General features: G+C 51.6%; 4 protein-coding genes across 5 annotated transcripts; 1 reads left to right on the plus strand and 3 right to left on the minus strand.

The window, feature by feature from the left end:
- Positions 1-4,443: 4,443 nt before the first annotated feature.
- pcna (proliferating cell nuclear antigen) lies at positions 4,444-7,298 on the minus strand. Its single transcript, XM_086173819.1, has 6 exons — positions 6,918-7,298; positions 5,872-5,969; positions 5,528-5,595; positions 5,252-5,446; positions 4,979-5,102; positions 4,444-4,813 (listed from the first exon to the last, which is right to left on the minus strand). The coding sequence occupies exons 1-6, from the start codon at positions 7,136-7,138 to the stop codon at positions 4,737-4,739; spliced, it is 783 nt and encodes a 260-aa protein (XP_086029945.1). The 5' UTR covers positions 7,139-7,298; the 3' UTR covers positions 4,444-4,736.
- Positions 7,299-8,215: 917 nt separating this feature from the next.
- LOC147218164 (putative aminopeptidase W07G4.4) lies at positions 8,216-13,088 on the minus strand. Its single transcript, XM_086173815.1, has 16 exons — positions 12,934-13,088; positions 12,417-12,458; positions 12,118-12,208; positions 11,871-12,019; positions 11,661-11,769; positions 11,076-11,203; positions 10,888-10,987; positions 10,745-10,820; positions 10,577-10,662; positions 9,948-10,052; positions 9,789-9,864; positions 9,557-9,675; positions 9,387-9,470; positions 9,239-9,296; positions 8,619-8,800; positions 8,216-8,540 (listed from the first exon to the last, which is right to left on the minus strand). Exons 1-16 carry the CDS (start codon positions 12,942-12,944, stop codon positions 8,403-8,405), a joined length of 1,554 nt encoding a protein of 517 aa, XP_086029941.1. The 5' UTR covers positions 12,945-13,088; the 3' UTR covers positions 8,216-8,402.
- Positions 13,089-14,010: 922 nt separating this feature from the next.
- Positions 14,011-19,943, plus strand: fahd2a (fumarylacetoacetate hydrolase domain containing 2A). Of its 2 annotated transcripts, none has more exons than XM_086173817.1 (8): positions 14,011-14,170; positions 16,280-16,533; positions 16,621-16,837; positions 17,465-17,524; positions 17,599-17,761; positions 19,161-19,269; positions 19,511-19,598; positions 19,801-19,943. In XM_086173817.1, exons 2-8 carry the CDS (start codon positions 16,280-16,282, stop codon positions 19,861-19,863), a joined length of 954 nt encoding a protein of 317 aa, XP_086029943.1. In that variant the 5' UTR covers positions 14,011-14,170; the 3' UTR covers positions 19,864-19,943. The 2 variants fall into 2 exon arrangements, with proteins under 2 accessions (XP_086029943.1, XP_086029944.1); XM_086173818.1 differs by lacking the exon at positions 14,011-14,170 and adding an exon at positions 14,434-14,908.
- Positions 19,944-20,560: 617 nt separating this feature from the next.
- Positions 20,561-46,203, minus strand: gpat2 (glycerol-3-phosphate acyltransferase 2, mitochondrial). Its single transcript, XM_086173820.1, is given in 22 exon segments — positions 20,561-21,436; positions 23,454-23,509; positions 23,845-23,913; positions 25,163-25,283; positions 27,976-28,095; positions 29,272-29,349; positions 29,763-29,935; positions 34,239-34,342; positions 34,428-34,588; positions 34,769-34,839; positions 34,951-35,069; positions 36,500-36,597; positions 37,538-37,636; positions 38,047-38,226; positions 40,214-40,313; positions 40,455-40,588; positions 41,587-41,686; positions 42,666-42,788; positions 43,118-43,228; positions 43,334-43,401; positions 43,926-44,033; positions 45,942-46,203. Coding segments are annotated over 22 exon segments (2,553 nt in total). The 5' UTR covers positions 46,185-46,203; the 3' UTR covers positions 20,561-21,319.
- Between the last annotated feature and the right edge of the window lie 23,863 nt (positions 46,204-70,066).

Here is a 70,066-nt window from a genome sequence, read left to right on the forward strand (position 1 = left end):
TTCAGCAGGTCCAGAGAATCCGAGGAGATTCCCTGAGACCTGCTCCCTCAGCTCGCACCATCTCGCAGCTGATTGGCTGCAGAATAACAAGTGTCTAATCAATGTGCATGTGGAACACACACACACACACACACACACACACACACACACACACACACACACACACACACACACACAGGAGCCCACAACAGCTGTAGAATAATTCATCCCTGAGAAGGATTTCATGTTTCTATGGAGAAGGAAGTCTATTTTTAGCCGAGCTATAAATAGAAGCGCAGCTCCTGGGCGGCTGCACGCCGAGCCAAGCCGGCAGCCATTACTGAGGAACATCTCTTCATCTTCACACGTCTCCAAGGAGACCTCCTGCAATAAAAAACAACAAAAAACAATCTTCTCTGTTCTGCGTGTGTGTGTCAGGTGTGTGTGTGTGTGTCAGGTGTGTGTGTGCGCCCTTCACCGGTGAAGGTACCCGCCTCGCTGGCTGGAGCTGCTGAGGTGCTTGAAGCCGAGGAGCGTGAAGAAGGTGAAGAGCGAGAGAAGAACGTCCCGGATGTTCTGAAGGACGCACACACAGAAGGTGGACAGGAGGTCCACCTGCAGACGAGGCCGGGGAGGAACTTTGTCGTCGTGGAAACTGTTGCTTAGCAGCGAACCGCGGTATCCTGGACGGAGGCAGATATCTGCTGCTGACAGGAGGAAGACCTCCGCACGCCGGCCAGGAGGCCCACCTGGACCTTCTCCGGGCGCCCGGTGGAGCTGCGGCAGAGCGAGAAGGGGACCTCCACCTCCAAGAGTGAGAGCGTGTGTGTGAGAGTGTGTGTGTGTGTGAGTGTGTGTGACCAGAGAATGGGTCCCACAGCCAAACATCTACCCTGGTGACCCGGCGGGGAGGTCATCCCTGCAGGGGAGGTGTGGAGACATCTCTGAGGGCTTCCCTTTCTCTGGAGAGGAGAAAGAGGAGGCCAGCTGAGGGGTTCTTCAGACGTCAAGGGGTTCTTCAGACGTCAAGGGGTTCTTCAGACGTCAAGGGGTTCTTCAGACGTCAGGGGTTCTTCAGACACGTCGGAGGAGCCACGGTCGTCCTCCGGCTGAATGATTTAGAACCAGGGTGGAAGGAGATGCGTGTCGGAGCTCAGCTCATGAAAACTTCATGTTACACTGAATATTCAGCAGTTCACAGATGGACGAGAAGGAAAGGAAAGACCTCCTGCCAGAACTCCTTCTGCTCCACCCCGGAGGCCCTGAGGACCAGCAGAGGTTCAGCACTGGAGCTGTCTGGGGCTGCAGGAGATGTTCCTGGGACGTGGGGGAGAAGGTCGTTGTTTTTATGGAGCTCTTCTAAAATGACTTCTCCAAACCAGGAGCCTTAAGGAGGAGCTTTAAAAAGACACAGGATGAAGACGAAGCTCCATGTTTGTTATTTGCCTTCAGGGTTTTGGATCTGAGTCCCATTCGTGGACTCCTCCTTTCTCCGTTCTCCTCCTCCTCCTCCTTCTCCTCCTTCACTTCCCTCCCTTTCTCCTTCTCCTCCTCCTTCTTCTTCTCCTTCTCTTTCTCCTCCTCCTCCTTCTCCTTCTCCTCCTCCTTCTCCTCCTCCTCCTCCTTCTCCTCCTCCTTCTCCTCCTCCTCCTCCTCCTCCTCCTCCTCCTCCTCCTCCTCCTCCTCCTCCTTCTTCTTCTCCTTGTCCTCGTCCTCCTGCCCCTGGGAGCACCAGAGCAGGAGAAGAAGAGCCCCATGAAGATGGTAATTCCTGCGAGGATGATTCGGGCAGACGGAGCTGTGGTTTTGAGCCACGCTGGGAAAAATCAAAGCTGGGGGGGAATCATGAGTCCATGGCAGCTGTGTGTGTGTGTGTGTGTGTGTGTGTGTGTGTGTGTGTGTGTGTGTGTGTGTACCCGGCGCCATGGTTACGCTGCATGAAATGGTGGAGCAGAGGCCCCTCGCCATGTGACGCCACGCCGCCGCCATCAATAATCCATGCTACATGGAGAAGGGGGGGGTTACATAAGACGGTCAGCCGGGCGGTGGGACGGACCTCCAGGAGCGGAGAAGAACCTGCAGAGCCTCCGCCTCGGGACACTCTGAAACCACCCGGATTCACAGCTTCTGTCCGTGCCTCCATGAAACCTCCATGAAAGACCTCGCCGTCCTCCATCTCTGAGTTCAGCGTCTCCGACGGAGAGATTTCATCCGAGCTCCTTCTCTGCTCCCCTGGAGGAGGACGGTCACACCAACCCAGAGGAGGAGGAGGAGGAAGGGGTTGGACTTTCAAAGCAGCAGGAGCTCAGTGACCTTCTCATCCACGCCTGCCGGACACCCGCCGGTTCCCCGTCCCTCGGTGACCCCGGGCTTCTGGACGAGGTCGTCCGTCGTCACGGAAACGCAGCTCTCGGGCCGGCGGACGGGAGGCGAGAAGGTTCTGGCGGCGAAGACCTCCTCGCCGGCCTCCTGCTCGCGGAGATCGAGAGGTGACCGGCGGGCGAAGGAGCTGACACACCAGAAGAACCGCTTTCTTCTCCGCACCAGACTCGCTGCGTCAAAGCAAACGGTCACCATGGAGATCCGGCCACGTGACCTCATCGTCTCCACGGCAGCAGACCCTTCTTCTACCGAACAGCAGAGCACTTTATCAGCACCAACAGATTGACTCTCTGCGGAGCTCCTGGCGGAAACCTTCTCCTCCACCCTCTTATTTCACACCCTCTGTAGAACCTGGGTCTCCTCAGTGGAGGAAGCCTCCTCCTCCAGCCCTGAACCTCAGGTGACTGCATCGCCGCATCCTGACACTCAGAGCCGCTTCCTGTTCCCTCGAGAGTCAAACCCGTCACGAAGACCTCGGGACAACTCCTGGAGGCACCTGGTGAGAGGAAGATCACGACGACTCTCCTGGAAAGAGATTCAGAAATAACGTTCCCCGTGTTCCCTCGGCACCCATGACAGCCAGTGAAATTGAAATCCGGTTGCAGCCTTTTCAGGGATCACAGGGGCAGACGACCTTCTCGGGTTCGAATCTGCCTGGAGACCAGCCTGGAGTGGATGGATGGAGGAGAAGAAGTGATGCAGGTTCTCGTCGACTCGGTCTCTCCAGTAACGGCAGCCAGAAGGTACCTGAGGCGTGGAGTTCCTCCAGGTTCATGTCTGGTCCCGCTTCTCTTTTTTGACGCCTCCGTTCAGGAAACATCTGGACACGAACGAAGGTCTCCGTGGTGACGGCGATGCTCATCCAGCGGCCTCCTGATCTCACCGCTTTTCACTCCGAGCCCAAGGTGTCCTGAAGAGAAGGAGCCTCGGATGGGACGCTTACGGCTTCTCTGCCAGAAAAATCATCCTGTCATCTGGGTGTGTGTGTGTGTGTGTGTGTGTGTGTGTGTGTGTGTGTGTGTGTGTGTGTGTGTGTGTGTGAGTGTGTGTGTGAGAGACCTTAAAATAGCTGAACAGCGTCCTTGAGATCTTCACAGTGCACCCGGCCGAGAAGCAAGAGGCCACATCCCGCATCCATCTGAAGATCTCCCTGGTCTGAGGCTCAGAGGGCTTTGGAGGATCTTATCTAACATCTGACCACCTTCACTCAGCTGCATTTACTCTTCACTTGATCTTCTGCTGTGGAAGCTTGGTGTTTCTGAGGGCGAGATCACCACAAAGAGGCTGTTTGTCTTTCAGGACCAGCGATTCCTGGCTCCTGATAGTTCACCGCAGACGCCGAGCCACGTTTACATAACTTGATGTAAATCTATGCTAAGGATCTTCTCGCGAGGCTCCCTGAAGGAAGCGTGATTGTCTGTAGGACCGAGCAAACATCACGGCGTTGCCCTGAATACTGAGGCGCTCTGCTCTGGAGGAGAGTCCTCGCCGCCAGATGTGGACGTGGGGCAGATTAGAGCTTTTTGTGAGGATTAAATGTCTGCTGCCGCTCGCTGACATCAGGACGACCTCTGATGTCATTTAACGGGAACAGAGAATTCCAGAAAGTCGCCAGAGGCCGGCTTCTGGCCCGCCACCGTGCACGCGCCGACCCCGAGCACGTTCAGTGGTCTATTTGTTGGCAGGTTCAGCAGATGATTTATTGGTTTCCACCTGAGACCTGCTGGCACTGGAGCGCCACCTGGTGGACACACTGGGAACCCACAGCCCCCCGACTGAGCAGCACACAAGAACGAGTCCAGTGCTTCACACTAAACATCATGGTCAAGTGACCTTCAGGTCTGGTCACACAGAAACATCTGGCTGCACAGCTTTCCCTCCTCGAAAATGATTGCTCACAAACAGGTACTTAGATATTCACCTGCATCCCGAGGTCCTTCTGGTTACTTCAGATTCCTGGAGGAGCGAAGCCCAGAGGTCTAACGGACCTTCACCCCCTGACAGGAGATACCGGCCAGACGCACCATAAACCTCATCACCAGTTTCAAGAAACGGAAAATCCCCCCAAGAACAGGCTCTGGAGAAAACTTGGATCATTTATTTTGGACTGAGAGTCGGAATACAAAAACAAGCAGCGTTGAGGGACTGCGGAGCCACCAAGTATTTACAAAAGTGTATCTACAAAGGATCTGGATGCTGGAAACCAAAACGGGGCCGAGAGGAGGAAGCGGGACTTGTGACGGCAGATGGAGGGAGCGCCGGCGTGGACAGTCTGGACCCGGCGGACAAACATCAGACTCTCCGGAGCTTCTCTGACCAGCCTGAAGACCAGCTCCTCCACCTCCGCCGTTCTCTCCCTTCCTGGAGGAACTTCGTTAAGAAGTTTCCTCGTCGATCTTTGGCGCCAGGTAGTATTTGACGTGTCCCATGTCCGCAATCTTGTACTCCACCACTGAAAGACAAGAGATCAACAGGTCACCAGGAGGCCTGGAAACTCCTGAGCGCTTCAATCCAGATGATTTCAAACAGATCCTCTTCAGACCCTGGAGGTCGACCTAGAAGGCACCGTGGACTTTCCACTCCTTCAAGGAGAGCGGGTTTAGACGAAGGCTCGTACCCAGGGGGATGTCAGCGGACATGCTGAGGGTGACGGTCTTGGAGAGCGGCGTGGCCTTGGTGAACAGGTTCAGGTAGCTGAGGGCGAAGATCAGCTGGACCGGCTCGTTCATCTCCACGGTCACCTGGAACAGACCGGCAGAGGAGTCAGCAAACCTCACAGGCAGACATTTCAACGGTCAAAATATTTCCCCGTTTTTACTTTTTAAGTACTAGCTAGCGACGGCCAGCTGTGAAAGCGTCGGGTTTCGGGTCGGAGACCGGAGACACTCACCGCTTCCTCCTCCTTGTCAACGTTGCTGGTCTGGGACAGCTTGATGTTTCCGGTTCCCAGCTCCCCCGAGGCGGAGAACTTGACCCCGTCTTTGGCGCAGGAGATCATGACGGCGTCGCCGAACTGAGAAAGGTCGCGGCAGATGCGGGCAAACTCCCCTGAGGGCATCTTCACCACGCAGCTGTACTCCTGCTCCTGCAAAGGTGGAGCGGGAGAAGGTCAGGAACACCCTGCTACATGTTAGACACGCAGGACGGGAGGTGATCGGCTGCTTACTGGAATCCCCAGCTGCTCCACATCCAGGTCCATCAAGTTCATCTCGTAATCTGAGACTTTCTCTTGTTCTACAGGAGAAAGCAATGTTAAATCTCAAAATCTTTGTACTTAAGACACTTTATAGCCTTGACTTGTTACTTTGACACTTTATAGTTTTATTTGTGTTACTTTTTCTCCCCCCTTTTTTATACTGTTTATACAATTTTCTACTATTATTTATTATGGTTATGTTGTACTTGAAATCTTGTACAACAATTTCCTTCAGGATAAATGAAGTTGTTCTCATTCTTATAACAGAGCTTGGTTTCCTGACGCAAAGTTCTGCTTCAAACCATCAAACTCACCGAGGGACTCGAACAGGAGGGCCAGTGTGTCGGCGTCGTCCTCCGCCCGCAGGGTGATGATGTCCTCGTTTCCAGCACACTTCAGGATTTTGGACATGCTGGACAAAGAATCAAAGAATAGTGGTTAGAAACATTAGGCTGAAAATGAAGGAAGAGAAAATCCTTGTTTCCAGGCACCGTTCTGCTTCTTCAAGTCAAAGGTCTAATAATCAAGGAGATGGAGTAAATTTAGCTTAATGGCTAGATTTACTCCGTGGAGGCTCGCAGATAATCAAATCTAGGTCAAATCGTTTACAAGTACTTATAGAAAAAACATAAATAAAAATATCACATTTCAAAAGGGAATTAAAACTCATCATGAAAAAATGGTGATATTATAAGTTTCTAGAATCAATTCTATTGTGGAGAGTGACTGATCGATCGATCGATCGATCCATCCGTCGGAATACTTGGATTACTCCAAGTAACGCAGCGTCAAATCAAAGCGAACTGCGGTCGTTAAACTGGTAAAGTTAACGGGTTTGAGTCAACTGCGTCCGGCGGAAACCGCGAGAAGGGAGGCGGAACCGGAAATGGATATTCCCGGGTTTAAGTCAGATTCCCGCCAACTCCGCCGGCAGCGAATTTGGCGCTCAAGTGACGTCACCGCCCCTGCCAAAGCGCGCCACACGGGCCACTTCGACAAAATCGCGCATTTGTGGTTTGAGGAGCGAAACTTTGTCCGGAACACGAAACACGCCGGGAAAAGCTCGGCGGTGGAGCCGCCGCCCCGCCGGGGACAAGCCCGGGCAGCTCCGCCAAGATGGCGGCGCTCTTTGAGGGCCCACAACCGCGAACACTCTCCGAGGCAGGCGGACCGCCCGGTTCCAGACCGTTAAACAATGACCCACCACAGGAGGCCCAACTTTATCTACTTTCACGTCACTTTAGTTGATAGTTTAACGTCAAATCGGACGAAAGCTGCCCGTCCGGCTAAGCTAGCAGCGAGCGGCTTCACAAGCTAACCCGCCAGAAGAAACCCGCTCAGTGTGTGTGTGTGGGCACACCTGCCGAGGTTGACCCCCATGGCGAGGTTCCTGTCACAGCGGTACGAGTCGAAGCCGTCGCTGCGGAGGGTGAGCTGGACCAGGGAGACGTGAGAGGAGTCCATGCTCTGCAGCGAGATGCCCGACGAGCTGACGTCCCAGCAGGCTTCCGTGATCAGGTCCTTCAGAGCCTCCAGCACCTTCTTCAGGATGGAGCCCTGCGCCAGGCGAGCCTCGAACATGCTGCCGTCTACGGTTCGACGTGAAGCGCGGAAGAAAAACAAACGGCGGTCAGGTCTGAGCGCAGCTCCCAGGAGGCGGCGGGCTTTGTGTCGGCTGCCGGCGGGTGGACGGACACCTGCTCCTCCTGCGGACTGAGACGTTTGAGCCGTTAGCGCGCCAACATCACATTATAATGACTCCGTGTCTTGACGTCACTTCCTTTGTGGCGTCACTTCCCGCTTTCAGCCAATAGAACCGTCGAACCAGGTCGGCCATGTTGAAGAGGTCCAAAAAGTAGCAGTTATAAAAGACGTGAAAAACAACAAGTCGTCGGAGTTCAGCTTCTTGCAGCGAATACACAACTTTGGCAGGAACATATTACATCCAATGAAGCATTACCGCTTCCAGGTTTCTCACCTCATGGTGTCGAGTACTTTCTCCAAACCTTCACTGTCTTTTTCTTTTAAATGTAAAGGTATCACCCTGACCCTTTTATTGATTTGATATTCCTCCGCATCCTCTCCCTCCCTCCATCCATCCATCAACCTCCTCCCCCTCTAACTTCAGGATCCTTTGTCCGTTTTTGCGGCCTTTGCCACGGGACCCGACTTTATTGTCCCGGTGTGTTCAGATTTCAGTCGGGTAAAACGTCACAACGGTCGGGAACTGATCAAGCAATTCTGTCTCCATGACGTCCAGCATCTGCTGCCCCTCTGATGGACACGTTTCTGAGGCTCTCCGTCCCTGGCGCCAGAATGCGAACGTCAACTCATCAGAATCCACCCGAACCAAAGTTCGCCCTCCCTGATTTCATTTAGATCTCTGCCAGGTAAAAATACTTCTGTCTGCCGTCTTCTCCACCGACCACGGGACATCCGAGGTTGCCTCAGGCTGTCAGACCTTCGCTTGCCACTGTGAGATCCAGGAGGAAGTTTAAGAACTTCCACCAGCCTTCTCGCTCCGGCAGCTGACCTTCAGTGTATTTCGGACAGGAGGAGGTCCTTGGATTCTGTGAATATTCATCTTCCAAACGGCCAAAATAAATATACATTTCTGAATGGTTGTCACCTGCAAACCCAAGAACAAGAACCATAGAGGAGAAGAGCAACTGCTGAAGCTTTATTGATGTGTGATCTGCCAGCCTCCGTGCAGCTTCCAGCCGAGGCTCCTGGCGTGAGCGGCTGGACGGGACCATCGAACAAAACACACCTCCGGCAACACGCCAGCGATTTTGCGTGGATTCAGCTGCTCGAACGGCTCATGCCGTGACAGGCGAGCATCCGCTCAAAGGCTACCGGAGAGGATGTAATTGGTTGCCATGGCGACGATGGGGGCTCCCGTCGGCACGCCGGGGAAAGGGCCGCTGGAGCCGGCGATGTCGATGTGGGAGTACGGCAGGGGAGCGGACGAGTCCACGCCGTGCTGGAACGCAAGCGGGGAAAAATCGGTCAGGGGATCCATTCTGGTCAAAATGCATGAGAACGATCGCCGTCTGACAACCTTGTGAAGCCCAGAGGCCATGATGAGGAACGCCGCCGGGGTTTGGTGTCCGCGAGGGGTCGCAGAGGACGGCAGGTTGTTGCACTGCAGGATGTCCTCGTACTCGGATTTACCCTTGTGGAACTCGTAGTCCTCCCTCCTGATGGTGGACACCTCGAACAGGTCGCCCAGAGCCTCCCCCGCTGCAAACATCCGGGACGCCGTTAGCACGGGAAAACACATCGGCTAGAATAGAATATCTGATGAAACCTACGGAAAATGCATATTCAAGACAACTTACTTCAAAATAAAAATGGGTTGGGTGGCTCTCTATCGCCCCCTGTGGTCATTAGTGGAAATGCACACAAACTCCAAATGCAGTACTTTAGTCGATCTAAAGTGTGTCTGTGTGTGTGTGTTGAATCATTTAACATAAATGAATACGAAAGGACCTGAAAATTGTCAAAATCAGTGAAGCGCAATTAGAATATTTTCCCGACAGCGTTCACGCCGTCTGGGCTCCCGTGGAGTAAATCTTTAACCCCCGTCTTCGACCTCGAACTTTGAGCCGCAGGTTTGTGGAAACTCCTTGAGCTCGGCGGCTTGAGGGGAGATTGTTAAAGACAGAGGAATCTAGTCACCTTTCTGCCACTGAGCGGCGTTCCCGTTGCGACGAGCGGGTCCGTTGTCCATGATGATCTGCAGAAGCAGAGTCAGATATCAGAGGTGAACACGGCGGACGTCCGGCGTCCGCTGAGCGCCGGGCGCAGCGTGCAGAGCGAGACTCACAGAGTACTCTGGTCCCATGGCTCTGATGGCGTGGCCGGTCAGAGTAGCGATGGTGAAGAGCTGAGGGGCGACCTCGCCCAGGGCCTGGGGAGAGCCGGTGCACGGCGGGTCCGTCAGCGCCGGGGCCGCTAAGGTCCGGCCGGGAGAGACCCGGGCGGCGGAGCACTGACCTTCTCCTTCATCTCGCAGAGAATGTCCACCATCACCATGCGTCCTTCGGCGTCGGTGTTCCCGACCCGGACCCGGCGACCGGCCCTGGACACCACCAGCTCGTCGGCCACGTAGCAGTCTGAGCGAGCGCGACACAAAGTCAGGTGAGGCTGGAGGTTCTGACCCGTGAAACCTCTACGCACTTTGCCGCTTCATTCCGATCGTCAGTCGCGTCTTCGCCGTGATCCTCACCTGCTCCCACGCTGTTCCTCACCATGGCCATGGCGCCGACCACCTTCAGATTTTTGGGCTTCAGTTTGGCCACGACCTGAGGGGCAGAGCGGAGGACCAGAGCCCAGCGTGAGCGTGGCTTCCGCCGACTCCCGGCCTCGCTTCTTCACGGTTCCTTACCTGGAAGAAGCCGGCGACGGCGGCGGCTCCACATTTGTCGCGGTGCATCCCGGCCATGAACCCCCCCGCCTTGATGTCGGCTCCGCCCGTGTCGTAGGTGATGCCCTGGAAATGCAGAGCAGCGGTCGGCGACGCCGACGAAGGTCAACGTCTGCTGAGACCTTCGCAACGGGTCGCCGGGTCGGAAGGGAGGCTCCACGTAAACTTTGCAAGCTCATAAATAGCCCCGAAAGACGGAGATGTTTTGAAGCTCGCCGAGACCCTTTCATTCGACCTGGACACACAGGACGTGGACGACCTTTACATGATCGGAGACGTATTTCGATACTAAGCGGAGGGGTTTGGGCAGTTTTGGCAGAACTGCTCTATTGGCAGTTCACTCCGTGGCCACTGGAGGGCGCCGCGGGCCGGCGGAGGGTCACCTGTGAACGGAGGCTCCGCAGAGAACATCGAGATACCAGGAAAGCCCATTCTGAAAAAGGTGTGTCTCGGCGCATCGTGACCACGAAAGGTCTTCACTTTAGAATCGGCCTGGAACCTCTCCCTGGCGAACATCTGCCTCATCCTCAGACCTCCCGGAGGTCTGGATCAAGTCTGATGTTGTGATCCGGGAGACGTAGCCGGCTGACCTTCCCCACCAACATCAGCGTCTTCTGGACGGGCCCTTCTCCGCAGTACTCCAGCTTCACGACTCTGGCCTGGTGGCGAGGGACGCCTGCCAGAAGAAGGAAGGGGAGGCACTTTGTGAGGAAACCATCAGGAAGAACCTCCGACGTGAACGGCGGGTCATCTCGTACTGTTAGCGCAGCGGTTTACGGCAGCCAGGCAGGGATACTCCTTCTCCAGGACCTTGGGGTCGCTCAGCACCTCCACCTGAGGAGATGCACATGTAAACACTGCGCTCAGTAAACACTGAGGAGCGCACGGTTCCTCCTCTCACCTTCACAACGCTGTCCTTGAAGAGCTCCTGGACGTACTCGGCCACGCGAGGAGCCGCCATGCGTTCGGGATCGGAGCCGCCGATGTCGCGGCAGGCCAGCCTGTGGAGGAGACGGGGAGAAGATGAGGAGAGGATGGTTAGAAGACGGTTAGAAGACGAGGATGGCGGGGAGACGACGCGGAACCTACCTTCCACTCTCCAGGGCGTCGGCCAGCTCCACCAGCCTGGACCCCTGGTCCTCCTTGGCCACCCACAGCCCCAGAACACACACCTTGTAGTCGGAGCTCTTGATGTTGAACTCTCGGACCTCCAGGGGCTTCGGGGGAACCAGAGAAGACGTGAGCTGACGTTTACCGACGCACAGAGACAATTCTTTTCAAATCTGGCCGTGAGCGAAGGGAAACACCACCGTGGGTTCAGGAGCCCGTTTCCATGGAGACCAATCACATGTGACGCACACGCACACACACACACACACACACACACACACACACACACACACACACGCACACACACACACACACACAGAGTGTCGGGGTCAGGACGGAAACGTGCACGTTCCTGACGTGAACCGACCTTCAGACAGACTCGTATTTGCACACACAGATGTTCAACTGCTCCTCTGAACCAGAGGAAAGTTCCAGTACATCTCTGGTGTTTGTCCACGTGACCTGCAGGTTCTAGGAGGTTCTAGGAGGTTGTCCCTGGAGACGGAACACCTGCAGGCGACTTGGAGACGGGAGCAAAGTGTCTGCAGGTCTGGAGCAGCTCACCATGTAGAGGGCGTGGAGGGCGCCCAGGACGGCCACCAGCGTGCAGTTCTGGTAGTCCTGGTGTTCGGGGCAGGCCAGCAGGGGGCGCTGCATGCCGGCCTTCAAGGCCCTGCAAGGACACGTAGATGAGTTCTCTATTCTCCAAAGACCTGGACCTGGACCTTCTGGTCCCTCTGGACCCTCCAGAGCCGCGGCCGTGCTCCCGCTGACCGTTTGATGCCGTTGACGGCGGCGTCGCTGAAGCGCCGGACGTCGTCGTAGTCGCGGTTCACGGGGCCGGTGGGGGCGAACACCAGCCGGTTACCGGGGAGACCAGGGACCTTCAGGACGACCACGTCCTCGCCCATGCTGCTGTCCACCTGAACACACACACACACACAATGGAAGCAGTCGTGATGCTCACACTCGAGGAGGTTCGGGAGGCGGGAGCAGTTAGACGTCCCGGCGGTGGACTCACATGGCGGTACTCCTGCAGCGAGGCCTTCAGGCAGTCCAGCTCCGGAGGAAGGCCCTCCTGGCTCTGAGTCACCAGGACCACGCCGTCGAAGCTGAGGGAGGAAGACACGAGAAGATCGGAGGAGCTGCGGCGCACGGTCGCTCTCGACGCAGGACCCGCGGCCCGCATTCATCCGGAGCGCCGGGGGCCCTGATTGGACGAGAGGGCTTCACCCCGGACCAATCGCAGGCCCACTTACTGACGCTCAGCCCAAGAGTCTCACGTGGGACGGCCGACGCAAACCTTCTTAAGATCCTCACCTTTGTTTCTTGATGTCTGTGGTCCATTCGAGGGGCTGGACGCTGCAGAGAACACACACACACACACACACACACACACACACACACACACACACACACACACACACACACAGTCATTTATTTCTTCAGGATCGAGCAGCGTCAGCAGACATGATGATAAGAGGAGGTCAAAGTGTCTCCAGGCTCCTGTCGGCGGGTTCAGGGCCTGGAGGATCTGCACAGGCTTGGAGGAGGACATTAAGGAAGTCTTGTTGGACTGAGCAGAAGACAGCGGCCTTCCCGTGGACAACTTGAAGCCCGGCAGAAATGGACTTGAATGCAGAAGTTGGAGAGTTAGTGTGGAGAAGGAGAAGGAAGGAGAAGGAAGGAGAAGGAAGGAGAAGCGGACTCAGATCGAAAGTGAAGACGAAGCGAAACTGAACCAAAAGCGGCCAACAAGACTCCCGCTGGTGTCCAGGAGTCCACGGGTGGACCTTCTGAAGGGTCGAGCCGCGTTCCGCGCGTCGGAGCTTCTCACCTGGTGCACATGATGGTGGTCTCGATGGTTTCCGGTGTTCTCCGGTGCTTTCCGGTGGTCTCCGGTCCTCTTCCTCGCGGAGTCAAAGGAGAAAGAGACGTCTCTGTCGCGGCTGCCGGCGTCCGCTTTGCGCCTGCGCGGCCGGTCACGTGTTGGGGAGGCGTTCGCGGACCCCGCCCCGCGTCGTAAAAGCAACAACCGGCCGCTCTGACGTCGTGACGGGCGGCCAGGCGTGGGCGCCTCCCGGGCTCTGGAGAGAAAAAAAACATTATTTAACGTCCAATCCGCTCGCTGCACTTCGCGAAGGAGATTCTACACCGATGTAGATTCGAAGGATCCGATGTAGATCCGAAGGAGATTCTACACCGGCGTGAAGAATGTTGTATTTCAACATTTCCGCGGGTGGTGATGCAGGTCAAGGAGTCAAATCTCATCAGTACGGACTCTTTTAAAGTCCCACGGACTTACAAACACGCCGACTGAGATATACTCACAATAAACTCCACGCATAATAATGTCATGTTCAAATTCGCGCGGGAACACATCACATGATGGCAAAAGTACACCCAACTTTGTATTTTTCCACTAACACCCCCAATGCACTAGCGATGACGTATCCCGAAGGCCCAGTCTAAGACACAGCCTGGTAACTGGCTGCCATCTTCTAAAAATTATGAAAAACAACTCCATATTGGGAAGTAACCTTGACCGTTGAGATAGTGGTATAAATCACTGCCACTCCCTGAGATCCGGGCCGAAACCTCTGCACATCTGCTCATCTGCACATCCGACTGGACGCGCCTCAGCGGACGTCTAGAGAGGGTGAACCATCCCCTCGGGGTGACATTCATTTCGGCCCGGGAATTCTCCTAAGTGTATTTCTTGACCTCTAATGAACCACTCATTGCTTAAACAGTTCCTGACAGCTCTGATGTTTTTCTTGGATCACATCTGAACACACCGGTACAACAAAGTCCGGTCCCGTGGCGGAGGCCGCAAAAACGGACAGTCACGTCGCGTCAGTGAAGTACCACGTCTGACCGCTCTGGAAAAGTCCTATCAGAGTGCGAGTATTGAATTTCCCACCGTCCGTGAAGCGGCCTTCCCCCGTGGCCTGCCGGGAGTTGGAGTTCCAAACCCGCGTCGGGACCCAGAGACGCGGCGACGGGAGGATTTCGGGGTTTTTCTGCCGCCTCGTCTCTCAGGAGAAGAACACCTCGGTCACCGCGGCTCGCCGGTAAGGCTCCTGCCGCCGGGACTACGGAGGCTAACGGGTCGCGGCGGAAACTAGCTGCGGGCGTTAGTCGGCGCAAAGGTCAGCGGACCCGGCGCCGCCTTCACGGAAAACCCTTCTCACAATGAACTCGACGCATAATAATGTCACCGTCGCGTTAATGAAGTCCTAAGTCTGACCGCTTCTGGAGCTCTGAGCTCTGAAGCCCCGGAGCTCGGCTTCAGGTGGTCTTCAGGTGGTCTTCAGGTGGTCTTCAGGCGGGCTTCAGGTGGTCTTCAGGCGGGCTTCAGGTGGTCTTCAGGCGGGCTTCAGGTGGTCTTCAGGTGGTCTTCAGGCGGGCTTCAGGTGGTCTTCAGGCGGGCTTCGGCGTCCTGCTGCAGGAACATCGGCTCTGCCGGAGCAGCGCTGTTTTTGCTTTTATTCACAAATCTATATACACAACCAATCTGTGTAGCCTGGCAGCCCGAGAAAGTAAAACTCAAATAGTGTAGCGAGGGTATGTATATAATGGTATAGTTTTGGGGTGCGGTGAATGTTTTTCCTGGAATGGAGCGGGAACAGCGAGTTATATCGCAGGCTCGTGTGGCAAACGACAGCGGGATACCGATGACGTCATGCGACGCGTCTGGCAAGGATGTAAACAAAGATGGCGGCGCCCTGGACCGAAAGCACCGGGGGAGATGAAGATCCCTAAATACTTTGGGAAGTCGGCCGGGATGCTTTCCGCGCTCAGTTGGAAGTGTAAGCTGGTTGAAATGGCTGGGCTGATGAACAAAAACCTCTCCAGCTCATCTTTTGTCCGACGGACGATGCTTTGTCTTGCCTGCTGCTTTTGGACCCGAGTGAGATCTGGTTCATGCCCCAGGATGAGGTCCCGTGCACTACCGGTTCAGCACGGCCGTGTCCCGAATGACTGCGGGGACAGAGGGCAGGACTCGGTAGTGGTGGGAAGAACTTCTGCCATATTCCCATTTGGATCCAAATGGGATCCAAATGGTTTCCAGCGGGGGAGCCGATGCAGCGGGCGGGGGGTGGATGTCACCGGGCCACTGCCGTCCACAAAGAGAGGCGCTATATTGCAGCGGAGGATTTCACAAAATGGCCCCAGGCCCAGGCGCTGCCTGATCAGGAAGCAGACACAATAGTAGATGCACTGCTTGGGGGGATGTTTAGTCGGCTAGGGGTCCCAGAATCCATCCATGGGGACCGGGGCAGAAATTTTGAGTCCAAAGAGTTTGCCACAACGTCTCGCTTGGGCATCACAAAGACCTGCACAACACCACTCCACCCCCAGAGCGATGGACCGGTGGAGAGCTTCAATGGTACTCTGGGTCCTCTTGGTCCTCCGCATGCTCTTCTCATGTCTGGCAGGGATTTGAGAGCACCAGCGGAGTCGGCCTTTGGAAGACCTTATTCAGAATTGACTCGAGGCCCTGCTGCAGAGCCAAAGAGCAGCTGCAAAACACTTGCTGGGAGAGCCTGACACATTGTGTTAATGTGTGCCTGACACACTGTGTTAATGTGTGTCTTACACATTGTGCGGCACGTTCACGGCCAGCAGGTTATTTGTGTTTCCGGTTTAACCCGTCATCACCACTGCCAGCTGGCCGGGATCAGACCTTCGGGATTCGGCACCTGGTCAGATGATCCTCAGGTGGATCTCCCGGCCGAAGGACAGGCAGGACGCAGGAGTTCTGGCGCAGCCGTCTTCCACCGGTCGGTGCAGAAGATCGGCTCCACGGCGTCATTGGAAGCTCTGCTCCAGCCCGCTGGCCCGGGGCTCCAAAGCCGGGCCCATCCTGGTTCCACCTACAGCTCCGGTTATTTGCCGAGTGGCGAAACATCTGCCGTGATGTACTTCTTTTCCTTTGAAAAGAAAAAAAAAGCCCCCATTGACCAACCTCTTCACGTCCAGGAGACGCTGCTTCTGTCAAACACCAGCGTGGAGCTCATGGTTTGCAGGCCTTCAAACCAAAGAGTGGGGACGTCCTCTGCAGGCAGATGATAAACAGTGACATGATTCAGAGGGAGAAGTTCCTCTGCAGCGCGAGTTCATTTTCAAACACGATGATCCATAGACGGCGCCTCTTCTTGTTTCTCCTCCGTCACCAGATGAGAGTCTCTCTGCGGTCCTTCGGCGTGGCAGGGAGTTTGCTCTCAGGAGACCTGCAGCGCAGAGGGCTTCGCGGCGCCGCCATGCGCCTGGTGCAGTTCCGTCGTCATGGCGACCAAGACGGCGTCAGAGTGGGAGCGGAGCAGGGGGAGGGGCTCGGCGTGGTGGACCTGAAGGCCTTCGACGGCTCCATGCCGTCCACCATGCAGGAGCTGCTGGAGCTGGGGGACGAAGGGCTGGAGCGCGCACAGCGGTACATTAAGAGACACACACACACACACACACACACACACGTGTATCCAGCCCTGTAATGGTCTTTCTTTGCTCCCGTCCCCTCCAGAGCCCTGGCCTCGGGTCAGTGTGTGCTGCCGCGCTCACAGGTCAGCCTGCTGGCCCCCGTCTTGAACCCCAGTAAGGTGGTGTGTGTCGGGATGAACTACCGGGATCACTGCCTGGAGCAGAACGCTCCCGTCCCCAAGGAACCCATCATCTTCAGCAAGTTCCCCAGCGCCATCACAGGCCCGTACGACGACATCGTCCTCCCGGCCGAGAGCCAGGTGAGCCGAAGGAGCTCCGGGAGCTCCGGGTTTGTCCACTCAGGTGATTTCACTCCAAACGGACACACTGGAGCCGGTCCACGCCGGCGCCTCCACGCTTGGAACCTGGACTCACAGTTAACCTTGTTCTCGAAGCAAAGCGTCCTCCGAGCAGCCGCGGCAGGTCTGAAGGCATCCCTGAAGGTCCAAGCTGGCTTCTTGTCCAACTCTTGATCTCCTCCTCTCTCCACGGGGTTCACTGGGGTTTGTCTTGATGTTCCCTTTTCCCCCCAAACCACATGGAACAGGTGTTTCTGTGGCGCAGACACAGCGCCGGAGGTCAGCTTGGTCTCACCGTTGAGGCTTCTCATTCTGTGGCTCTTCCGTGTTTGTAAAGACAGACGAAATCAAATGAAGATGTTCCCAGATGTTCCCAGATGTTCCCCCCGCAGCAGCCGCTGTCCACAGAGTATCTTCTCGCCCGTAGACTTTCGGCACATGGCCAGTCTCCTCAGGCGCTGCAGAGGCGACGTGTGTGTGTGTGTGTGTGTGTGTGTGTGTGTGTGTGTGTGTGTGTGTGTGTGTGTGTGTGTGTGTGTGTCTAACCAATGAGGACGGCGCTCTCTGACCGCCTCCGTCTGCTTGAAGGAGGTGGACTGGGAGGTGGAGCTGGCCTTTGTGATTGGACGGCGAGGGAAGAACATCAAGGTGATGGTCGAGCCGTCAACCGTCGCCCCGAAGGCCTGTTCAGGCGGGGAATCACCGGCTGTGGTGTCCTCCAGGAGGAGGAGGCTCTCTCTTACGTGGCCGGCTTCACCGTGGCCAACGACGTCAGCGCCCGCGACTGGCAGATGAGGCGCAACGGGAGGCAGTGGCTGCTGGGAAAGACGTTCGACAGCTTCTGTCCTCTCGGCCCGGCGTTAGTCACCGGAGACGGCGTGAGAGGTGAGAGTGGACGAGCGGCGCGGCGGGAGCCACGGCTTAGCCGCTTACGTTGACGTGTTCTCGACAGCAGCTTCCCCCGTCTCTAGGAGCTCCGGGACGCCGCGGTTCGCTGATATTAAGTTGCGGCAAACATTCAGGAAGTGAAAAGATGTAGATGTCAATCGGGCTCAAATAATGTGCATCTTTTAAAATTTCCCTTTGGAGCCGCTCAGGCAGAGCTGCAGCCACAGAAGATCCCCTTGGAGATCCAGTGCAACTGTAACGGTCCTTTTCTTTCCAAACCTGCTCCTCCTCATAGAGACTCCGTAAACCCTCGAGGGTCCAGGGGTGATTTGGAAACCAGTGGGCTTTGAGGTCCTACTGTTTCTATTTGCTGGTATTTGTAGTCCTGAGGCATGACTGAGGACTACAAATAGACCCTTACCACGTTCACTGAGTTCTGGAACCAGTCATCGGTCAGATTCAGACGGGGATCTTCCAGAGGAGCACGTCTCCATTACGATGCTGGCAACAGAACATCTAGATCCTAGACCAGGGGCGGGCAAACTTTTTGGGTCGGGGCTGCAGTGACTTGTAAAATTAGATCACCATAAGATACGATACATATCAGAAAAAACACATTTGTTAACAGAACATATCAGACTCGTCTGACATTTGCTTTGAAAATAAAACCGGCTTGGTTTTGAAGGCTCTGACGGTTGCTTGCATTTCATGCACAAACCGTTTTTTCCCTCGAAGCTTCACGTCCAGCTCGTTCGTGTGTGTCAGTTTGTCTTCAGTAAAGGTTAAATCACAAAGCCTATCTGTGTCCTTCAGCTTAGGAAAATTCTCAAGTAGCTCAAAAGAAGGACATGATCTCCTGTTCATTGATCCAATCATTCAGTCGTTCAGGTCAAGTATGAATCCTGTACCGATCTTTGGTGGGCCGGATGAAAAAGACCCTCAGCAGCGGTTTGCCCACCCCTGTCCCAGACGCTCATCCTGGTCTGCTAACCATTGCAGTCCGAGCTAAAGGAGCATCCGAGCCTTGACAGGTGAACATGAAAGTTAACGGAGGGGTCCTGGATCCCCCGCAGGATCCTACCACCGCTACCATCCGCTGTGTCAGAGGTGATGGTTCGGTCCTCATCCTGACACCCAGGGGTCAATCTGTGCAGGAGATCTTGCTCTGCGGGACATCCAGGGAGTTATTCCCTCAGTGTTGTCAATATAAATCACGGGTAGCCCTCTCTGCTTCCCATTCGTTCATCCGGCACTTCGGTTTTGTCCTTGGAATACCTCCACTTTTACGGAGATGTCAAATATTCAGCAGGTGTTTCCGTGTTTAAATGTTCCTCTCGATCCCGTGGAGTTCAAACCAGGAGTCTCAGCATTTGTGTGTGTGTGATTCCATGTGCAGACCCTCACAACCTGGGCATCCGTTGCCTGGTGAACGGCGAAGCAGTGCAGAGCAGCAACACCAGTCAGATGATCTTCAGGACGGAGGCGCTCGTCGCCTGGGTCTCAAAGTAGGTTCTGGTCTCGGTCCGGCTTCAAAGTGACATCGTGCCTGAAAGCAAAGCTAGCGAAGTAGCTTCCAGCTGCAACGAACAGCTACGCTCGCGGCCGACTGCGGATAAAGTTTCTGCAAAAATCAAGGAAAAGGCCAAAGCGTGATCCGGATATTCCCGTTCTGCGTGCGGGAGCCTGCGGAGGGTCGAAGGTCACGACCTGACAAAAACATGCCCTTTGTTTGTTTGTTTTACTGAGGTTCGTCACGCTGAGCCCCGGAGACGTGTTCCTGACGGGAACCCCTCCCGGCGTGGGCGTGTTCCGGAAGCCGCCCGTCTTCCTGAAGGTAAGCCGTTATATAACAAAATGAAAATAGAAAAACATCTTGAAGTGGTATTGTAAAAACCAAGATTCAGCTTCACTTAGTTCAAAGCCTTTGCAGAACAAAATCAATGAGCTCCCGGGTTGAGTCAGCAAGGATTTTGGTACTTTTAACCGCGGGCGGATCGATCTCCGAGGAGAAAAACTGATTCGCGGCTGTCTTTCAGAGGGGAGACCTGGTGGAGAGCCAAATCGACCAGCTGGGCGCCATCATCAACAGAGTGGTCTGACCTGCCGCCACTTCACCTCACAAATGTGTTGGTCACAGGGAGGGAGGGGGTGGAGGGACATTAAAATGATCATTTCCTTCGATGCTCTTCAGAAGTTAATGCTTAATGACCGCTTCACCGCACGGAGACACTTTGGAGACTTGGAGAACAGCGGCGCCGAGTCTTCACCCACCAGTGCGTCCACTTAGGAGCTTCCCCAGATCCGAGCCGTGGCCCGGTGGATGTTCGGCTTTGCAGAATCGGAGCCCGGATCTGATGGAGGGCAGCGGGACGGGGTGAGATATGGCGACGGAGAGCGTCGTCTGTGAGAAGGCAGGAATGTGGACGGACGAGGCGTTCAAGGCCGATCTGTTGGTTTTAGAGTGAGAGCGGCTTTCCTCCGTCCATGAATGGAGTTTAGGGCAGAATGTGGAGCAAAGTGTGCACGTTACATTTAGCATAGCATGGTGGCATTAAGAGTGGAGCCAGGACGTTTAGCTCCACCATCTCCTTTGCTGCCCGCTTCTTCAGTCGCTTTATTTCTTTATGTTCTCTTTTATAATGGACTATTTTTTCATACATTATTTGTTCCATTTTCTTCTTTAAAAATGTGACCAAACCGGGCAGCCGGACTGGATTAGTAGCGTTCATGTTCCAACGTACTCAAAACACCAAATCTGTTTGATCTGATTTGACATTTGAAACCGGACGGGGGCTGTGAAGAGTAGAGCTTCCATTGCTGCTGCTGCTACTGAGCAGATGGTGTGTCATAGGAGGCGCAACTCTAGCTCTTCTTCCATTTGTGCGGAGCGGCGGACCGGAACGCGGGAGGGGATTGGGTTTCGGCGTTCTGGTGTTCTTTCAAGCCAGGCTCCCTCCTGGAGTTCAGCACCAGGGGGCAGTAGTGCTCCGCCGGCTGCACCATCAGGCAGCTATAAACACCATATTATCCAGCCGACCACACATAAATCTCATTGAACAGAGACATTGATTTGTTTCTGCATCTAAGTGTCACCAGGACTCCCAAGGTCTGACTCAGCGCGGCGGGAAGGAGAGGAGAGCGACGGCGTGATGAACGGCCGCCAATGAAAGAAATGCGATCATGTCGTGCCGCCGGGCCGGCGGCGATGATTCCCCTCGCAGGCCTCGACGCTAATGAGGGTGCAAACAGTTTAATCGCCGGCGTACATGTTAATTAACATTAATCGGCGCGCGTGTGAGAAATGCAAACTAAAAGCGGGACCGGGTTAAAACCAAACTCGAGCAGGATTCCTGGCGGCGTGGAGACGGAGGAAACCGCTGATTACGGCCACGTCAGACGCCTGGCCTCCCGTGGCTTTATGCTAATGCTATTACTGAAGATCAACTGAAAATCAGTGTCTCATCACTGAAAACTTTACACGCTATTAATCCAAACGGCGCCGGCGTGTGAACAGACGGCGCCCCGCAGACGGGGGCGGACCTCCACCCAAATGCCTCAACTGTACAGGAACTGAGAGATGAAGCGCCGCAGCTTCTCCCTGTTCTCCGGCAACTGGAACAAAGAGCTGACGTTCAGGACGGCGTCTCCTTCCCGCCACTCCTCCGACAGGACCTGGAGGAGAAAAAGGAGAGCGTTATTTGGGTCGCGCACGAGGACGACGTGTTTTCATCGCGCGTCCTTCGTCGGCGGGCGGCGCGTGAGGTCGCTCTCTCAAAGTGCAAAGACGCACTTTAAGCACGAGGCGATGAAAGAACGCTGACGTATTTAAATGAATGAAAACAAGGGCTTGTTGAGCGACGGCACTTCAAACGTCAAAGAAAAAAAAAGACCTAATTTGCTCCTCAAGGTGTGAAATAATGATGCAAAAGGAGAAACTTTGGCGTCTAATGCCTCGTGTCTCTCTGACAAGTGCACCGCCGCCGCCGCCGTTTCATTTGTGCTCGGCATCTGAGAGCTCAGGAAACACGGGAGGGCTCAGAACGCCCCGACCGGCCCGATAACCGCCGTCCCTGACTGATGACCTGGATGGGGACGTTAATTACGGCCTCGTGGGATCTCGGCCGATATGTCGGTCAATGAGGCTCTATTTTTAAAGGTCTGTGTGCAGACACAGACTGATGGCTGCGGACAGACGTCCCCCGTGAAAAGGCCAAGCAGTAAATAGTGTGCGGGGGAGGCCGGCCGTCGATTTAGGGGCCGGCGTGGATAAACACGGCGCCGCAGACGCTGCCGTCCTCATTTGCCAAAAACTTCACGAGGCGCCGCCGTCACTCTGGCCGTCCTGCTTTCACCTCTTCTCCCGCTTGTTGCACGCGGGGAGCAGACGGAGACGACGGACGCCGGGATTCTTCCCGATCTGCACCGCGACGCACTTTTGCCGCTCTCTCTCTCACTCGCAACGTTGCGGCCTTGGAAATTTGCTGCGGCCTGATAATCCGGCACGATGAAAACGAAGCATTTATCGGCTCCCATCAAAGTTCCCGTTTAATCTGTCGGTGTGGCGAGATTCCACACGGGACCACCTCCGCTCTCAGAGGACAGTCTGCGGCCGAGGAAACATCGGAAACACCGATTCAGATTTTTGTTTGCGGTTTCTCCGCGCTGATGTTTTCTACAACAAAGATCTGCGCTCTTTTTTTTCTCCAAACCGGTGGACTAAAGTTTCTCGCTCATCTTACAGGTAAGATAAAAGCACAGACGCAGGGCGAGGTTCTGAAAGTTTGGAAATGAAAAGCAGCTGAGGGTAAACCGGTCCCGCACTTCAATGACGGGCGTCAGGAATTCTCTCCCTGCGTAACCGAACCAGAGCGCTAACAAACGGTTGCTGCCAGGATGCCTTCGGTTGCGAATACATCAGAAAAATGGGATTCAAAAGTCACACGTGGCTGCAAATATGAAAGTCAGATGAAATTAGCTGCGATGCAGCAGAGCGGAAGGGGCCTTATTAGAATATGAAGCGGGCGGCGTCCGACTCCCCACACAAACCCTGAAGACACCAGTCCCTCTCTCTGGTTTATGGTCAGCATTTCCAGCACGATCATCCGCGACTATTAATGGTAAGAGAAGTCCGGTTTTATGAGAAGTTTGAAGGACTTGTGGCAAATCAAATTGTGCAACCTTCTCCCCGTCAAAAGGAACCTTTCCCCTAATAATCATCCCGGGAGCAAACGTGCGCATCTGCTTATATCGACAAGGACCGTCTTCTAACCTGCCTGCTCCAAATGTTCTTGAAGAATAAGAGCTTGATAAATTCAATTGTAATTTCCTGTAATTTGAAGGAGCCTCGAGTGGCGGGTGTTTACGTTAAATGCGGAAAAAGAGATCCGCGTCATTCCTGGAACGTCACTCCGTCTCTGCCAGGCATGAGATTCAGATTCAAACGTCCCTCAATAAACTCAGGCTGGAGCAGAAGAAGAACCGGCTGCGGTGGAGGATCAGCACTGACCTCTGGGACGGGCTTCATGACCGGACCAAACTTTGTGGAGTTTCTTTCCACCTTTATTTTCAGGCCCAAGTCGAGCTTGGATTGTCCTCTGACACACACACACACACACACACACACACACACACACACACACACACACACACACACACACACACAGGTATAGAAATAAAGGCTGTCACTCACGTCCAGGTCTATTAGTGTCCTAACTGCGGCGCGTGCAGCCTCCTCTGAACAGCTCTCTGTGAGATACGACACAAAGGCGGACATGAATCAAAAGAACAGGCAGATATCCAATATAGAAAACCAGGTCAGGATAACAGAACAAAGCCATTACCAGTGGGACTAATAGAATTTTTATGCGGCGTGTTATTGAGGGCTGCCATTCGGTTCATTCTTATTGTCTTGCAGGGGTTTTATGAAAATTTCTACTGGGCTCCGGGCCGACGAGTTACGACACATGACCAGTCGACGGCCGGCTTTACAAGGTTTGGCACAGAAAGGGTTCGCATGTGTAACTGTGTGTGTGTGTGTGTGTGTGTACATGCTTTTAGCCAGCGACGGAGGTGATGCTCACCAAAATGCCTTTTCTTCTCATTTGCTTTGTTGCACAGATGGGACCGGATCTGATCCACAAGCTCTGCCTCTGTAGGAGGGAAGGCATTCAAAAATCAGCTGAGATCATTGAGCCGGAAGCGGGTCGGGACGGTCCGTCGATATCACCAACAGGCTTCAACTTTTATTTAAGGCAGATTCCACCGGGGGGCTCAAAATAGCACCGACGCATATGCAAGAACACATAAGAGTTCACTTGACTGATGGGATGTGAATTATTTGTAATCCAGCGCCACGCAGAAGCCCACCGCTGCCGGAGGTTACAAAAAAAAACACAAAACATTCATTTTCTTTGTTTGGATTTTCTCCGTGAGCCGGCAGATTGTATAAGGATCTGGTCTGCGCCGGCGGAGGCATCGACCACTGCGGCACCAAACTTCTAGTGGAGCAAGAAAGAGAAGCTGAGGGTTTTCTGTGATTCAGTTTGACTTTTTCATGTTCCTGTTCTATTATTATTATACAAAAGGGTACTAGACCTGTGCTTTCTGCGCAGAAAACACACACCTTCAACTGTTCACACACATGAATGGTTGTACGTCTACGTGGAATATGAATGTTTGCCTCCGTGCCGTGGGAACGAGAGGGTGAATGATGCGGGCCCGCGACGGATCCGCCCACGGCCGAGCCGGGCTCCGAGCGCTCGGACCCTCGGAGTGCGGGACAAAACGTGTACGTCGTGAAAGAATAACTGAAAATCCCTCCGAGAACGTGTTCCTCCCAGGACCTCCCGGGACATGCGTTGACCAGATCCGTGAACGCTCCCTGTCAGTCCAGCCCATCTGATACGGCACATTTACATTTGAGTCGGGGATGTTTTTTATATTTCTTTAAAAATGCATAAAACACTTCAACAAAAGCAGGTCATTAAAGATAAAGTGGTAAGTTTGATGGAGCCTCCCTCCTCCTCTGCCTCTCCCAGCGCAGTGTCAGCTGTGTTTCCTCTCTGAGACGCTTCGGCGGGTCGAGGCTGTTTCTCAGCTCGGTTTGTCAGACAGTTTGATCACCGTGCGGTTCAAAACACATTTTTACAAATGCTTGAGTCTAACGTGTCAAACGCAAACGGCGCTGCACTCGGAAGACGTTCTTCGCAACGGTTCAGTTGTTTGGAGTCCGTTTTTCCTTTCCACGGCTGAGAAGCCGCCGTTATAGATCGTAGCGACGGTGCAAAGCCTCGCCTGTCCGATTCAAACCTTCTGTGCCTCTGCGGGACCGCTGGGCGGGCGGGAATATTTCAAAAAGGTTGCGTTGCCGAAGAAAAAGGCCGAAATGGTCGCACTCACCTGGTAAAGGTGTGTGTATGTGGTCCAGCGCTGCAGCGGTCCAGCAGAGGCTCCTCAGATGTCCAGCTAGCATGCTGCAGAGGTAGAGGAGCATCTCAGGACACTGACTGGGCCGGCTTATCTGGGGAGACGGAGGCAGAAGGGCGGCGTGAGGGAGGTCAGGAACCAAATAGCGTTTCCCGCCTCAATGAACTCGTCGTGAGAAGTGCGGGTCAGCCGGACCCACCGGACCCACCGGTTCCAGGACGAGGTGCAGATACAGCTTTTCTTTTTTATTTAACTCTGTAGGTGAGTGTTCTATCTCAGTGGTCCCTGAGCCGCGGACCAGTACTGGTACCGGTCCGTGGATCGATTGGTGCCGGGTCGAACAACAAATAATCAATTATTTCCATTGGATTTATTATCTGAGCCTGAACAATCTTCATTTTGAAAAATGACCGGAATCTCTCTCTAACATCTTGGTCACTTGAGCGCCAAAAATGTAACCCACAAGTTAGTAAAACCAGTAAAAACCAGACATCAGGCGGAGAGTTTCTTTTCAAAGGGTGGATCCGGATCCCCACAGTGGATTCATCACAGTGGTTTATTATTATAGTTGCAATACAAACAATCTACGTGTACTGCACCCCCGGCCGCAGTAAAGTTGTCCAGCGTTTACTGGTCCGCGGTGATAAAAAGGTCGGGGACCGCTGTTCTATCGGGTCTCCTGGAGGTTTCCACCTCAGGTCCCTCAGGTCCCTCAGGTCCCTCTCAAACCCCGGCTGACGTACGGACCGGCTCGGTTTCCGCAGAGCCTCACACACTGACTTTGTACACGAGTTACTCTTTATGCTGCAACATCTCTGGAACCGTGACGGACCTCTGCCTGACCACGGCAGCCCAGACACCATGATTGTTTTCCACGAGAGAACAGAACCTCGGGGGCAACGGACGTGGAAGTCATGTCGGTCAGATGCGAAGCCATCCGCGGGCGTGATCACCTGAGCTTTGGTCAATCTATCACTGTCTTTCTGTGGTGGAGCCAAGGCCTTCCTGTTGGCTTCGCTTCGGCCCGTGTGCCTTGGACTCCTCCTGCCGCCGCCATGAATGGTTATGAAATGCTACTTCCAACAGGAAGGAGAAAATATTTCATTGTCCCTCTCCACGAAGGCGGACGCGGGAGTCTGTCTGTGCATTCGCGCAAACACACTCACAACAGGGTTTCATGACAAACTCAGTTATTCTCGGACCGTTTCCTCGGTCTTAAAGGCAGAAGTGAGTTGACCGAAGAGAAAAGGGGCCCGCTGACGAGCGTTGGTCGTCCTGCTTCGGCACAACATCTTCAACCTCCGCTTCTTCTCACCCTGCAAATGCGCTTCGGTTAATTGATGTGTGGGTTCAAAGCAGAGATGGCTGCTGATGGGGAAGATGAGGAATGTTCAGCCGATAAGCAAAAGCCCATCTGAGGCAGAATACTCAAAGCAACCATGTTCAGACTGTAAAGCTGGAAAGCCGAAGGCTCGGCAGGAGAGGCTGGTTTCGGAGCGTATTTAGAGAGCGCGACTGAACCTTTGCAGGCTCGGGGGTGAAAATAGAAGGGGTATCTATAATGGATGAGGGGAAGGGGAAGAGTCAATGCCGGCTGTGGAGGTGTTCTGTTGTTGCTGAGCATCAATGATCTATCGATCCCTCCCTGATACGCTGTGTTTTTCTGCTCTGCTGCCCACTGAAAATACTTTTAGAGAACAGTCGCATGCACACACAGGCCAAATAACACACATTCAACAGGAACGTCCCGCGGCGCTCCGGGACGCACGAGCAACGGGGCTCCGACTTGCAGCCGGAGGCGGCGACTTCATCTGAGCCGACGGCCCTGGAGGATTCATCTCCCATTCAGGAAACCTATTCCAAAGTAAAGGCCTTCCACGTGGACTCTTTCTTCATACAACATTCACCGCAAACTGGTCCTGAAGCGTGCCGGGGTCCTTCCAACCCGACGGCCGGCCGGCCGGCCGCGAGGCGTGTGTGCACACCGGGAACACACACACACACGTCAAGCATTACTTCGCTCAGGGAGCTGGACAGAATGGTGCGCACGTTGGAAACCGCACCTGCCCGCCACCGCGCGGTGCTTCCCATGTCGGACACGATCCGGCCACGTGGACGGATAGGCGGGCTGAGACCTCAGAGGAGAACCTTCAAACCTTCAAACCCTCCGCTGGGACGAGTCCTGAATGCATTAAGGGCTTTGTGAGGCAAGAACTGCACAGCGGGTGTCTGCGTGACCTTTAGCTAAGAAAATATTTAGGAGAGAAACAGATATCAGGAGCTGAATTACTCACTGTGCATTTAAATAATAGATTAGGCCCTCTTTTGGTGCATTTTCCTGTCTTTGAAAGAAGAAAAGGTGCCCGTTGGAGGTCGGGGTGCTTTGGTTTGTGTGGACCTGCTGCTCCAGCAGGCGTTGCAGAGTGACCGACTAACACACCTCCAGTGTTTGTGCACCTCATACGTCTGTTAGCTGCTTTTGAAAAGTCACATATGATAGCTGTGCCGCTTCTTTAACCATTCTTCTTTGAAGCTAACACACACACACACACACACACACACACACACACACACACACACACACACACAAGCTAATAATTGTCATCGAGGTCACGGCACTCATGTGTGTGGAGACGGAGGTGGAGTTGTACCCCAGATCCGCATGGGAAGGCGTTTCTGGAATAATCTAAGTACAATTTCCCTGTGGGACAAATCACTACAGAGCGTTTTCTCGTCATATGAACCCCGACGGGCGGAGAAGGCAAACGGCCCGGCGCTGCTTCTACCTTGTAGGAACGCCGGTCTCGCTGGGAGTCGGAGTCGCCCAGGTCGGGGTCGTCAGCGGCGGTCCACTTCAGCACGTCGTCCCTCTGCCAGGAGTCACAGATCGGGGCGGGTCTGGGGACCTGGATGGAGGGGAAGAACCAGGCCGGCGAAAAGATCCACCGATAAATAGGCAGCAGCAGATGCACTCTGCCTCCTCTGTCCATGACGCAACCATCTCAGCCTGGCTTCTCTGATCTTCTCCCCAAAACATCTCACATGTGCTGTTCCTCTGATAAACTCATTGTCAGTGTTTCTAGGCCATGTTTCTCACCACTGTCTTGGACTGCATTTGTCAATGAGCATAATCTGTTCTTATTTCATCCAACAAATAAAGCTTAGGGCCTATCTATCTATATATATATAGATATATATAGATATAGATAGATATATATATAGATATGTGTATGGAAAACACAACAATCCAGGCTGCTACAGCCAGGCAGCAAAGCAAACACGCAGTGAATCTTGGATTCTTCCAATCAGAACCAGTGGCTGGTACAGCATTAAAGGAAATAAATAACTGAACAGATTACCGTTTATGTAAGGCCCCACATCATTGCCTGGTATAAATAATGCACTTGATTCAATAAGCTGGATCAGGGCTGGCAAAATTACAGTATATCTCATATTTGTTATGAAATGACTGATCCGCGGTAAATACGCCGCATTCGTCGGTGCCATTGAAACACACCGAGTCATTTAAACACCCAGCGGTTCGCTTTAACAAACTCGGGGGAGTTTTCACACCTCCAGTAATCTCCGTCCGGATACGATTACAGGTACGGATCGAAAACACAGCGCTCGTATCTCAGAATTTGTCCGGGGGGGAAATAAACGGCGGCGCTGGGTCTCCGGGCGCACGGCCGCAGCAGTGGTTCCACGCTAGAGAATCAGCAGAACCCTGCAGCTGTTTATCCTGCACAAATGCAAGTGAGTTGGTGAGTTTGAACACTCAAAGCTGCACTCGACACTTCAGACGTCATTCTGCACTTTCTCCGCTGGCGCGTCTGGCGGACACGACCGTTTACATTTGCACTTCGACTTGCACATCCCGCTCACGCGGTTTGCGTTTCTTTGCACTTTCTACGTCTCGTTGCAAAAATATGCTTCTTATTTATTGTTGTTGTTTTTGCCCACTACCGAGCTTCGCCTTCGACAGCAAAATAACACATACATATGACACTACGCCCTTCGAATCCTTAGGGGTGTCAGAGAAGTAGGCTGCCATTTTTACCGGTGGTGTGAATGTGTCTTACTTCTTCCAGGATCAGGATGCCGCAGCACAGCAGACTGTCCACAGCGTCCAGGGCAAAGCACTGGGGGGTCTGGCAGGGCTGCGGGGAGAAGACCGGGAGAAGGTCACATTCCAGGCGGCGGCGGCGGCGGCGCAAACAGCTCCGCGGCATCCGAGCAGCGGAGAGGGAGGAAGGTGACGGAGCGCAGGGAGCGCGTGGACGACCTGCAGCGGAGACGGGATGCAGAGCCAGAGCAGGAGCGCCGGCGGGGTGAGAAACAGGGACGACAGCGGAACGGACGGCAAAGAGACGCCGCCAAAGTGAAAGGTGAGCAAAGGGAGGAGAGAGGAGCGTTTCTGCCTCCAAGTTGGCCTGACGGAGGAGCTCCGTTCAGACGTAACACGTGCACGTGCACGCCCACACAATCCAGAAGCTCTCTGTGCTGGAGGAAGAGGCGGCGGCTGTTCGGCTCCATGAAACCTCCGCCCGACCAGACGTGAATCCAAACTCACCGGTATGAAGCCCGGAGGCAGGAGCTGGCAGAGCTGCAGGGTTCTTTCCATCAGCTCGTCGTGGCAGAGGACCGGATCAAACTCGGCGTGACCTTCGACCCCGTCTCCCTCGACGGCGTCCGTCTTCCCGCCGCCGCCCGCCTCCTCGCACAGCATGGCTGACACGGCACACGCTAAGGACAGACGCACACCTGCATCGTCTCACGGGTTCGGCGCCAAAGGGGAAAACGACATCTTGAAATAAGTGAGCGCCAGTTCTTCATAGTAAAAGCTGCACCTCTAACGCCGAACTACCAGGGGTTTTCTCGCGTCCCGGTGTCCCTTTCACTTGTAAGCCTTATGTTTGCTCGACACGGCTCAACCCTGTGGCCTCAGAGCTCCGTGTCTTCCACGGGTTCAGACTGTATTTCCAGCTGAAGCGTCGGCGGGGCGTTTGCCAGAGACTGTGACGAACCCCGACTTCGTGCAAATGTTTTCATTTCCCCAAAGACACCTGTAAGGCGGTGCAAAGCAGGCGGCAGCTAACCTGGGAACTATCTGACTTAAATAATCCCCCAATATATTTTTTATTCACGGCCCGTTATTTGGCGCGCTGCGACAACACATCAGCGCTTTAATAAAGCCAAATGCGTCATGATGAGTAGCTGAGGGGCTGAGCGGCTAAATGATGCTCATAGCCCAACGTAGTTCGCCGCTCACCACCTTCATTTCCTTCACCACCAAAATAAGTCATGCAGAACTAATGAATCATGCAGGAACAGAGACATTTTTCCAACGGCAAAGTAGCTTCCTGTACTTCAAAACACCATTATTACTTTTCACCTCCTCCAACGCCGCTGACTGGGGGCTCTAATTTCATCCCCCTCTGCCGATTAACGTGATCTGGCAAAGTGACAGAACACATCTGGGTGCCGCTGAGTCAACAGATCAGTGCACGAGGGCTGGGTCGGGGCTGATTACCGTGCACGACTCATCTATATTTATATATATATGTATGATGCTGCGCTCCCAAACACCGCCCCGCGGTGTGTTTCATGGTATGATGAGCTTTTACTACTTCCGTGTGATTTTTGGGTCCATTTCTTCCGTTTGCTTTATTTCCCTTGTTGTTCAAATGTCTAATACGCCGCTGTGATTCCAGGCATGTATTTTCGTGACGCTAGTAATCGTACTTCTTTGAACGATTCAAGCGGCGGCATTTCGGCTGTTATAAACCTGAAAAACGCTCGGCTTTGCTCGGGTTTGCTGGATATTCTCCAAACGTGCGGCGGACTTCCTCCATGACCTGATATTCGGGCATTCGCAGTCAGGTCCGGATTTAGAAAGCAGCGGCTTTTCTTCTGTCTTTCTCTTCTCGTAGCTTGGCCTCGTGAACCGGCGCCATACATGTTGAATGAAGCCATCACTATTCATGGTATCTCATCGGCAGCCCCGCGGCCTTCACGCCGGATCCCGCCGCAGTCTTCAGCCGTCACACCATCACTGACCCCTGCCGTCGGCAGTCACTCATTCCTCCCCTCCGCAGTGTTTGACGGATGATGCTGGACGCTTCAGATCACGACCTTCTCTTCTCCCCACACTTTTCTCTTCATATTCATCCGGCGTCCGTCCGTCCGTCCAAGAACGAGACGTCAAACCTCGACTCGTCTGTCCTCCCCGTTCTCATCTCCGTGTTCCCGGTGGTGTTCGCCTTGTCAAAAACCCCATTTCTCTTCATTTGACGGGAACGTCTTCTGATTGCGGACTTCTTGACAATAATTCACTTTCCTCCTCGGTAATGACGGAGATATTTTATTCTAATTTGCGAATTATCCACTTTTGCTGTCTTCCGGGGCTTTGGTGCCGCTGACCTCACAGGTGCGTTCCCTCTTTTTCACATTTTAACTTTTCAATTTGATGAGGCCACTTTACCCTATTATGAAAAATTCTTTGTCGGCATTAAAGGTGAAAGCTGAACAGCAAAAAGATCTCAATGGCTTGGTTTTAGATCTTCTGTGGCGGCGCGCAGAGGCAGCTGAGTGTCCCTGAGGAGATGATCTGGCTCGGTGCTCCGAGTGCCGGTTAACACAAACGTCAATCTCGAGGCAAAATAATGAGCGACCTGCAAAAGCATCCCGCAGTGAAAACACAGATGTGTCGCACCAAACATCTGGAAACATCAGGGCGTGCGAGCCGAGGTCCACACTGGAGCGCCACTTCAGCCACAAGCACCACAATAGTAAATACTTCTGATTGACGGTGGGCCGTCGTGAAGACGCTACATGCTGGAGCTGCTGTTTCCTTCTGCTTCAGCAGGTGTTTGCACGTGGATCCCCGCACCTCTTCCACTCGCGGGAAACCGGAGGATCATGGCTCATACTCTTCTTCTTCTTCTTCTTTCGGCTTTTCCCTTCAGGCGTCGCCACAGCGAGTCAACTTTCTCCATCTAACCCTATTCTCTGGATCCTCCTCTCTCACACCAACTACCTTCATATCCTCTCTCACTATGTCCATAAACCTTCTCTTTGGTCTTCCTCCAGACCTCTTGCCTGGCAGCTCCAACTCCAGCATCCGTCTACCAATATATTCTCTATCCCTCCTCTGTCCATGACCCAACCATCTCAGTCTGGCTTCTCTGACCTTCTCTCCAAAACATCTAACAAGTGCTGTTCCTCTGATAGACTCATTCCTGATCCTCTCCATCCTGGTCACTCCCAAAGAGAACCTCAACATCTTCATCTCTGCAACCTCTAGTTCTGCCTGCTGTCTTTTGGTCATTGGAACAGTTTCTAGTCCAAACATCATCGCTGGTCTCACCACTGTCTTGTACACCTTTCCTTTCATTCTGGCTGAAAGTCTTCTATCTCTTGGTACCCCTGACACTTTTCTCCACCCATTCCAACCTGCTTGGACCCGTCTCTTCACCTCTTTTCCACACTCTGGACTGTTGACTCCAAGTACCTGAAATCCTCCAGCTTCTTGATCTCCACTCCCTGTAGCCTCACCGTTCCACCCGAGTTCCTCTCATTCACACACATATATTCTGTCTTGCTGCGACTAACTTTCATTCCTCTCCTTTCCAGAGCATACCTCCACCTCTCTAGATGCTCCTCTACCTGTTGTCTGCTCTCACTACAGATCACAATGTCATCTGCAAACGTCATGATCCATGGGGATTCCTGTCTCACCTCATCTGTCAGCCTATCCATCACCATTGCGAACAAGAAGGGGCTCAGAGCTGATCCCTGATGGAGTCCCACCTCCACCTTGAACTTCTCTGTTACCCTTACAGCACAATGCACCACTGTCTCACAGCGAGCATACATGTCCTGCACCAGACTGGCATACTCTGCCACTCCAGACTTCCTCATACAATACCAGAGCTCCTCTCTTGGCACCCTGTCATATGCTTTTTCTAGGTCTACAAAAACACAATGTAACTCCCTCTGGCCTTCTCTGTACTTTTCTATTAGCATTCTCAACGCAAATACTGCATCTGTAGTACTCTTCCTAGGCATGAAGCCATACTGCTGTTCACAGATGCTGACTTCTGCTCTCAGTGTAGTTTCCACTACTCTTTCCCATAACTTCATTGTATGGCTCATCAACTTAATCCCTCTATAGTTGCCACAGTTCTGCACATCCCCTTTATTCTTAAAAATTGGCACCATCACACTTTGCCTCCATTCTTCAGGCATCTTCTCACTCTCTAAAATCCTGTTGAATAATCTAGTCAGAAAATCTACCGCTGCCTCTCCTAGACACTTCTACACCTCCACAGGTATATCATCAGGACCAACTGCTTTTCCACTCTTCATCCTCTTCAATGCCTTCCTCACTTCACTTTTACTAATTTGTGCTACTTTGTGGTCTACAATAGTCCCCTCTTCTACCCTTGCCTCTCTTTCATTTTCCACATTCATCAGCTCTTCAAAGTACTCTTTCCATCTTCCCATCACTCTTCTAGCATCCATCACTCTTCTCGCATCTACTTTCATGGCTCATACTAATTGTAATAATAATTATGATCATAATCTATTCTTTATTAATCCCTCGTGGGGAAATTGGTTCTCCGGCAGGAACCCATGACGGGTGAACCCTGAGCAGTGCGCTGCAAGGGGGAGCCGTTAGGGGTTCGGGGTCTCGCTCACACGAGGAGGAGCCGGGAATCCAACCGCGAATGTTGTACCAGTTGCTGCACCTCCGGCGCTGCGCCGCCCCCAAGAGAGTAAGTGCATTGCTGCTGACGACTGGTGTTACATAAAACGCATCCAGGCACTCACTGTTCCCTGTGTTTGAACCGTTGAATATTAAGTAGGAAAACTTGAATATGTTTTATACTGATTTTCCATACGCTCATGCCAACAACCAGAGCCGCTGCCAAGACCTCCCACGGAACAGAGAAGCCTTCAGAACGTCTCAAGATGACTTGTGAGCGTGAACGTTCGGGAGAAGATCTCTCAACTGGTCAAAATGCGTTCAGGAAAAGTCGCTCACCACCGACGGCTTCCAGGATGAAGGCGTGCGTCACCACTTGGGCCAGGCGGTGGAGTTTGAGCGTGGCGGCGAGAGAAGGACGGGGGAATATGAAGGAGTGTTCCCTGGTGGGAGGAGGAGGAAACCAAAGGGAAGAAAAGGCTGAAGAAATGTTTGCGGTGCTATTTTTTCCCCAAGACAAAAAACAACCTGGATGGCAGTTTGGCTATGATGAGTTCAGGGGCCAGCAGGGAGAGGGAATGCAGCACCACGTCCTCCAAGCCCCCGCCGAAGCCCACGTCTTTGTTCCTCAACAAGAGCTCCTCGGTCAGCCAGGCCACATCACGACACAGTACGGACAGACTCACGCCCTGCCGGAGGAAAATACGGAAAACGTCGTGTTCATCATTCGCCGGAAAGACTCAGCAAATCACAGTCGCACTAATGAGTCAACAAACAAAAGCAATTCTGTTTACGAGCCTCCTGGATAACGGAGGGATCCTTGGAGGAGTCGGAAAACATGAGGGCACATTTAGAGGGACGACGCGCACCTTCTTTCGTTTGTGAAGCAACAGGCTGGACAGCAGACCGGTGGACATCACTGCCATGCAGCTGGTTGTCGCTGGGACAGAGGAGACGCGTGGCCAAAATCAGAGCACGATTAAAACATGAAGCCATTCAAATGTGTGAAGGCTAATTGAGGACCGGGCGGGGGAAAGAACCCGGGACCTACAGAAGATGAGGTGGGAGATAATGGCGATGCTGAGGTCCCTCTCTGAATGAGCCGCCTCTGTAATTTCAGACCCGTAATGAGAGGGCAGCAGCCACGACGTCCTCCTCCGACCGACCGCGCTGGGGACGAAGAGGCAGCGCAAACAAGAACCGTCAGTTGACCCACTCCATTTTGAGTCGTCGCTTCTTATCAATTAGCACGTCAGAGATGTCACCCTGCAGAGAAGGTTGGTTGCCCTAATGTAGAAAGAGCTCACGTTAATCTTACTGTGAGACGGTAAACTACCTTTGGTACGTCAAACAGCAACAGAACACTGGCCGGCAGCTCTTTACCAGGCAGATACATGGAGAGAACCCTGGAGAAAAGGCGAGCCTGGTGCTAAGAACAAAACTCCACGGGCATAATAAACGATGTCCCTTTGCGATGCTCCGAGACGACCGGTTGTTGTTTGCCGACAGACGTGTCAGATCACTTCAGAAGGTCGAGCTGGAGGTCACGCACGCACAGTGCCACCAGGATGCGTTGCAGTAAACAACGCTTTGTTTGTATGATTTTTCACCATAAGTTTTTCCGTCGCCAGACAATGAGGCTTCGCTCTCTGATATCCTAATACTTTGTGGTAAAGACTCTATAGGCTTTTGTGACTGACTTGCAGCGACAGCGGCGATTCACCCGGTTACTTTACCGGCACGGAGCGATCCTGACGACAGAAGGCTCTACATGGGTTACATTTTATGAGCCTCTTATCTGAGGTTAAGCAGAAGTAATGAGTTACTCAATTATCATCACTGCCAACGTGTGCACGGAATTCACAGTGGTGTATGTCATATCTCTGTCTGCGCAAACACACACACACACACACACACACACACCGGTCCTGCAGACATCGATCACCTTTGTAAAAAATAGAAATGAATTAAAAATGCACGGTGAGTTTGCGGACCTCAAAAAACAGCTGCATGCGAAGCCTCTCATTTCCCGCGCCTTTTTTAATACATGAGAAACACATCATGAAATCAGCATGGGTATGACGGGGTACCAGGGCTTATTAAAGATGGAGAGATGAAAACCCCCACGACTCAATGAGTGATACAAGTTGCATGCTGATAAAAGAAAAAAAAAAAAAATCCAGCTAACCCTTTATCATCTCCTCTTATCTTTTTGCTCGCCATCTCCTTCACTCACGCTGTTTTTCTCAAACCAGCCGTCTCGTGCAAATTATGAAAAAGGAAGGTTGAAGCCACTTTATTTGTCGGGAGCCTAGCAGAGACAGAGCGGGGCCGTTATTTACTCGCGGTTGTCTTTTTTACTAGCAGATTGTGTCATGTTGATGGTAATTGGACCAAGTCTAAGAGGATGGAAACTCATCAGAGCTTGCATCAAATCAGTGCCAGACTGGAGATTTAGAGAGAAGTTTATCTTCAACTTAAGAAGAAAAAAAAACCCACAGCTTTTCAATTTCACAGCTCTTTAGATAAAACCCGATCCAAAGCGCACAAATCTCTGTGAAATATTCACAATATTCCTGAGCGTGAATACTGTCGTGGACAGAATGGTTCGTTACCTGCTGTCGGTGACAACGGGCAGCAACAAGTCCTGTAGAGGGCGCCATTCATCTATTCTGCACCTCCCCGACTCACACATCTCCTACACACACACACACACACACACACACACACACACACACACACACACACACATAAACACACACACACGCACGCATGCACACACACGGTATTACCGACATGTGCACAATAAAAATGCAACAAAGTTGTATCTGTGAGTCTAAGCTAGCTGCAAAAATGTAAAGTGGAAATGCGGAACTGTGTTAGCATCCATTTAAAGTGTCAGTCCTCCAAACATGACATGGTTTATGACACCAACAGAACCTTCCCGACAGGCTGGTGTATAACGTGAGCCGCGGGAGCACAGAATAGCAATTTACACGTCTGGCTCTCATGCATACGGACTCATGAGAAAGAGCTACGGAGAAAGGGAGTTTCGTGCCGAAGCATGTGAGAGATGTGCGATCGAAGGTTCCCTCAGTCCTGTTCTGCATATGCGAGCTGTGGGGGAATGACTAGAATTGTTTTGAGGTGAAAACCCCCGTCCTCCCCAAAAAGCAGGCATATCATTTCCTCTTCGATGCATGAATAATACGCTCTCCTATTAAAAGTTTGCCCGATTGTCGTCTTTTCAAAGAAACACTCGGGTCCGCGGGTCTTCCAATGTGTGGGGATCAGAGCGAAGCTCGGGACGGATTTTTATTTTGGATTTTGACCTCGAACCAAACACACTGGAATACCAGCGGCTCTCGTGTAGAAACTTCCACCGCCTTGTCGTTACACATTACACTAATAGGTGCGCATGTTTTGTGTGATCGGAGAGAACGATGAAATAGACTAGAGGGAAAAAGCTCGTTGAAAGCGAGTGACGCATTGATTTTGGAAAGAGTAAAGAATGACGACGGGTCCATTAAGGCCCCCCGGTCAGGAGAGGTTGCAGTGAGTGGGCGGGAACGCGGCTTCGTTCTCGGAGAACACGACCTCCGTTCCACGGGCGACGGGCGGCTCGCCGAGCCGCGCACCTTGAGAGAAAAAGGCCGGGCGAAGTGGATCCTCACGCTTCCTTCTGGTTTCCTCCGGAGGCGGGAGAAGAGCCACCGAAACACAGAACCAAAGCCGATCTGTGAAGACATGCAACACAAACACTGCATTTGTATGTACAGCGGCTTCACCTCCGGGGGGAGGTTATATCCGCAGCGGAATCAGCGCGTGCACGTGGTACATGTGCTACCCGCGCATTTTTTCTCAACCGCAACGAAAAGAGGCGAGGCTCCTCTTCTGGAAATGTTAGTAGCAGCCTGTGCTCGGTGTTGTCTCCGGGTGAGTAACGGCAATCGGTGTCGCTTCAGGAAAATTAAATGCAAATCTTATCTCGGCGACAAACGACAGCGAGCCGCCGCAAAGTTGTAAGGAATAATCATCAGCTCCGTTCTGCCATTCTCCTCCAACTTAGATGAACTTGGGTGCACATTCTGGTCGCAGACGGTGCTTAATTTCGAGTGTGTGTGTGTGTGTGTGTGTGTGTGCTCACCTGTGTGTCAGTCAGAGGCACCCGGTCGTAGGAGATGCCCACGGGCACCAGGCTGACGTCAGCGACGGCTCCCTCTCTGATGAGCCGGGTGATGCGAGCCAGCCACCGGCCGCCTCCGCCGGGCTGGCCGGAGACGCCCAGGCTCAGGTCTTGGCCCTCACGCAGCAGCTCAGGGATCAGCTGAGGAGACGGCCGACACAAAGGTCTGAGCGATCCGAGACGCGATTTATTTCAAAGGGGCACTCGGGCGGCGTGGAGGGGAAGGGCTGCCAGTGAGAGGGGGGATGTTCCCCGGCCCGGAGAACCGCTTTCCCCTCGCAGACTAACAAAATTCAATTACCATTGAAGAGCAGCTAAGCAGACCTACACTCAATAAACAATAAAGGTCTATTAACATTGAAATACGACCAATACGCAGCGCTGCCTTCTCACACACACCCCGTGCTTACGAACACAAATGGCCAACATGAAGGAAAATACAAATACTACCGCCCGGGACGTAAACAACCGGTTTTATCTTGGCTTGTGGCTGTAGATTGCTGAATTATGTCCGACCGAGACACTTCATTAAGCCGCATCGTCAAATGTTGATCTCTATAAAGCCAGTGACTGTCAAAGACGAGCGTCTTCAGTCAGACCGGCACCAAGCAATACAGAGTCCCAACATTTATTGAGGAGAAAGAGTTAGGGATAATAAATTAAGCACACAAAGTCAGGTCAGAGAGGGCAGCGAGTTGACCAACACAACAGGAAAACAGGTGCTGTTCCCGCGGCGATAAGACAAGGAGTTTGTTGAGATGCGACACAACCTAAGTATGAAAGGAACCGACCCCACCAGCGAGAATTAAAAGGCCGGCTTCCGTCTCCCGATCCCGCCATCTTAGACGACGGCAGGTCCGAGCCGCTCATGTCTGCCGCTTCGTCTTCCTCCATTAGCGAAATGATTGTTCTGAGGGTTTTCGGCGGTGCGGCTAATGAGGAGCCGAGCCCATCCGGCCCGGGAGGATGTTTTTGGGTTGGTGAGTCGGAGGAAAGGACGCGTGGAGCTGAAGCTGAAACATCCCTGCCGGCGAAGGCAGAGTTTGCATGCGTGGAACTGCAGTGGAGATGGCGAGCACATGAAATATGCCATCTGATGGTTGGGCCCGCTCATACCTATTGGCCTGCATTAGCTCATTATCCATCTTGGCCAACGCGCACATGAAACATGAATTGTTAATACTTTGTGAAAAAAATCACAGACACATCGATATTTCATTGAATTTCCGATAAAGTCTCGTCGAGCTCCAGCTTTTGGTGATCGTCCAACCTTCTCGCCATAATTATATTTGGCTTTAGTTTGCTGAAAATCAGATTTTTGGAAGGGGCTGTATGACTCTGACTTCAGATATCACATAGCTTTTGTAAGACAGTTCTGGTTGGCTTTCAGAGGAAATGAAGACACGTCAGTCTCCGTGCAAGAAGTAACAGAAAAAAGCCAAAAGGATTTGAAAAGTTTTGCAGCGGCTGGAATGAAGATGACAGCGAGGAAGCAGGTTTGATCGGACGGGTTTAGAGTTTGACCAGAGACACATCCCATAATACTAAGGCGGGCGGAGGGAGTGACCGGCTGAGTCGTGGATGAAGACCTGCAGAGCAGAAGGGATGTGGAGCTTCTGAAGGACTGGGGGGACACGGTCTCCAGGGGGTCCCGGTTATGGTCCCAGCTGGAGTTTGCAGAGGGACCTGACAGAAGATCTTCCCAGGAGCTGAGACCGGAAGGTCCGCGAGGAGGGGGCGGAGCCTATTCCTATCGTAAACTGACATGACGGATACGGCAGCGGAGACACAATGTTCTGTCCGGGATGAAACTCAGAGTCTCAACCCGAGTGGAAGGAGGGATGCAGGAGTCAATGCTGAAGGATAAACTATGGTGAGGCGGCACCCGCAAGGACAACTTGGAAAAACCTGATCTCCACGAGGACGGAAGGTAGAAGAGCGGAAGCGGGCTTGGAGGAGATGTAGAGCTGAGAGTCATCGGTGTAACGTCGGACTACCTGGCCTGGAGGGAAGGAGCACAGGGCGGGTGGGAAGGGATACGAAGGGGTACGAGGGTTCGTCTGAGGGACCCCACACCAGAAGATAATCCAAAGCACAAATCACATCGGACTCCCAAGTCGGAACTCACGGCGGTCATGAGGGCGGAGTAGAGACGGTCCGTTTCCGCCTCCTGCTCGGCAAGCGCGCTCCGCGGCAGCAGGACCACGCCCGTCCTCTGCAGGACCCACCTACGGTCACAGGAACATCTGTGAGGCACCAAACCGGACCCGCTTCACCAAAATCCAAAAACGTAGAGCTGAGAATGATGGGTGCAAGCCAGCGATTTGCAGGGGTCGCCTTACCGCGGGCGTGCACGCGAACGTACGTACCTCAAGAGCGTGGTGCGGACGGGGACGGGGCAAAGGGTGTATGGAACCCTGAGATTGTGGCAGAGGAGGACCAAAGGAATGAGAGCGCAATCCACGGCGCTCTGACGCGCATGAACGTAGATCAGCAGAGACCCCTGAGGCGGAGCACATAAATAACTTCAGATTAAAACCGCTTTTTCCAAACAACCGTTCATCATGTGACACGACGGCGGGCCGTGCGGAACATTTCTCTTTCTTTTAATCAACCACAGAATGAACCCCGAGACACGGGAGATAGCACCGGCGGACAAGGCTGTTGAGGAAACGCTAGCATACAAACACAGCCGGACAACCTGGTAATACTGAAACTCCAGTAACCCGGAGTCGAGGGCAAAGCCCCAGACAGGAGGAGGTCCCTCTCTAAGTGGCTGTATGTCGGCCAGAGGCCGCCGCCGTCACACCGATTCTCCCGAGGTAAACAAGAGCTCCATTCTTCTCTGCTCGGCCCTCGACTTTGGAAGAAGCGTGTGATTGAGCACGCCGGGCCGCGGCGTGAAACTGGCTGCCGCTGTCCACTCCGCTCGGTAGCCGCTCAAAGCCACGGCAGGGAAATCAAACACTTCCTCGGCGAGAACGCCGGCTGCTTTGTCGCGCGTCTTTACTCCCTTGTTACGCCGAGGCGCTGGACCTCATGTCGGCATCTCTGGAGTCAAGACGCGATGGACCACGGGACGCTAAGTTAAAGCCGATCTGCAAAGTCTTTGACCGGACGAGCCGATGAATTAATCTTCAAATCTTTGTAGTTAAGACCTTAAAACAGTTAAGACCATTTACATTTCATTGTATTTCTTATTCTCCCTCCTTCCTACTATTATCTATTACTGTTATGTTATTGCTTGAAACTCTGGCACAACAACTTCCTTCGGGATAAATAAAGTTGTTCTCATCTCGTCTCATTCTCAAAATGTCGTTCCACACGAGCTCACGCCGGAAGGAGGTCGTCTGAATTGTTTTTACGGTTTGGCCAGTCGAACTCATTTCACGTCCTTTCATAGATCCCAGGAGAGGCTGACACCTGCCGGGTTACAAGTCAGGAGGAACGTCCAATAGTTGAACATCGTAAGGGATTTTGTGTGCGTTCGTGCCCTCGTACCTCCTTCGAGGCCCGGCGCAGAGCCGGGAGATGGCTCAGGTCCACCTGAACGCCGGCGAAGACGCCAGACAACATCTTCAGCAACACCCAGCCCACGCATCTGGTGAGGAGCCCAGAGGTGGGGACGCACATCGGAAGGAGGAGAAAACACATCAATGGCGGGAGATAAGGCGGAACACGGGCCGATAACGGCCGGACGGCGGCGGAGCTAATGGAAAACGGACGCCAATATCTCCCTGTCCGCGGAGAAGGAGATTTAGGAAAGTGAAGATGGAGTGTGACAACATGCAAATGAAGTAGATCTGAGGAAGACAAAGCGGGAGACGGGGGCCGCGGAGGGGAGAAAGTGATGACGCAGGGAGGAAGCAGGACGGAGGGGGTGAGGGTGACAGCGGAGATGGAGAGGAAGCCGGGCCGTAGACGAGAGGGAGCGCCGAGCGTGAGCCACGCTTCTGTTTTCCATTTTGCTCACGCCGCTTTTCTTACTTCGCATGGCATTGGAAACAAATGTCTGATAAAAGGTCAGATTTCACGCAAACAGTATTTGGGGTTTTTTCTATGTTGAAGTCCACTTTGGCTCCAACAGGATGAACTTCAGTAAATATTCGAGACTGGTCTTTCCAAAAGCAGTGAAAGTAAAATTATATAAAAGCATCATAAAAGTCATGAAATGAATCGTTTGCAACCCCGGCTGACGCTTGTATAATTAGTGAACTAACAAGCGAGCAAAACTCAATCGGCCAGGTCGGATTTCTTTATGTTTCTCTTCACGACGACTGCTTTGTTTGTTTATGACAATTAGCAGGCGGTCTTTGGGGCTTTTCCAATCACACGCCGATGACTTTTACGAAGCATCAGCACAGCAGATTGTTTCAAGGAGCACCGTAATATTGGACGGGCATCCGCAGAAGTAAGCGGCCATTAGATGCACATGTAGGAAGGGCCTGTTTCATCATAGGTGTGTGTGTGCGCGTGTGTGTGTGTGTGTGTGTGTGTGTGTGCGTGCGTGCGTGTGTGTGTGTGTGCGCGTTAAGTGGGCAGAGAGCCGAGTCTGAGAAGTGTGAGATGACGGCACGGACCGCAGAAGGACGGGGGAGATGCAGGTGTTAATTAATGGGAGGAGGGATGGAAGGCGGCGGCGCTGCCCTGGGCTGACTCGGCCCGCGGGTGCTTTGAGCTCCGCTGTGAGAACCTCCTTCACTCTGAAACAGTCACAGGACAGCAGGCTTAGTGCAGCAAAAGGCGCCTTTTGTGCAGCAAACACACAAACAGCCTCCTTCCACTAAGACGACAACAACATGTGTGAGCGAGCGAAGAGGTTAAATAAAGGTTAAACACAATTACAGCCGAGGAAAGGAAACAACGGAGTCGTGAAGAATGTGTGTCGACGGTCTCGCATGATCCCGTTTCTCTTCGTTTACCGCAAACACAGCGATAGCCCTATTTTTTGTCCCGGTTACTTTGCGCCTCCTCCCCTTTTCAGCGCACGTCATTTATTTCCTCCCGGCTGGTCTCCCGTCCGCCCGGCTACCTGTCGTCGTGGCAGACTCTCTCCGTCCGGCGGCGGGCAGGACTCGGGTGAACCCGGCAGCCGCTCATGAACAGCACACAGCGGAGCCTTCGCACCAGCCACCCTCTGAACCTGCGGGGGGGAGGACGACGACACCCGTGACGGAGGAGGCCAACGGCGTGCGCCGCCAGCGTTTCACTTTGGGTTTTTCCCGAGTTCCATCAGGGTCATCCCCACCTGGTGTGTGTCTCATCCATCCTCAGGAGGTTCCGGAAGCCGAGGGGAAAGCTCTGTCCGAACCCGTGCTGTCGGGAAAGCAGAACGGACACGGACAAGCGCCTCCGGTGTCGTTATCGAGCATCGACGACAAAGGAGTGTTTGTTTGAAAGAGACAAAAAAGACACGTGACGTCAGCATCCTGCCGCCGTGGCTGATTAGAACAATGTAAATATCAATAAACAATGGCGCTACATGTGATACAAAAATGATAAATACAATGGCGATCACTCAGCGTCTCTCAGCGGGAACACGGGCTCTTTTACCAGCGCTTTCACGCCGGAAATATTATGCCTCGCCGTTTTCCGAAAAGTGCACGAAAGCGTAATAGCAGATGGTATTATTCCGCCTGCGACTCGGCAGAAAAGGCTGTCGCCGGCCCGTCTGAAAGGGACGCGCACAGATGCGTCGCAGCCCCTCCGAGTCAGCGGCGTGGCTCAGTTTACACATTACGCCGTGGAATCATTTCAGCCAAATGATAATTTGTGCTCCTGTTTGTATTTTTTTTATCATTTAAAAAGTGAAGCGGGGCCTCCGTGCACAGCGGACTCACCAAACTATCTGGGTTGCAGCGGTGGCAGCACTGGCCCACGGCCGGTCTGAACTTGCCCAGACTGGAGGGAGCGCTCAGCTTTTTGGTTATCTTGGATTCCCACGAGCGCTGAGGGGGGAGGAAGCACGATTACGCACGCATACAGTACACAAACATATGTAGTGGAAAGAAAAAATAAACAGCATTAAATGAAATGATGCACGCTCGCTATTGATAATGCAAGCAGTCAGTGGAAATGTACATTCCAGCCTCGAACGACGAGTGAATGACAATTAACCGCCTTCTTCTAGTCTCCTGCTACCCGTCGGTGGTCAACCACCCTCTGCCATGACCCGATGGTTGACAACGGTTCGACAACGTCGGTGAAGTCTTTATTCTCGGTCCGCGGATCATCTGGTGAGGGTTCGCAAAGAAAATTATTTCTTGAACAAATGAATTAGTTTTTTCATTCGACCTCTCGGACCTTATTTTGAAAAACAACGGTTTCTGGCTTTGCTTTACTGCCGCACTTAATATTGTAGTAGCCTAATATAAAGTCTAATCATTGTATTCAGATTGAATACTGTGAACGGACAAAAGTTTTTATTATTTGAATCCCTGCGCTTCCAACCGGTCGGAGGAAACATTTTCATGCATTAAACCGGTTTCTGGTACAACAAAGCGCTGCTTTAAAAGGGCTTTAACGTTTAATGGCATTATATCCATGGGAAATAAAGGGTCTTATTAAGAAGTACTAATTATGACCGGCCGTCGCCCTCTCGCCGTGGCTCGGAAAACAGATATATAACAAGAGAAGAAGTTGTGTCAAAAAAGATAAATAAAAATCAATTATTTCTGGAGCGCTGGCGAAATTACATCTCACTGATAACTCTACTTGAAGGTGTGTCGCCTCCTCTTGCTGTAACTGATAAAAGAGATGGATAGACAACAGCAAGGAATAAATGGAGTCAAGCACTATCAACAAAGAGCCAAACCACGGACGCTATCAGGGACTTCCAGCTCACCGGCTGTGTGCCTGCTGCGTACCAATAGCCCGGGCTTCACGTTTGCCGTCGCAAACGGAAATGCGGCGGTTTGATTCGACGCCGGCGACACAATTTGTGCGTTTGCACGGAAGGAGGAGGACGCGGGTGCGATCACCCACCGAGGACACAATGGCCCAATTATTCTCTACAAAGCGATGACGCTCGGCGGCCGACCCGGAGCCATGATGGATTCCACAGAAGGGCAGATAACCCGATGAATACCTTTCCCAGAAGGGCTGACGTGGACAAATGCCGAATTTGACTAGTGCTTGTAACTGCCGCCGAACACAAACCTGGCTTCCGGGTCGACCCGGTGAATGTGCTTACTTGCTGTTTTTTTTTTTTTTTTTTTTTAACTGAGACTTGTGGAAATCGATGCCCCCTTTATTGTGTTGTTTCAAGCTATCACCTGATTGATGATGAAACAGTGAAAAAGTGTGCGAATTAAAACACATTCTTCTTTTGTTTTGTTTTTTTGCCTTGAACCAAAGCAGGAAACCACGAAGCATCGATTTCCAGCTGAGTTACGTTCTGGAACGGCTTCCAGTCAGCATTTCATACACAGACATAGCTCTTGGAAGTCGTCCACTTTATTTCCTAAATCTCCGTTTCTCCGCGGACCTCAATCAAACGGACAAAAACACGGAATAGTGATCTTTCCAGTCACCGGTAGACGTATTTCAAGCCCGAGTTATGCTCCTATTTTGAGTCTTTCTGCTGGGGCGAAGCGAGCGGAGCGGCCGGCCTCTGGGCTGCAGCTCTACTTAACAACAGAGACACCACTGTTATTGAACTCTGCCTGGAAGCAACAGGCGCATTTCTCAGAAATGTTTTTTTTTTTTTTTTTTTTTCTTTGAAAAATACCATTTTCTGATGGATGGGTGCAATTCCCTCTCATACGCCGGATCATCCGGCGGATTTAAACGCGGAGCCGTGCGCGGCGAGGTGTCCGAGATAAGCGCACGTCGGGTGATGCAAGCGGCGTTCTTACATGTGTTCTATTATGTGGAGACGATGGAACCCCCACGTTTATGTTTATCCCGTGGTTCTCCTGCAGCACCATGGTGAGACCTACCAAAGCAGACGTTGGAGAGAAGGAGGATGTTAGGCTGGAAACTGCACAGGACATACAATGACAGTTTGCCTGGCTACAAAAGGCAACGCTGAGAAGAAGAGGTTTGATTCTTGCTCTCAATGCACACACACACATACACACACACACACACCGTGTCATATACTGTCACAATCTCAGCGTGACAAGACTTAATCTTGTCTTCTGGTCCTTGGCAGATGCATCACCCACGGCAACCGAGCGGCTCTTGCTCCATCGGACTCATCCACTCCCTTTCATCGTCTGAAACCCGTCTCCAGGCCGGCTCCTGTTCCCGCCTCCTTCAGCTGGACGCCCATCGTTTCGGGAATTTAGTGAATAGTGAATTCAATAGTGAATTTAACCCGCCGCTCGACGGTTACATTTTGAATTTGTGAGTCGCTTTGGATAAAGGCGTCTGCCAAATGACTGCGACGGAATATAAAAAGCAATGCAATGATGGAAGGAAGGCGTGAGTATTCCAGCAGCCAGGTGTCGTTGGGGCGGGCCGGCGCTGTGCGGCACGCAGGTATGTGCCACCCGGGGGGCAACTGGAACGCCACAGCGCCGTCTGAACCGCCACTGTGGGTGGGTGTTTCCCCGCCGTCTTGCGGTCGCTGTGACAGCAGCTCCGTGGAGTTCGCTCGGTATCCTCAAGGGGCTACGGACTGAGAACTTTGGTCTGCCGGAGTCCAGTTGATTGAGAAGACACACAAACCGCCAAAGCTGGCTCAGCAACACGCAGCCGACGGGGCGTCCGACGTTTGCATCTGGGATTATTCACTCTGAGGCCTGTTAGGTGCACATCAGGATCTTGTGATCTTCTTTAAACAGGCCTCCTCACTGATAGTGCAAGAGTTTAACAGAGTGATCATCTGGGATTAAGGTAGAATTAATACAGCTCCTGAGTGCACGCACGCCCTGCTTAGGCAGGACGGAGTCAATACAGTTGATCAATACAATGTCAGCGGGAGAAACTCCTTCAAGTGAGACCCGTGCGTCGGCGCTTTTGTTGGAGAATCAAACCGGTCATCAGAGCTCATCAGAGCGCCGGCTCTCCTCTTTACCGAGCTCGGACCCTTCGCGTTAATCCGCCTCCTTACGATCAATAGCGGATTGTACTTTCAGGTCTCCCGCCTGATCCTACCGGGTCCCGGGAACTTTGCTGAAAGCCCAGCCTCCTCTGCCCCCCCAGGGGAACAGACGCTCCATTTCTCCTGGAATCCAGTTCCCACGTTCATGACCGAGTTCCTGCGAGAGCCGGTTGAGGGCTGAACATGTGAAGGTGCCGGCGTAGATGAAGGAGGAGGAAGACTAGAGCGCCGTGAGTCGTACCCGAGGAGAATTAGCTACCTATGGCCTCACCGTGCACAGCAATATCTCATGGTTTCATGGTGCGGGGAAACACATTTCCAGAGCGTCCAAATGATAAAAAGCACTTTGAATCAAATATAAACATATGATGCCCGGAGTTGAGTAAAGCGTGAGATTATTCACTTTCTTTGAATTTTGATCAATCACTTAAAAATAACCACATAATTCAATTTATTCATCTTAGAAATTGAATATAGAATAGCTGACAGATGACAAAGCAGCTGTTTTCACTTATTCCCCGTCTGTCATGTAATCGTATTTTCGGGAGCACAAGTTGTGCGTGGGTGGGCGGACGCGGCGGGGCGGCGGCGGCGGCGGGCTTGCCTTGCGTGGCGATGGCGGCGGCGGCAGCGGCTGTGAGGAATCAGAGACCAAAAAGAGCCGCAGAGAGCGGAGAACTCGCAGAAGGGAATCCCTGCCCGGGCCCGGCCGATATAAGGCCTCCGCTGTAAGCGTGGACCCGCCCGCGCCCCTCCTAAGGTGCACACCGCCAACCTACATCTACCAGCCATGTCTCTCCAATTATTCCACCAGAGGTTGGAAGGAGGCACCGGAACCACCGGACTAGGAGGCCAACTCCTGAATAAAGACCGAGGAAGGAGCACTCTGGACAGAGTTGGCCGGCCCAGATCGCAGGCTGTTCCAGTGAGGGGTCGCCGCAGGGATGCACCTTCTTCCACAAAGCCTGGTCCGTTCGCTTCTGGATCTACGGCGGGGAAGATCCAGGGAGAGCAGCTTAGCAGCCCAGCCATGGGCCTGAACTTGTGAGGGAAAGTTCTAATTATGGTGCTTTTTTGGGTGGTGCTGAACATGATGCCGTCACTTCCCGTCCGCCAACAGCAGCGCCACCATTTCACTGAGTCTGCGGCAGGAAACCACAGGAAAGAGAGACGTGTCTCTTTCGAGAGGCCGGGCGACGAAGCTTTGATTCATCTTCCAAACCTTCCCGACCGGGCCTGTTTAGCAGGCGACGTCGTCCGAGCGCCGCTGTCCAAGCATCGCAGGGGTCGGTGGTCAAAGGAGACTCCATGGCCCGAGTTACAGGCAGGAAGTGATGCACGGACCTCGACGGCCGCTCACGTGCAAATCAATGACCAAACCTCACAACAGCCAGGCCGTAAATGTTTCTCACCAGCGCGTGGACTCCCTGCGAGCTTTCCGGAGCTTACATCGCTTTATTAGTGCTTCGGTTTCGGAGGCTTGGCTTCGCGGCCCGTCCTTGGCGGACTCGCAAATATGTAGTTTGTCTTTGTGAAAACTCATTGTGGAGATTCTCGTAATCCTTCACACTTCTCTGTGCCCGGAATTACCGGCTGCTATTGTCCACTTTTCTGCTTCTCAGTCTGTCCGTGCAGCTCCCGCAAGCCGACTACCCCGGCTGAACCCACAAGCTGCTCATCTGCATATCCATCTTTATTCAAATCAGCTCCGCGACTCCGTGTGAGAAGTATCTGAGACCCAACGTGGAGTTATCGATTAATCATAGCATGTAAATGAACAATCGGGCCAGAACCTCTTGCCGTTTCATGTGAACGGGTGATTTGGACGGATGGTTCATCACGAGTGTTTTGAGATGTTTCGCGGTGAAACGGAACATTTCATTTTCATCTTAACCTGGCATCGCCATCAGATCGATATCTACCACTGCCATCTGACAAAATCAATTAGCATTCCTTGTGTCAACATTTGGATTGCCCCGACGAGCCTCTCCTCGGTGCAAAGCGCCCAGTGTAAACCATGAGCGTGCTACTTCGACGACCGGGTCCGCGGCAACGATCGTTGGAACACCTGCGAGCCGAAGGCTGAAACGATCAGTTACCGGGGAATCGTCGGTCGATGCCGCTCGGTGGCCTTTTTGACAAAACAAAGTCATTGAGCGAGATGACGGGTTGGAAAAGCGCCTGTCAACACTGGGCGAGAGAAAATACCAGCATGCAATGCGCTTGGTGATAATGTTAATAGATTAACACCGGCACGCTTTTGATCCCTCCGCCGCAATCCCAGCTAGGTTTCTGCTGCGGAGGCAGACAGATAACGCCGCCTGGACATCAACTTGATCAGCTTTTATGAGGAGTCTGCAGGTAAACCAGGCTATTCCAGGAGAATGAGAATATATTAAATACACACAAACTGGATGAATACTTGTCCTATTCGCTACACACACACACACACACACACACACACACACACACACACACACACACACACAGGAAATCAATCTGTGAATCAGTAGCTGTGCGTCACAGACCCCAAGAGTATCATTGATTTCTTTGAACAAAGGGAATTTTTTATCGTTACTCGGTTCCCCCACCCTGCCTTTAGCCTCACACTGCTTTCTCTTTAATGTCAGCAGTACTATGTTTATATCAAATTCTTACATAAATATTCTGCCAGCTGAAAACTGAATTAAAAGTGCTGTTTCCTCATTACCAAGAGTTTTACTTGATCAGACACGAGTGATTCATTTTATTAATAACGGCTTATTAAAAGCTCCATCAAACCATTTAAGTCTTGCAAAGGTCCGGGCGCTCGGCGGCTCAGCTCTGATCGTGCCTGCTTCGGTCCTGCGGCTCGACTGCGCGACAGACTATTTCATCCGATAAAGGTCTGCGTCACGGTTTTAGTTTTACCATCTGGCATAAGTAGACAATAAAACACCAGGTGTTTGCGAGTCACCGATGCGGTTCTTCCTGAAATGTTGCGTGGAGCTCCATCCGGCGTCGCCACTTGAGGCAACGCTGCAGTTTTTGTTTCTATAAAGCAGGCACAATCATTTAGGCGTCGCTATGTTTACCGTTTAATGTAACAGTGCACTTTACTGCTAATTTGCACTCGATTATTATTATTATTATCATGATGAAATTGTTAATTTCATGTCACCGTGGGAAATGTCTTCTGGTTCCTGCGTATGTCCAGTACATGCGGGGAAATTGACGGCGTGATCTCTCTTGGACGGGCTCACAAAGGTCATTTCCCTTTTAATACTCTGCGTATTCTGTGGGTGACTCGAGTAATTAGCCGACTGCATCGGGCTTTGCGGCTGCAGTAAAAGCAGCGGTACCTCTTTCAAACAGGGAGAGATTAACTTCCCACGCACACAGGTAGAGATTTTGTCGGCCCTTAGGAGAAGGAAGGAGGACAGGCGAATCTTTGAAGCCCTGTCAAAAACACGCTGAAATATAAATGCAATTAATGCTGATGGGTGATCCAGTTTCTGAGGGCGCGTGTGTGGAAGCGGGTGCACCGCCGAGCAATTAAGCAGCAGAAGATGTGGAGGAAGTTTGTTCGTGTTTGCAGGGGCCGCGCAGGGAAATGAGCAAGCCACTCCAATCATTTCGGAGCTGTTGTTGCGCTCGGTACTTTTGTCGCTCACCACACGACCGTTGATGGAACCGTGCCTGTTCTGTGGGCTTTACAGAATCACTTAAAAACCAAAACGCACAACGCTTTTCCTTTTGGGAACGCTAGCCCTTTTTTTTTTTTATCCCTTTTCCGTCCACAGAGCTTGGCGACATCATGTTGATCCCGGAAAGGCGCGGTCAAAGATAAACCCCGGCTCTAATGAGCTGAAATGACTGAAAAAGCTACCTGTGTGGGTGAGCGCAGAGCGGCAGCGCTCCAAAACCAAGTCTCCTGGCTCGGGGATCGGTACAGAACGGTGACTGCGTCAGAAGCTACGCTCCGAGTGCTAGGAGACAACATGGGAGGACGTAAATGATCAAACTGTTGACTCACTTCCCGAGTAATACTGAGCGACGTTTCATCTGACAATCTGATCTGATGGATCCGTGGCCGTCAGATTTCAGATCACCACGCTTCGGAGAAGCTGGAGACAACACACCAGGAGTAGTCACGATACATCAGTGAACGTGGCTGGACGGAGAAGGAGAGGACGAGCCCAGAGGATCTGAAGGAGAGGTCGGACCCGCAGGTGAGAGGAGCTGATCTGGCGTTTTGGCCGACGAATCCGAAGATAATTGCACCAATCGGAAAGCCGAAGGAAAAGGTTTGTGCTGCCGGCTGAATGAAAGAGCAGGGTTCCCTCCCTCACACCCCCATAGGCCTGGCTTTCCAGCCTTTAAACAGCATCTTTGCAGCAGCCGGATGTTTTATTAAACAGTCGCCTGAGCTGAACCGCGGTGTGGGAGGAACTTCCCTGAGCGGCAAAACAAACACTAACAGCCCCGCGTGTTCAAAGCCATATTAGCCATCAAGACTCCATGTCAATTAGTGCTTCAGTCGCTGTATGTGAGGGTCTGCAGAGTCCCTCACCGGCTCAGGTGAGCACAGGTGTCTCCGACGCTTGACTCGCCTGAGGACACACAAAACCACGTGATACTAAACGACGGGACTCGGCCGGCTGCACGTCTGCATGATTAAGAAGTTATCTCAGCGAGACAACGGTGAGCTTTTGAGCTCTTCCTCTTGTATTTACCACCCGTCCACATTTGAAAAAGGATTAAATAAAGGCCGAGGCAAAGGGAGGAAATGTCCTGGGCAGATACCCGACCCCTCGTTTGTAGTCAGGTCATTACTTCCACCGCCTCTTTCCTTATCCCCGCGTATCTCGGACACTGCCGAGGCACATCTCCGTCCGCGGCCGCGGGAGATACCGACGTCTTTAACTTACCATCTGAGGACATCTAGATCCAGTTGATTAACTGAAGCCTTGATGAAGTGACTCCACAATGTGTGTACAAGGACGCTGGCACTGGAACTGTAGGCTAAGATGTAAAATCTCAGGCGGTTTTGTCTTTGGGCTAATCGGGGCTCAAAATCGAGGTTCGATCGATACCGGCAACCCATTAACCGACGTCGCTCTTGAGAAGATGAAAGCGATACCATCGTTGATACCGTTGGACTGTTTATTCCGGAGGCTCGAAGGTTGAACTCTGCCTGGCCGGCGAGGCGATACGGAAAGGCTGCGGGATGATATCTGGACTCAGAGAGAGGGGAGGCCGAGGCCCACAAATAAACGGTTTAAAAATCAGATGATGGGATGTTTGTTCTGGATTTTTTTTGCATTCTGCCTCTCATAGTTGAAGTGTACCTAAGATGGAAATGATCTCTATCATCTTTTTAGGTGAGCGAACATCCATAATTGGTGCCTGAATAAATACTGTTTTGACACACACACACACACACACACACACACACACACACACACACACACACACACACACACACACATTATAAATACATGTGGTCTACCTGACGATCCCAACCACTCTGGTTGCAAGACAAATGGCTGGAAAACAAGACATTTTAGTCCAGGACTTTGGTTTACTGTGGTTCACGTTCAATACGTTGCCATCAGCGCATCAATCGGACAGAGTCGACTCCATCCATTTTGTGATTAACTGTGGCCTACATACTCTCTCCTTGTTCCCTTTTCTCAGCCAGATCCATATTTCTGGGTGAGACTGGTGGATTTGTCCTGTGTTGGCCAAACTACTTCACAGAGGGAATGTTACCATGTGACTTTTTGTTTCAGTCTTTGTGAGCGCCGCTTTCAGTGTTAGTATCTGCTTGGAGAGCAAGCGGGGACGGCCGTCAGCGTCGAGGAGCAAATGTTATACAACATGCAGACGATGCAGAAAACCATCATCGTCACCGTGGCGTTTCGGGGCGGAGGTGTGGGCTTCGGGGTCCGCGGGTCGACGAAATGACCGGCGGGTGGCCGAGTGACACTTTTCCTCCGTACGTCAGCGGCCGCGCCACGCGCTGTGGAGACGTCGGAGGAGAAACAAGGGAATGGACCGAGGTCTCATGATCGTAACTTTTAACGTAACTGTAATCGAGGCCAGATAAATATAATCAAGGCTGAGGGCTCTGTGGTTATATGTCACGGCGAGAGAGGGAGACATGTGAGGGTCATTAGTTGGGCTCAATGAGCCGCCTGTGGGCCGACAAGGGCGGGTATTCTACCCGAGTCCTCCTCCCGATCCACGGGTGTATATTTAAAGGAACACACTGGTGTCACTGTTTACGTCTTCGCCGAGCTCCATCGCTTCCCTCAACAGTGGAAAAATACCCAAACTTTCTCCCGGGCAAATCGACAACAATGCACAATTGGAGTCTCATGGAAGTGAGGCGGAGAACACGCAGGACAGAAATACTTGGAAGTGCACGGGTGGCTTTCAACTTGCATTTTACCCCCAACGGGAACAACGGGACGGCTCCCGTTCACCGGCTGATCGGGAGCGAGTTCTGGTTTCACACGAGCCCGCGACAGCGACGGCCACGGCCACGGCCTCCTCTATTAATAGAGTTCAATTGGCAAAAGGCTCTATAAAAGGACGCTCAGAAATGTGGAGCGGAGACTTAGAAGAAGGACAGAAAGGCTTTGCGGCTAAACATTCCCGAACTAGAGATGTGTCCGCTGAGGATCAGACGCAGCAGGTGGCACTTACCCAGCGCTGCCACCGAGACGGGAGCGGCGGGGATGCGCTGTGGTTATGAGGTCCTGTGCCGTCCATATTGAGGAAGCCCATCAACAAAAGAGAGACATTGGCGACAAAAAGCTGGAAACTAGCAGATTCAATCTGCGCGCACTTTCACAAAGAGCTCTGCTCGGAAAAAAAAACGTCGAAACCCGACCGAAAATGACACGAGTGCTCAGGGACTCCGTCTCCAGTCTGGAGTACAACACTAAGAGTGATTAGAAACTCAAAGGCAATTCTGATTCAGATGTATTTTTCTAGCAGCAAACTTGAGCACAAAAGCTCTGTACTTCATCCCCGCTCTTAGAGGAGCCTTATCTGCAGCATCACGGCTGCTGGAAGAAAGGAAGGAAGAAAAATAACCCCTCAGTCTCATGTAAATTGGCCAAAGAGAAAAATGTGGTGTAAACAGAGGCGGCAAATGGAGAGTCCAGACGTCAACACGCGGCTCCGCATGTGGACGAGGCTCTTCGATAAATATGGAGCTTTTGTGATATTACTCATGGGACTGGATTTTGTTTTGGGGTGGGACACACAAGAAACACGCTTGTCAGATATGAATATGAGCTGCGTTGGTAGTGCTATGCAAAGACGGTTACCCCTATGAATGGCCAACAACAAGGTCCAATTTTTGCAAAAGAGGGTGCCATAAGAATTCGACAACTTCTATCTGCACGAGTACTTGCTTACACTAAGCGGAGCTAAGATCGAAATTTTGTTCCGTGGAGCTGCGCCGTCTACCTTGACAACACTTCGACAGGCGTGGAGGAGCTCGGGAATCAAGATGAGCGGGACCGCCCCGCGTCCAGAGGATCGACGGCGCGTCTCATTTGGACGCCCGTCCTGGAAACGCGGATGTTTCGACATCTGCTTAAAGCCAACATCATCAGGCGCCTAATAAATTAGTCAGACTCCATCAAAGTGCTGATTGCCAGACAGCCTTGGATCTTGGAAAATTCTACTGACAGGCATTCAACCCTAATTGGGTCGTTGCTTGCACAAGTGCGTGTAAATCTGATTAAATATCTTGTAAGAGGTGTGTTTGGAAATGGTAAATTTGCTGTTAAATTTGTGCGGCTTATGCGGCTCCGGGGGGTTGCTATTTGCCAGGAGGCGGACAGGTCTAATGGCGATGCCATAGGACACACCTCCAGGACAAGCGGCTCCTGAGACGATGTCGCCGAAACGCAGCCGATGAAATGCGTAAAGCAGCCGTTGAACTAAAACATGGGCATTCAACATCCTTCTTAGCTTTTCCGCATGAGAGCAAGTTTTTGCACAGCGGTTTTGAAAACCGATTCGGTGATTTCCGAGGAACCGTCGCCGCCGTGGGACCTTTGTGTCAGGGGAACAAGTAAACAAGTAAACTCCACGGCCGCGTTTTGTGCTTCGCTACGCCGGTGGAAGGCAACTTGTGACATTCACAGAGGCCATCCTGACGGAGTGGGAATAACCTCAAAAAATGTCAAGGAAACCGGTGAGGACTCAGATGTTCCAGCTGCTTCAGTGGAACCAGAACTTCCTAAACATCCTGTTTTGAATGACCATTGAGTGCACTTTGGTCAGCCCAAGCTCTGGATAAATGATACAATTTAGTGGACTTTGAATAATAACGGATTAAGAAGTTCTACTTTGGGGGAATATATTTTTCATCATTAAAATAGGTATTAGGCATCATTAATAACCGGCAGAGTTAAGCGTTTGTCTTGAGATTGTCTAATGAGATCGGATTTGTAGTGTTTATAAGCCGCTGCATAATGGAGGACGGGATCACCGCGCCAATTGGGTTTGGGATACCCTGCAGGATTACAAGCACCGATAGAATTAAAGATATTGAAAATGCGCTTTTAACGTGTTCAGCATTTGCTCCTTTCCAAGCCCTCTAATTCTTGAGAGAGAGGAGCTGCACCCATATTTTCCTTCTGTCACTCTGCTAGTGCGGCAAACTTCATACTTGTGCGAGGAGCTATGGCGAAGGCCAGTGTTGAAAACACTACGACGCTACATTTCTACAATATCACGGGTACGAAAGCAACTCCAGAGTTAGTCGAGGGTTGTATTTCCAGCGGCGTGCAGACACAACACGCTGCCCCCTGGCTCCGGCCTGCTGCAACTGGTGCTTACACTTATAAATCAGAGGCGTGGCTGTTAAGATGCCAGCGCTTAAAAAACGCTCTACGGCTGGTTGACAAAGCTGATTGAAATATAGATTTATTCAGCTTACATACCCGACATTCATTTGAGGTCCGAGTAGACGGTGCTTCGTTTGGATTAACGGTCAAACAAACAAACCTACAGTAGCAGTGGTGGCTGGAGCGCATCACACTGCCAATGTAAAACAAGTGACTACATGCAGAATCAGTATTGAAAATATTCTAAATTGGAAAAAAAAAAGGTGATTACATGGGGCTAAAACTGAAATCATCTCTTCGCACTCTTACCTTTCCATGAACAAATAACAGCATTGCGCACGTGTTTCATCATTCACACCAACATAAACCAATCGGATGCAGCCACGGTCGCCCGTCGGCAAGGCGTGCCTCGGCTCTCACAAACACCCGCCTGTCACTTTGTTAGCGCCGAGCGCCGAGCAGTCTTTCCTGCCTTCCCAGAGCGCCTGCACCTGCTTCTGCACCTCAGAACTCCTGCTTGTTGTGCATGAAATTCCCACTAGATTGTAGAAATGTAGATTTTTTGGGGACCCGAAGTCAGCTTCAGTTTTACCAGCGCTCAACAGACTTTTTTTTTTATTTTTTGCTACGTCTGTGCACATCCTAGCAATGATACAGTGATAACATTTTATAAGTACTTCAGAGAACACCTACACAAGGCCCTAAATGGATCAGCGGGGGGTCACATTAAGACTCAAAGGATGTGCAACCAGAATTTCAAACGATTAGGCTCTCAGATGCAAGGTCTGACTCTGCGTCCTTCGGGGGTCAGTCGGAGGTCCGTCATTAGTTGATACGGAATTCTTTCGCTAACTTGTTGTGATTAGTGAACGATTATCACATTCCCAGCCAGCTCATTAATCTGAACCTTAAAGACGATCACGAACATCAAGCAGAGTGAAAAGAAGTCCCGGTTATCGGGGCCAAAGCCAGCAGGCGGGAGGGAGGCGCTACCATCTCTGCAAAACTGTCAGAAACTACAGAACAGCATCATCCTGGGTGTTCAACCCGTCACCCGGAGCCTAATTAAAACCAGCTTTCATGGTTTGAGGAGTTCTGCCAATGAAGGTTCTTGAAACGTTCATCCACGCTCAGGGTTCCGGTCCACTCGTCCAGCGTGACGTTGCTACCAGGAGGAGCTAAAAGGTACCGCGGGTCCAGCAGCCGATGCGGTCGAGACAAAGGAAAGCGATAACAGAACGCCACTGATGAAGTACAACGTAGGAATGATATATATTTGCAAATGTGCTCGTGTTCTAATACGCATCATTTCGCCTGCCATCGTTTTTATTTGTTTCCTTCATGCTTTAAATGGTCGTGTTCTCAGGATTGCGATCGCTATCATTGCATCACACACGCGGTTGGCAGTAGATAATCGCTCTTGCTCTGCGTCCGCCGCTGACGGCTGTAACTCTTGTGCTAGCTCGCGCTCTGCAAAGCCCATTGTCCTCTCACCCGGAATGAGATGTGCTGTAAAAATAAAGTTGCTTGTGCTTGCTGAAAGTGTAAGAGCGACAGCAGGGCACTAAGAGGGTGAGCAAATTAATGCACTCTGCCTTTGCTTGTAAAATATCCACGATTTCCACATAACATGCACACAAGGTCTATTTTTTCCGCAGAGGAGATTGTATAATCTTCTGTTTCAGCTTCATTGGTACACGGCCGTAAATACAACAGAGGAGCGAAGGACCGCTAAATCAATGGGAAATCATTTTGTCACAAAACACCTAAAACAGACAATAAATTTTAAAAGGAGCCACTCAATGCATTTGTAGGCAAAGGGTTTAAAAATAAACTTGGAATATTAACCAGACGAGACATCTAGAGTTGATGGCGCTCTCGCCTCAGCAGAGGACTTTCCAGGGAAGCGGCCGCTGTCGAAGATACGGAGTCGGAAGCGCGGGAAGAAGCCGAGGCGGCGAAGGAGGTCCGGAAGGCTTGAGGTCCTTCACGGCAGACTGACCGGGTCCAGGACTAATCCAGTAAACCCTTGACGTTTAGTTTTTAGTTTAGTTTGAAAAGTTTATTTGGACAGTGTACAATTACATTAAGCAGGGAGGCAGAGATGTTTGTACCAGATTGTAGCTCATAACTAATTTCCATTTGTAGTCCTGGGAACACAAAACAAATATAAAACTGTACAAATAGACAATATATATGAAATATACAAATAGGCAATAAAATAACGATACAATATATAAACAGGCAATAAGTAAAACCCAAGATGAAAGTGATATTCCAACCATATTACTTCAACTGCCCGGACCTGCAGATTTGTGCTGTACAACATTCAGAAAATCAGAGCCTCCCTGACCCAACAGTCGGCACAGCTATTGGTTCAGGCCATGTTCATCTCCCGCCTGGACGACTGCGAGTCCCTCCTCGCTGGACGACCTGCTCGTGCAATAAAACCCCTGCAGATGGTACAGAATGCTGCAGCACTCAACCCAAAAGGGCTCATGTTACACCTCTGTTCATCCAGTAGCTGCCAGGATCAAGCACAAGGTCCTGACCCTGGCCTTCAAAACCACCTCAGGAACAGGTCCAGCATATCTGAACCAAATGATAAGACCTTATGTTCCCGGCAGAGAGCGGCGTTCCTCTGATACAAACCTACTAGCAGTACCTTCTGCTCGCTCGAAGCGATCTCAGGCAAAACTGTTCTCAGTTCTACTACCTCAGTGGTGGAACAAACTTCCGGAAGCAACCAGACGAGCATCATCTCTCTCAACCTTCAAGAAACAGGTAAAAACTTTTCTCTTTCAGGACTTTTTACTGTGCTGATGCCCCAGATCAGGTTAGGCACCAAGTTAGGCTATGCAGTGTGTGTGTGTGTGTACGTTTGTGTATGTCTTTGTCAAAAAAAAAAAAAAAAAAACCCTCACTAACCCCAGCTTACTGTTCTGTATATTTCCTGTGCATCGTGTATTTGCAAGTGTATTTGCCGTCCCTATGTCCTCCGTTGTAAGTCGCTTTGGATAAAAGCGTCTGCCAAATGCAATGTAATGTAATGTAGTATTGTTGTGATATTATTAGTTTGGCAAGAGAAGGCAAGTTTGTTTGTGGTTCATCTGGAAACTCCTCAAACTAACGATGGGCGAACGGCGATGGATTGCTTACAGCGCTGAGAAGAAGACTCTCAGACCCATCTGCCGCTCCACAGCCCTCGCATGTGAAAGGCCCCGGCCCTCGGCTCAGCGCGATCCTCATCCCTGCCCGCTCGCCACCTCCCAGACATCCTGTTTATCACCACAAACAAGACATTCAAAATTCCGAAAATTTTCTTCCCCTTCCCACGTGATCTCGGGCCGGAGTCCGATCCGGGTCTCGTCAAAGACCGGGGGTCATCATAACCACATCCGGACACGGCTGCTGCCGCTCTTCTTAATCCCCGGTGCCTTCTTGGAACATCATCGCTTGTGCAAACAAGACGACCGACCGGGAAATTTAGGTTCCGGCTGGACCTTCCCTGTTGGATGTGAGAGAGGTGCTCGTATAGACGACACCTTCTGCCTCATAACCACATCCCTCAGTCTTTCACCGGCCCTGATATGGATATTTATTTCCTGACATGCAGATGGAAAACCTTCAGCGGAAGTCCTTGTGTGTTTCAAAGAGCCTCGTTGTTCTGGATGAGGGTGAAGAGCGTCCATATCGCAGCCAGCCTTCGTCTGATGAATCACCCTCAGAGCGGCGGCGTTGACAGGATCCCGATTCCTACAGTAGTCTTCCTCACATTATCCACGAGCACGATTCTTTAATTCAGCTTTTAGATTCTGTATTTTTAAGAAATCATGATCTGAAAGATAAATACCTTGTTAATAAAAGAAAATCCAAAACCGACGGCGCCCTCTGAACACACAGAGGGAATATTAAGTAGGCCGGCAGGAAGCGCGATCCGAACCCGGCGTGCCGACGCGGCGCTCAGGTTGCGACAGATGACGGCAGATTAAAAGCTCAACAGATGTGTGCGTACATTCTTTAAACAATGACGCCTTCCGTCTCTTAACTCTTCCTCTTTTCTTTCCCCCAGCACTCCTCCTCACAGCTGTGCAAATTAACAACAAGGCCCTCCAGTGGAGTACAGCAGCCTCCCCGGTGGCGCGCCGGTGGAAAAGCTCTTCTAATCACACAACAAAACGCTGCCTCCGCGCCGTCCTTCCATTTCACATCTCTTAAACTCAGGCCTTCTTTTGCACCTCTGCTGGCCCGCGCTGGCTTTTCTCCTTCGACCTGAATCGGACGGTCTCTCATGTGAATGTCGTGCGCGGACAGAACCTTCGAACGGCGGCGAGGACGACGCCGGGCCGTGTCTCCTGACGGGGATCATATCCAATGAACCGGGGGGTCCAGAGTGAAGCGCTTGCTTCGTTGGCTCTCATTCTCTTCCGGTCATTCTCACTCGCCACTAACAGCTAATCCATTCACTTTCAATAAAAACAATGGCTTCTTCCCCACCTGCGGGGCATGTTTGTTGTTTTCCCAAATTCAAATGACTTTTATACCCTCAGAGGACACGCAATTCAGGCCAGACAATTTTCTTTCCGTCCTCTCACTTGGCCGCCGTCTCCTGACAAACGGTTCCTCTCCGCCTGCTGTTAGTTCAATTGTTTGTTCATTCTTTCATGTCATCTTTCTTCCCCTCCTTTGCTTTTATCTGCAGCTGCCGTGCACTCCGCCTGTCCCCTTCTCCGTCCTGTGCACATTACTTCTCCTGCAGGAGCCAATCTAACGGTGATGGATCCGCTCATCTCCCCTGCATTAGAGTGCCAGAGGAGGAAGCCGTAGTATTAACAACACTGATAAAACTGATGACGGTCATAAAGAACCTCACCGGCGGTATCAGCGCCGGTGACACAAGTCATGAGGGGGAGCCATTGTGCGTGTGGATGATGCATTTCGATACGGCCGCCGTCACATTTCGGAGAGCGGTAAATATGACGCCGAGCGTATGACGAACGGGCAAATTGATGACATTTCCGACCGCGGTCTACCAATCACATCGGCCGGAGTCGCGCCGAGCCTCCCGTATAAGCGTATTAGCATAATCTCCACGGCGCCTGCACAGACCTGACAGGCGGGGGAACAATGGGGCCGAAGGGTTTCTGAAGTGTGGCCCGATTTCCTTGTCTCAGCACATCTCCGTCACCCGGGCCCGGTCGATGTGGCCATAGGTTGCGGGGACGGTTCACCCCGCCGATCCATCGGTCGGACGATTTAGACACGTCAACGAAAAGAAACCGCTCTCCGTCCGTGAACGGTTCAGCCAAGGAGAACGACCGAGATCGTACGTTCCACAATTATTGCGCGCTGTCACTTTTTTCTTCATAGCGTTAAAGGTCAGGAAGCTGGTCGCGGAGGTATGACATCGAGCGAGAACACACGGGCCCGTGCTCGGCCTATTTAACAGGGTTCCTTCCTTAACCGCCACTGAATCCTGAAGCGTGGGTTCTGAAGGACTTAAAGCGTCTCCCACAGGGCGGAGAGAGGGGTTCTTAATTCCGACCGAGGCCCGAAGCCAGCGTCTTTATCTCCATTCATCCTCAGGTGATGCAAGCTTGGTGCCTGTGAATGAGTCTGTGCTGATGTAGCACCACGCCATAGGTGAGGATGCTTTCTGTGTAGCAGGAACTCGAGGACCACCGTGACAGATTCGGCCCCTGAAATGGCGTCAGACAGAAAAGCTGCCGCTTTGTGCTCGCAGCCCGTCAGAGGTTCTGGGTTGTATCCTCTTCCCATCGCCTCTCCGCTTTCTACTCTACTTCCTAAAAACGATGGTTCTGGTCTTAAGGCTCCAGAAGCTTCCGAGGATTCGAGCTCCAGGGTTTCGATGACCTCGTCACCATCCACGGTGGAGGGTTTGTTCAGAAGTCTTTGGTGTGACTGCGTGTGGACTGTGGACATCTAGTCTGCGGTCTCCAGCCCACTGGGATGCGTTGATAACACGGAAGGACAGGTGTCTGAAAACGGCATCCTCACATGTTATTTTCTGTTGTTTTGTGGTCACTTTTAGTGCAATTTCATCCTCAGCATCACCACTTGACAATGGGCAACCAGCAGCGGAGTTCTCCAGCTGGCGAGTAACTGCTGCTGACCTTTGTTTTACCGCTGTTGTTTTTGTCTTTTAAAAATGGCTAAATGCCATGCCAAGCTGCTGTCTGTAAAAAAGTGCTGTTTGGGTTGTTCCTTGCATGCTGCACAGTCCACCATTGCAAGACCCGAATCCCCCTGTAGGGACTCCGCGTTCCTTCTCATCGCTCTTCTGCGGGTTGAGCCATAGCAGATGTTTTTCTACCCTTGCAATGTTGATGATACAGTGTCGCATATAGAACGGGACGCTGGAACCATATCGATCTGTGCCTTGCGGCGCAGTCCGTGTAACCATTTTTAAAATAAGGAAAGAAACAAAAACCTGCGGAGGAGCAGGTCGAAGTTTGCTGGTGGCGATGAGCGGAGTTTCAGTGCTGTCGGTGCTTGGTGAGATGTACGCCAGCAGTACCCAGAGAACAGAGAACTTCCGGAGCAGACAACGGGCAGGAGGGCTCAGGGAGTCGAGAGCGATCGGACTCGGAAACGGAACGCTCGCGGTTCGGTCCCGGGGTCCTCCTCGCCTGTCCAAGTGTTGTTGAGCAAGACTCTGAAACCCTAAGCGCTCCCCTGGTGATGCTCAGCGGCTGCCTTCTGCTCACCGTTCATCCATGATGGGTTAAATGCAGCGGCCACTCCATCGAAAAAAGTATCTTAAAATGAATTGTATACTCCGAGCCTGGCAACAAGTCCCTCTGTGATTGCAGCATTCACGCTCCGCTTATTACAGTGGATAATCACACAATATCCTCCCGTTGTGGTCTTGCCCATCTCCGCTTCTACCTGCTCCGTACACATCCTGACTACACCTTCCTGTGGCTTCCATAATGCCTTTGAATTTTCACTTTTTGGAGTAAAACAGAATCCGTAGACAAGAGACAAATCCACTGTGGTTTTGCATCACTATAAACTCTCGCCAAAGTAGTTTATGGACAAATCTGTTCTAAATTACGGTTATTGAGTTGCAGGAAAATGCCCTATTTTGAAATCATCACCTCAAAAGTTTCATTCCAAACAAACGAAACGCCTCACGTTCTAAAACCAAACGAGGTTTGGTGTTGATTGAGCCATCGGCCAAATGATGAAAATCTCTCGCTTTCGTGGCCAATATGGATTAAGCGAAGCGGTTGTCATGGAAACACACCGAAATTAGGCTGTGTTGACTTACCGCTGCATCTTCTCAGGGCTGCAGCTCCACATCAAAATAATTAAGCGGTGAAACCCAACTTGACATTTGTGAGAAATTCACAGGAAATGCACACCACTGTTCCCGAGACGGCGTTCACACTCCCTGTGTTTGGAGGAACTGCCAGCTCGACGGGTCTTTTCAGCGTGGACTGATGCAATTCACTTTCTGTACAGATGCTCAACTCGTGATGACAGGTGGCTTCTCACAAAGTTTGCGTGGAAACAGTCACTCATCCAACTCCACGCAGAGCAAACGCCTCTCACAAACACCACGGTGATGGCTATACCGAGTGGAACAATGTCCCCTAATGGGCTCCTTCGTTAGCCTATTGCAGTTCTAGGCCACATGAACCAGGGCATATAGACAACAAGGCAGGGGATGTAACATCAAACAGCAGCCTGTGGTCCATTGAGAAGGTCTCCAGTGTTGTCTGCCCAAGAGTTATCAATAATGGATGCGTTGCTTTCAACATCAGAGCTATAGATTCCCCAAAAGGCTACAGGCCAGTGACCTTGATATGGGCGCATTTACATCCAAGGACATGTCCATATGCTGCAAGAAAACACACACGATACCAGCGGTCATCCAAATCCACCCTCGAGACCTCAAAAACACCCGACAACCTCCTTCACGAATGTGGTCCGTCACTTCACGGAGCCCACCACCAATAATTCATCAAACATACAGTAGGTCCCATCACCTCTTGGGTTCTTTGGCACCGTTTGTGGTCCACATGCGCAACTTTCATCGCGCACAGTCGAAAGCACAAAATGAGCGCAGGCGAGTTGAGTCAAGCGTTGTAATGCCGGTCCGCTTTTCACTCATTAACCCGCCCGCTTAATTAATGACGGCATCGCGGGAAGCTTTGCTCCGAACACGAACCCCGTCCACAGCTGGGTGCAGGATGCTCGGGCACACGTTCGGCTCTCGCTAAGAATGTCAAGCCTCCACAGTCTTACAGAGACCGCTGTTGTTGAATCACAGATTGCCATGAGAACTTACTTATGGAGTCCACTCGTGTGCAGGAGTCCTAAGTTTACCCTGCGGAGGGCTAGCGGTGTATGGCGGCGCACTGTGCACAGCTCATTAAGCTGCGTAGATGCATGACAGATATTTGGGGTAATTACTGCGATCTGTGGAGAAACATCTCTGCGTAAGGTGAAGAATGTGGTCAAACTTGCAGACCGTGTGTCCGAGACCTGCCGTTTGGTTTGAGGAGCCTGTATCCTGAGAGCGCGCTCCTCAGACGCTCATATACACTCCCAGTTTTGGGCTGTAGAAGGTCAGTCCTGTAATTTTCCAAGCCAGTGATCCCAAGGCTTCAAAAGACATCAAACAGGACTTGGGGCTCTCTCTGTAGCTCTTTCTTGCCATTTTTGACACAACCATTTGTCATTTTCTTGTGAACGACCAATTGCAGCGCTGCTACATGAGAGAATGACCGAAAATGTAAGCCGTTGTTTTCCAACTTTACTGACAATTCTTCCTTTTTCGAAGATGACTGACTTTCCATCCCGGGTCCGCCGTGCCGTCTCTCTCGGCCGTAAACGGCACGGACCTCCGGCATAATTGAAAACACCATCAGAACTAGTTTTGATGGAACGGGTAATTTGTGTATGCCCTGCTCTGAAAGACAAGGAGACCCTGATAAAGCTTTCATTCACTTTTACTACTCTGCATTCTGTGTTTAACCAGTATAATTGGAGGAGAAATGCTTTCTTAAACGTTGACGCGTCTGTGACTGCAATGTCCACACATGCGCTGGCTCTTTCAGGGTTGGCCGGACGTCAGAAGAACGCCGGAGTCCCGGTGACTCTTAGATAACGTATGGAACGGATAGAAGACCTTTAAATCACACCACATAATGTCGGAGTTAAAAAGAGGACATGGAGGATGCACGGTCAGAAAGAACTGCAGCAATTTAAGACCATTTGTGGATTTTCGGGGAAATGATAATTTTTGCCTTGTAAGACCGATCTTATTTTATCGCTATTGATGAGCCGCTCGCAAAAGCACGAAAACAACTTTCCAAAGGCGCATCTTTTCGAGGCCAAACCCATCGGACCGGTGGGTTGGTTAGATGCTGGGGGGCTGTGAGCTTACACTAAAGATGAAGGTAGTTTAAAAGTTCAGCTGCACCAAGAACATGTTCACCTGGTCGTTTGGATTGCGGTAATCAGATATCTAGCATGGGGATCAATAAGGTATGATTATCCTCATGTCAAGCAGGGACTCAAAGGCGGGAGATCCTTCACCTGAAAACAACGCTTTTATAGCTGGGACTGAAAGTTTCCCGTGTCTGAATTTGCAGGAGTGAGTTCTCTGCGATAATTTACTTTGAGCCTTATGAGACAACATTCACCGACATCGTGCCGGCAATGTGGATTTATTCACGCTCCGATTGTGCAACTTTTCCACAGAACACGTCTTCAACAACAGCAAACGAACAAAGACAATCTCCGAAATCTGGTATCTCTGTCTGCTACGGGCTCGATGGGCAACAGACTTTGTTGATAAGGAATATTGATTTTATTATTTGGCAGCATGAAGAGATGATACAAAATGATGAGATGAGCCTCGCAGTAACTACGGGGAACGGAGTACGAACGGCCCCCCGGCAATATTGACTTTGCTTTAATAGATCACGCACCAGGTCCCGAGGTCCCTCTTGCTCACTCTCCTTCCTCCAGACTTCTCCGGCAGTGTGCCGACTCTGATAAGCGCAGTTTTCCACTCTCTTAAGCTCCTCTGACGGTTACTGGCACAGTTCCACCCTTGATTTTTTTTATATCTGGCGTAGACAGCGGAAATGGTTTTAATTTCACATTAGTGACATAACACTTGGACGGTTAGTTGTCAAGGAACCAATAGTTAGTGCAGAAGTAATGAGCTCAACAGGGCAACTTGCTAAACTTATGCGGAGCTCTAGTTTACAGTATTATTGTTGGATTCTTGCTTTTCTGCATCATCCGTACTGTCATGTGCTGCTCTGTATAAGAATCCAAGCTACCAGGTTCTAGTGCTATAGCTATTATTAAATGTATGCAAACAATTCTGAGAAAGCAGCCCACTTGGAAAGCCAGTTCTTTGGAAAACATCAACACACACCTTGCGGAGTGAAAAAACGACAAGTAATACTTGGACAAAAGCAAGCCCGCTTGTAAAAATCCAAAGTAATGACACGCCACTCATCTTCCGCAGGGCTTGTGGAAACTGGATCTATGGCTGCATCTTGTTGATTCCACCTTGTTGCTTTCCAAACCCCTTAATGCCACTAACATTCCTATTGTTATTATTGCTTTGATATTTTGCACGGTGAGTCAGAGCAGCACATCACTGGGCCGCCGCTCGGCCTGGACCGCCTTACCACTGCCATGCCAGATTGTATGAGACCGTTGAGGAAAATACTGAAGAAAATGAAGTAGCGTATTTGAGTTCATAATAAATATTATCTGCCCGATGTATCTGGCCTTGTGTTATATGACTTGCCATTGAAAGAACTGTGCTAAAACAGAAAGAAAAGCATGCTATATTCCAACTATGCACGAATCCCAAACTACCAAATAAAGCCCGCAATATCCCCACGCTCTCAGGAACGCTGATTTGTAGACCCGTTGCATCGCTGTGATGAATACGGCATGCAGATCCCCATTCTGGTCATTATCATCTGCGCCGTCTGACAGCGGGCGACCAGCACTCAGCAGACCTGGCAGGCCTGAGATGCTTGGCTCCAAGTGTTCTAGCATGCCTGGACTATTTTCTAGCTGCTGGCAACAAGAACCCCTCAGAGCTTTATCAGCGAGGAACACTCTCAGGGAATCAGCCCCAATAATCAATCGAACGAAACAATTAATGGCCAAGACTTGCACGCGGAACATACGTACGTCACGACGGATACCGAAAGCCCCGGGTTTCTGATCGCTCCCGTGGCAGAAGGAGCCATTGAGGAAACTCATTTGGGCATTTACATTTTAATTAAACAAGCTATCCAGGGTGATGCGTGTCAAATATGAACACGCTAGCCCTGGTCTGTGTGGCATCGCAACTTTTTTATCTCAACGGGCAACAGCGGGCCACCAAACCCCAAAATATACTGGGAGTCCAAAAGAGACCAAAGGAAAATTAGTCGCTCAAAAGGCTCCCCTGTCCTCGCATTTAACAGGGACCGGTGCATTTTCTGGAAGCTTTATGGATACAGACAAAATGAACAGCGTCGTCAAACCCCGTGGGTGCAGAGTGCAGAGACTTCAAGCTAGATTACCGAAACAACACAAAGAATATATTTCTCTTCTGCGTACCATTGGAGCAAATAATGAGATGTACTTAAAAGCTTAACCCTTGTGTGGTGTTCGGGTCTGTGGGACCCGTTTTCACTTTTGTGTGTGTGTGTGTGTGTGTGTGTGTCCACAGACCCGAACACCACACAAGGGTTAAAGGACCACCTCATTTGGCACTGCCCATAATCAGCTTTTTTATTCATTTTTTTAAACTGTCATTCATAAAGGCCATCCAGGGTATCATGTAGTCAAGCATCCACCCAGGAAGCCCAGGAGGAAGTGCAGAGGTGTCACAAGCAGCCAGGGCTGCTCCTGCGGGTTGTTACGTGGCCAGAGAATTGAGAACTCCTACGGCCTCCTGGAAGTCTGGGCATTTATCCGGATCCAGAAGGGCAAACAAAGATGAGCCCCTAACTTAAGGATGGCATTTCTCGGGTGCGTTGAGCTCCATTGTTTGATGGGCAAAAAGGATGCAGGCGCACAGATGCCTTCAGGGTCGAACGTGAGTCATAACAGAGCAAAATAGAAAGAGCAGAAGAAAAGTCCCAGCCTCAACCTTTGGAAAGAATCATCTACTCACATCACGCACACTTTGCCATGCCCCTTAGGACGAACACATGATTATGGTCTGTAAAAATACGCTCAGCAGATGGATTCTTCTTCTACCTGCCATGCAGCCTGGTGAGTGTGGAGTTCATCGTGGACTCCGGTGTGCTGACAAACCGCTTGTGTGTGGAATGCCAACTCCTCAGAAGAAGCACACAAACAGCCAGCAGAGGGTCTTCAGCCGCTTACTTCCCACTCCAAGCGGATGACTAATGCAGCTCACACCACATGTTCTGTTTGGCTCGCCGATGTCTGGGTAATCCGACGACTCAATAACGTGGCCAAAAAGACTGCACGACGACAGGAGAACGCTGACGGGATCGGGAACGAACAATCCGGAACTCTGACGCTGAGTGTTTCGGAGGGAGGGTACATGTCCGAGCTAAGATACTCAAAGTGGAATCGACGGATACGTCGGATATTGCTGCTGGCACACAGATCCCCGTTCCAGTCGTACTAACTTCACAGATTCATTAACAATCCGAAAATGGAGGAAATCCAGACGATATTGAGGACGCCTTTCTGTTGACAAGCTACTAAACCTCAACATTTAAAATTGAAATCATTTTTCATTTTCCCCCCCAATCATCTAATGCAAAAGCAACACAGAAATTTTGATACTGTAGAAAAGCACTCGGATCAAGCAGAGAATAACTGCTCTTCCGTCTCTTTAGAATATGATGGAACACAATTCTTAGGTAATCCCTTGTAAATCATGAAATCTCCCCGTTTATGAGATCTTACCGGATATTGTGCTTTAAACCCCGTCTGAATCTCTTCTTATGGTTTTATTTTCAGCTTTTACCTCCTGAAAGTGATCAGAGAAGTGAATGTTGTCAATTTGAATATTTTCTGCTGTCTTGTTAATCTCGCAAAACACGTCGCCGCAAGCTGTGTTTGCGCGTCTCGCGAGAAGCCCAGTCGCCATAAAGCAGCCGGGCTGCCATGGGAGGCAAAACAAAAAAGCGTTATGTGACCGGCATCGGCCGAGCAAAAACGCCACGAGGGCACATGTATGGAAAGCCCACCCTCCAGTCCGCCTGTTCACTTCACTTTGAAGGAAGACCTCTTCGGGCGTCTGCCGAGCTTCTCGGCCATCCAAGTCACGATCCCGACAAATCTCAACGTGGCAAGCGGAGCGGCTTAGGTACTTGAAAAAAGGCTCTCGGATACAAAGCCAAACATCCCGTCGGCCAGATGAGATTTATGTAGGCTTTCTACGTTCCACAAACCGGTCGGTGATTTGTGGAAAAGTGTCCAAATAACCATTTGTTTTGCACCGATCGACTGGTTGTAACAGCTCGCGTCCTGAAAGACAGCGATTCTGAACGCGACGGTTCTGAAGCTTGGCTCCGACAACATACGCCGTCCACATTGTCCATTTAGCGCACACACAGTATGTGATGTATGTACGGCGGGGATGGGCTCATCTCGGCAACACTCGGAGGAGATCGTCTTCCACAGACAAGTATTGTTTGATATTTTGATACGTTCCAACAGTCACGAATCACAAAATGGTATTAGTCACAGAATTAAAACACAGAGTGGGTGGATTCTGTCACTTAACCCCAGGAACGAGCATCCTGGCAACCCCCTCTCCTTTTAGACCCCTCCCAGCAACGTTTCTTTGTTAAATGGAATTTTCCTTGTATTGGTGCACTCAGAGGCCTGACCCCCGGGTCACGGTTTTATCATCCATTAACTACATTAAAGGGTAAATGCATACAATTTGCGTTTATGGAAAACAAGCTTGGAGAACTGCAGGGGGAGAATGGATTTTACACAAAACCCCGTTTAACCCCATTTAAGACTGAAAAAGCTTCGGGGTCTCTGAACTGTTGCTGGATTTGTTCAGACCCACTGTGGCTCTCCACGGTCC

Source organism: Fistularia commersonii, chromosome 26 (assembly GCF_037954325.1).
Source record: "Fistularia commersonii isolate RoL2024-O1a breed Wild chromosome 26, RoL_Fcom_v1.0, whole genome shotgun sequence".
Taxonomy (NCBI): domain Eukaryota; kingdom Metazoa; phylum Chordata; class Actinopteri; order Syngnathiformes; family Fistulariidae; genus Fistularia; species Fistularia commersonii.

Bases quoted from the DNA above. Each gene is read 5' to 3' on its own strand.
- pcna (XM_086173819.1), bottom strand. From the start codon at position 7,138: ATGTTCGAGGCTCGCCTGGCGCAGGGCTCCATCCTGAAGAAGGTGCTG. The intron at 5,103-5,251 runs GTGAGTGTCTCC...GGTCTGTTCCAG, and splicing joins TTGACAAGGAGGAGGAAGCG to GTGACCGTGGAGATGAACGA. The intron at 4,814-4,978 runs GTACGAGCCTTC...CTTGTCTTTCAG, and splicing joins GTCCGCTGACATCCCCCTGG to TGGTGGAGTACAAGATTGCG.
- LOC147218164 (XM_086173815.1), bottom strand. The intron at 12,020-12,117 runs GTGAGTCCACCG...GTGTGTGTTCAG, and splicing joins CGCTGCAGGAGTACCGCCAT to GTGGACAGCAGCATGGGCGA. The intron at 9,676-9,788 runs GTGAGGATCACG...GCGCTCGCTCAG, and splicing joins GAGGAACAGCGTGGGAGCAG to ACTGCTACGTGGCCGACGAG.
- fahd2a (XM_086173817.1), top strand. From the start codon at position 16,280: ATGAGAGTCTCTCTGCGGTCCTTCGGCGTGGCAGGGAGTTTGCTCTCA. The intron at 16,534-16,620 runs GTACATTAAGAG...CGTCCCCTCCAG, and splicing joins GGGCTGGAGCGCGCACAGCG to AGCCCTGGCCTCGGGTCAGT. The intron at 19,599-19,800 runs GTAAGCCGTTAT...GCTGTCTTTCAG, and splicing joins AGCCGCCCGTCTTCCTGAAG to AGGGGAGACCTGGTGGAGAG.